Consider the following 72089-nt stretch of genomic DNA (forward strand, 5'->3'; position numbering starts at 1 on the left):
GCTTCTCATCCCGACTCGGTGCTCTGTTCAATTTTAAGTTGATTGGAACGTTGGCTCATCGATCAATTGTACTTGTGGGGACGCCCAAAACCCAATGGCTAGCCATTCAACTCAAGCCAACAAGGGCTTGGTTAAGGAGTTTGGTGAACTTTGGGCTCGTGTACTTGACTTGCTTGGATATACTCGAGTAATATCACATCTTGTTTGACCTGCGGGCTCGGCAGGGGGTGTAATGGTGGATGAAAATTGGTGAAAAGTGGGGTTCTGCAGACTTGTAACTTGCTTGGTTGACGGAGTGTCAACATTTGGAAATTGTGGTTCAAGAGTATCATGAAGCAGGGTGGATTTAGTTCCTGAGAGCTCCTATATCCTTTTTACTTCTGTTTTACTTCCTATTTGTGCACTTAAATGAAATTTCATGTTAAGTCACTTTTAAGTGTGATATTTGATTTAATTTGTGCTACTTACTTGCTTGCTTAATTTTCTTGGCCTCACTGAGCGTTAGCTCACCCTAAATTGTTTTCCTTAACAGGATTTGAAAGTGGAAGCTGGTAGTTCTAGACTAACGGTTTTTTTTGGTTGAAACTAGTGAATCTTTTGTATGACATTGGAAGTGTAAATTTTGTTATTTTTGGGAGTTTTGGACTGTAATTGTAAATAGTAGCCTTAGAAGAATTTGACTTATATATTTGAAGTATTTCTTAATTCTAAATCTATGGTTGACTTGTGATTCTCTATTAAACTAGAATGAGTGTGTGAGTCGTGACGAGAGTTGAACAGGCTAATACCCTAGGGTTAGTCCTAGGGAGAGGTGGGGGCGTCATAAAAAATGTTTATTATATGTACATTTTTGGAAAAATCATTCAAAACATCTATCATGTTTTGTCAAATGAATTTTTTTATCTTTACTTTTAAAATGGTAACTTGCGTCTTTTAGAAAATCAAATCGGTAAATTTTGGCCCCAACCTAAATTTTCGATCACTTTTTACCTTTAATTCATCACGTGATCTACACAAAACCTTTTTTAGTAGTAAAAAAGTTAGATCCCATTTGTAATTAAATAAGTGATCCAAATCATATTTATTTTGCCTCTAAAAAAGTAAGATTTGACCAAAATCGTATTAAATTTTCTCCTTAAAAGTGGTATCTAATTCAATCTAGATTGATGTTTGCCATTAAAAACAGGGATCTAACCTTTTTGTACCTAAAAAATTACTACGTGTGGGTCACGTCGTTATTTTAGACTAAAAAATGATCAAAAAATTAGGTTGGGGCCAAATTTTATTAACTTAAATTTGTAAATGACGTAAAGCTAACATTTTAAAAGTGAAGGATGAAAAAAATTCATTTAACAAAATATGAGGAATGTTTTGAATGATTTTTCTTATATTTTTTTTATTTTTTGAGATACACATAGAATTCATTAGGATGCACATTGTTATGAGAGTAATTTAGACATTTAATTATATATTTATTAGGCATTATAATTTATGAATAGTAACATATACTATATTTACAAATTTTCCAAAACTGACACCTTACTTGTAAATTTTAAATCTTCCTATTCTGTCTTTTTTCAAATATTCACTTTAGTTTTTCTTTTTGTGCTTATGCTTTTTTTTTTTGTTATTTTTGGGTCTTTATGTTAATTGAAAAAATTTTATTATATTATTTATTTACATTTTTTGTTTTAGTTTTTTTTCATTTTTTTTATTTTTTTCCTTTTTGTTGCAATTTGTTCCCCAATTTTTTCTTCTAGGGAAAATTACTGTTTTAGTCTCTTATTTTTGATATGTCAATAGTTTAGTCTATTATATATCACAACTAGTCAATTTAGTCTCTCATCTTGACGATATGTAGTTAATGTAGAACTTTCAAAGAAAATTGGAGAGACTTCACAAAACAAGTAGCATGCATTTTACACATAGTTAAAACATAAGTGAAAATCACCAAATGGTATATCACATTTTGAGAAATTTCTTTTTGGGTCCTAGGTAAAGTACATAATAAGTCACTAAACTATTCTAAAATTTCATCCAACCTAGCATATTGCTTTTGGTGTCATCTAACCCATTGAACTTTTTATAGGGTTCCAATGTGACAGTCCCACCTTCCCTTAGGGTATACCCCAAAAGTTAGCGGACTGCCTGTCCAACTCTCGCTAGAACTACTAAATTAAAATTCACATTAAGTACCAAAACGCGCAATTTAACTTCCATTCATCGACCCAGAACTATATACAATGGAGTCACTAACGTTTCAAACTTAAAGTACAAACTAGAGTATTCAAACTTATACAAATACATGTGAGGTTTACTAATACAGAGGAACTTAAAACAAAACAAAACTATAACTAACTCTACTCCACGCTCCCAAATCTTCGCCCCCTGTAAGGAAAACAAATGTCACTGGGCGAGTTTTCACCCAATAAGGTACCAAAAGGTCATGCAGTCACAAATCACATAGTTAGAACTTATTCTATCAAATATGTGCATCAAATGGAGGAATAAGTAAACACTACAACTTATACAGAGTAGTTCAATTAAATGGATACAGGTGACTCTCAAGAGCCAATTTTCCGTTGCATTAACTTGATCCAAACCCGTTGACCCTCCGTCACCGTTTAAAGAAGCAAAAACAATGACAGTAGATCTCCACTTTACACCAGTTTCCATCTACCAAACATACCCCTTACCAGGCCTAAACACCAAACAGAAATAGTGGTGGTAATACTCGAGTATACCAAATATCAGAAGGTTTCAATATTCAGTGAATCAGTAAAAGTTTCCTCATAGTTCGTCAATCTATTTCGACCAAACCTTTGCTGACTCGATTCGATTAACTACCAATGAGATTTGATCTCAAATTTCGCAGTAAGGTCGTTGGATAGTAGACTCCAAACGACATTAATTCGTACACAAGTAACAGATTTCAATTGCATAGTAAACCAGTCAAACAGTCAAGAGGAAACGAGTGTGCTAAAGTACACACTCGTCCCGTCCAGGATAAACTAAAGCCACAGTCATTCAAATCATAAATTTCAATCACAAGTAAATCAGTTAAGCAATAAGTCATGCGAGTGGTACACTCACCAGTTCAAGCAAAATAACGTCAAAAGTTCACCTCTGAGTTATGCTCTTGACCACCAATAGACCCTAAGAACAACCAAGATAAAGTATTATGGTTCAACCATCCAAAGTTTAGGTGAACCAAAGAAAATCTAAGTAACTACTAGTGCAAAGATGCAAATATGGTTTTGGAGTGAAAAGAGAACATTTGGACCCAAAGGACATGAGTAACCAAGGAGTTCCTCATTCCAATTCATGGCCGGAATTTTCAGTAACAAAATAGCTAAAAGACAACCAACCTCGAGCTTAAAGTGGAACAAATGCAACTAGAAAGCATGCTAGAAGAAACCATCACTTTTCCTCTTATTTTACACATGGTTTTGTCAAAATTTCAGTTTATACGTTACCATCAAAGTGCATCCAAGAAATCACATGTAACCTAAGTCCAAACTAACCCAAACTCACCCTTCATTCATCACTTATTTCACAAGAAAGGAAGTAATAAAATTTCAGCAGTACTTCCCCTTGTTTTCTTTACTTTTCCATCCAAACTCAACACCTATATTCATCTCAATCCAACCCCAATCACAACCACAAGTTATAGGCTATAAAGTACACTTGTTTAAAGTCACAAAATCATCCAAAATAGCCAATTTATAGCTCAAAAATCAACCACAACAAAACTGAAATTTAAAACCCTAAGCTGAAATTTTCAACTACAAGTTGAAATTTTCTATAATCAAGCTAAAACAACATGTAAAATCTAGAAGATTCACATGGCAAAGCTACTAGACCATGGCCAAACTCAAAACATCATATTAAAGCTGAAATTTCACCATCAAAGTTGAAATTTTTGAATCACCAGTCAAATAGTGAATTTTTTCATAAAAACTACTAAAATCAAACCTTAAATCCGCTCATAAACAAGTAATAAAAGAAAAGAGAGCTTCTTGATATAGTTACCTTAATACCCTAAGAAGAAATGGAAACCAAGTGCTTCTTTTTCCCAAATCACTCCACCAAATCCCATAATCTTCCTTAGATGTCACCTTTTATGCAGTAGTTTGCAAGCTTAAGTTGAAAACCAAAGGATTCAAGCATGATTTGGTCATTGAAGATGAAGGTTTTTCTCTCTTTTTTTCACTCAAAAAGTCGGCAAAAAGGAAAGGGAAAGGTGATAGGATTTTGGCCAATTTTTTTTGTTACTTAAAAGGTTAAGAAAGGTTTTAGTCAAAGTCAAAAAACCATGGCTTTTGTGACAAGTGGCTTGCCATTGTTAGTCCTTATCCTATTGTCTCCCAAATGCTAAAATATCTTGCCAACCTTTAATTATCCCTTAACACCTTATAAAATAATATCTCTTTACACAAAATTCCTCCTAATCTTCAAAAATTATCGCACATACCACATTAGTGGGTCCTACTTGCATAATGCACTACGAACTTAACATGCACCAACTTATATAAGAAAAATGATTTAAAAACTTGACTCACTTATAAAAATATCAAGAAATTTTAAGGTAATAAAGTAAAGTAAAGAAAATGTATTCAAAGAATTAAAATAAAATTAAAAAATAAAAGAATTTTTTTCGGATCCTCACACTCTCTCCCCTTGAAAAGAATTTCGTTCTCGAAATTCTCAAATTGATTAACAAACAACTCAGGGTATTTCTTTTGCATTTCTTCCTTCATTTCCCAGATTGCATCTTCTACACCATGGTTTCTCCATAGGATTTTTACCAAAGGAATTTGCTAATTTTTTAGTTCCTTAATCTTTCGGTCTAACAACTGCACGGGCTTCTCCTCATAAGTCAAAAACTCATCTATTTCAATTTTCTCTTGTTGTAAGATGTAAGAGAGTTTCATATGGTGCCATTTGAATGGATGAATGGTAGCTGTTATTATAGGCAAACTCCACCAACGTCATGAGCTGGCCCCAACTACCTCCAAAATCCAAAATACATGTCCTTAACATATCCTTGAGGGTTTGAATGGTTTTTCTGATTGTCCATCTGTCTGAGGATGGTATGTAGCATTGAGGTTTAGTTTGATCCCTAAGACTTTTTTGCAACTTTTGCCAAAATCGAGACACGAATCGAGGATCCCTGTCTGAGACTATACTCATTGGTATTTCATGAAATCTCACAATCTTATCCATACACAGTTGAGCCAACTTTTCCATGGAATACTTCATGTTCACTGACAAGAAATCGGTCGATTTGGTTAACCGGTCGATGATTACCCAAACGGCATCATGACCTTTTTGCGTCCCTGACAAACTTGAAACAAAGTCCATCGTAATATTTTTTCACTTCCATTCAGGGATCTCAAGGGGTTGTAACAAGCCAGAGGGTTTTTGATGTTTGGTTTTAACTTGTTGACAGATAAGATAAGTTTGAACATATTGAGCAATTTCCTTCTTTATGTTACCCCACCAATATAATCCTCTTAAATCTTGATACATCTTACTACTATCCGGATGGATCGTATACTTAGACCGATGAGATTTCTCCAAAATTTCTTTTTTCAATGTTTCATCCTTCGGCACAACCACTCGGTTCCGACATCTCAAAATTCCCTCGGGACTCAAATTGAAATCAAGCAATTCCCCTTTTCACATCTTTTCCACCCACTTCTATACCATAGAATCTTTCTTCTTAGTTTCTTTGATTCGATCTAGTAGAGTGGATTTCACCGTAATATTTCCAAAGATCACCTTTTGGCGTTCAAGGCAAGGATTCCACTCACTAACTTTTTCTAATGTATTCCAATCCTTAATCATTAATCCAACCACTTGAGCCTTTCGACTTAGAGCATCTGCCACGACATTAGTCTTTCCAGGATGGTAGTTAATCGTACAATCAAAATCTTCCAAAAATTTCATCCATCGATGCTGTCTCATATTCAACTCCTTATGAGAAAATAAGTACTTAAATCTCTTATGATCCGTATAAACCTCAAATAATGTCTCTACTTTTTCAGGGCAAAGACAACAGTTGTTAATTCCAAATCATTGGTCGGATAATTTTGCTCATGAGGTTTCAACTTTCTAGAGGCAAAGGCAAACACATTTCGATTTTATATTAATACGAACTCCAATCCTTCTCTCGAGACATCAGTATATACAGTGAAACTGTCCTTTCCATTATGTAGAGCTAGAACTGGTGCCGTGGTCAACCTTTTTTATCAATTCTTGAAAACTAGTTTCACATCTAGTATCTCAAATAAAGTCGCCATGTTTCTTTGTCAAATCAGTTAACGGACCGTCAAGTTTTGAGAAATGCTTAATGAATTGACGATAATACCTTGCTAACCCTAAGAAACTACGAATCTCAATGGAATTTTCTGGCCGCTTCCATTTAATAACGGCATCTACTTTTGCCGGGTTTACGGTGATATCATCTTTTGAAATCACATGCCTTAAAAAAGAGATTTTCTCCAACCAAAACTCACATTTACTGAATTTAGCGTATAACTGGTGTTCTCTCAAAGTCTGCAAAATGATTCTCAAATGCTGCTCATGTTCCTCTTGGATTTTGGAGTAGACAAGAATATCATCAATAAACACAACTACAAACCGATCAAAGTAGGATTTGAAAATCTGATGCATCAAATCCATAAATGCCGCAGGGGCATTGGTTAATTCAAAGGGCATAACTGCAAACTCGAAATGTCCATATCTAGAATTGAATATGGTCTTTGGTACATCATCTTTTCTAATTCGCAATTGGTAATATCCTTGTCGGAGGTCTAACTTAGAGAACACCACTGTTCCTTGCAGCTGGTCAAATAACTCATAAATGTGTGGCAGAGGGTACTTATTCTTAATTGTCACATCATTCAACCGCCGGTAGTCTATACACAACCTTAAACTTCCGTCTTTCTTTTTAACAAAGAGTACTGGAGCTCCCTATTGTGATCCGCTTTCTCGAATAGACCGTCGCTTCAATAAATCTTGCAACTGCAACTTCAATTTTTTAAATTCAGCAAGTGCTATCCGATATGGTGTTTTAGAGATAGGTGATATCCCAGGTAACAAGTCAATCTTAAATTCTATCTCTCTTTCCAGAGACAAGGTCACTAGTTCATCAGAAAACATATCCGGGTACTCCTTTTCTACTAGTACATCTTCTACTTTCAAATTATCGATCGGAGTATTTATTAGAAAAGTTAGGAAACCTTGCACTCCTTTATTTAACAATTTCCTAACTCTAATCTCCAAAATGAGTGCAGATGAAGCTAATCTATCCCTCACATCTAACCTTAAGGTTGCCTCCTCAGTTATGCGAAATCTACCACTTTCCTCTTGCAATCCAGTTGAGTATCATATTGAGCTAACCAATCCATGCCTAATATAATATCGTACCCCTTAATAGCTAAATTTATTAGATCCCCCAATAATTTTCTCTCTCCAATCCAAATTTCACAATTCTTATAAATCATACTAGTAATCAAACGTTGGTCACCCGTAGGCGTCCTAACTTCCAAATCATATGGTAATCTAGCAAGTTTCACATCAATTCCACACATAAAATTAGAGTTAACAACGTAATAGGTAGCACCAGAATCTATTAAAATCTTAGCTAAACGGTAGAATACAGGGATCGTATTTTCTACAATCTCAGACGAATTAGGGACCTGATGTTGCTCTAGTGCATACGCCCGGTCTATTCCCTTCCCTCTTTGACTGCCCAGAGTTTGTTTTATTTGACTGTTAGGTCCCACTCTCTTCTCGAGGTGGAACGGAACAGTTGGCAATATGGTGATCGACACTTTCACAGTGCAGACACTTTCTCTCCTTCCGCCAACAACTTTCTTCCGTATGGTTTGGCTTCCCACAATATCCACAGGAAACACGGGGAGTTGATGCTGAATCTCCTTGTGAGACACCTCTTTGTTGTCCTCTCCCACATTGACCTCCTCTTGACGGAGCTCTTCTTGGCGTCCCCAGTAGTCTTATTCTGCCGGTTTCTCTTCCAAACTTAGGAAGTATATTCTTATCGGCTAGCCCAAGGTTACTACTAGGCGTACCCCGTTTCCTTGCTTGAAAAGTTTTAACTTATAACCTCGCACTTTCAACCCGCTGGGCTTTCTCTATAGCGTCACTAAATGTATTGATTTGGGCTATTGCTAAATCCTTTTGAATCTTAACATTCAGTCCTTGAACAAATCGCCTTATTCGCCTTTGCTCTGTCACGATTAGTTCGGGGGCAAATTTAGATAGCCTAATAAATTGGGTTTCACACTCAGTAACGGTTTGAGTTCCCTGGCGAAACCTAATAAACTCATCCTCCCATTTCTCCTGAATCAATGGCTGAAAATATTTTGCGTTAAACTCCCTCATGAAATTTACCCATATCTTCGGGGTTTGCTCTTTTTTGCATTTCATTCGTATCACATTCCACCACGAACGAGCTGCTCCCTCCAACTGGAAGATAGCAAAAAGGTCACCGTTTTTCCTCAATATAATGCAAAGTTGCAAAAATGTCAATCATTTTCTCCAGCCACCTCTCGGCCACATCAGGGTTAGGTCATCCAAGAAATTTTGAGGGAGAGAATTTTTTAAATCGTTCGAGGGCTCTATCCTCCCATTCCACAAGATTCTCAGGATTTCTAGGTTGGTTAACAGGGTTTTGGCCCTGACGATCCACTATTTGGGCTAAAAGATCGGTCATACGCTGGATAGTTGTGGCTACTTGGGTGTTAGGATCGACCATCGGCTCGCAATTTTGTTCAGCCACCGGTTCGCAATGACCCCATTCATTCAAGGGTTGCCTAGGTCCGCGCCTACGGTCTCGTCCACTACGTCTACCTTCCATCAGTTTTAACAAATCTAGGGTCGGAATACAAATGCAAAATTAAAATTTTATAGATAAATGAGAAAAACGTAAAAATATAAACAAGTGAAAAGTCAAATAGATTTAACACAACCCTTCTTATACATATCACACAATAAAAGTCAGATACAAGTAAAAGCAATCCCAATAACACGATTAGTAGGATTATATCAAAAGTACAGTGAACAAAATTATACGAAAAGTACAAAACATCCAATTTGGAGCTTTCATAACTACTCCTCTCATAGGATCAAAACATGGCTCATACGAGCTCTAACCTATTTCCCAACAGAGCTAACAGACTCTCGCTCATGAGTAGAACTAGGTGCATCTCCCTCTCTAGGAGCTCTATCGCCCTGATCCTCCACAGGTGCATTAACACCAATCACCCCCTGAATTAGCGCTCCACACTCATCAATGATACCCTATCTCGATCCCTGACCTCTCTGACAACCCTAGTGAGGCGGTCATTAACTACCTGTAACTGCTCTCTAAGAGCATTCGTCCTCTCCTACTCCATCGATATATCCTCTCGGAGTTCCAAAATTCTATCAGCTTGCATTGTCATGATGCCTCTCATCCTTGCTATCTCAGTTTGGTTCCTAACATTGGCACCCCTAAGTCTCCTCCTCTCATCTAGTACTGCCACAATCACATGATCAGCATAAGAGTAGTTTTGGCAACGACTACATCCCCTAGTCCGACTAGCGGTACTCCAACGTCGGATCGGTCCTCCTGACCTCTTCTCATAATCGATAATCCGAAGGCGTCTCGGTGGCGGCTCACTTCCACCCTCTCCATTGCTTCCTTCTATGACCTACAAGGATAAGCACAGTTTACAATTTAGGTAAGTTTGATCATATTTAATGACACCCTAACGTATCACACTAAAGTTTCATAGAATTCTATTTTATTCAGATCACTTCTAACCTAGGCTCTGATACCAACTGTGACAACCACATCTTCCCTTAGGGCGTACTCCAAAGGTTAGCGGACTGCCTGTCCGACTCTTGCCAGAACTACTAAATCAAAATTCACATTAAGTACTAAAACGCGCAATTTAACTTCTATTCCTCAACTCAGAATATATACAATGGAGTCACTAACGTTTCAAACTTAAAGTACAAACTAGAGTATTCAAACCTATACAAATACATGTGAGATTTACTAATACAGTGGAGCTTAAAACAAAACAAAACTATAACTAACTCAACTCTTTTCTCAAAAATCACGCTCTCAAATTTTTGCCCCCTGTAAGGAAAACAAAGGTCACAGGGTGAGTTTTCGCCCAATAAGGTACCAAAAGGTCACGCAGTCACAAGTCACGTAGTTAGAACTTATTCTATCAAATATGTGCATCGAATAGAGGAATAAGTAAACACCACAACTTATACAGAGCAGTTCAAGTAAAAGGACACAAGTGGCTCTCAAGAGCCTATTTCCCGTTGCATTAACTTGATCCAAACCCGTTGACACTCCGTCAATGTTTAAAGAAGCAAAAATAATGGCCGTAGATCTCCACTTTACATCAGTTTTCGTGCACCAAACATACCCCTTACTGGACCCGAACACCAAATAGAAATAGTGGTGGTAATACTCGAGTATACCAAATATCAGAAGGTTTCAGTGTTCAGTGAATTAGTAACAGTTTCCTCATGGTTCGTCAATCTACCTCGACCAAGCTCTTGCTGATTCGATTCGATTAACTACCAATGAGGTTTGAACTCAAATTTCATAGTAAGGTCATTGGATATTAGACTGCAAACGACATCAATTCATGCACAAGTAACAGATTTCAATTGCACAGTAAACTAGTCAAACAGTCAAGGAGAAACGAGTATGATAAAGTACGCCCTCGTCCCGTCCAAGATAAACTAAAGTCACAGTCATTCAAATCATAAATTTCAATCACAAGTAAATCGGTTAAACAACAAATCATGCGAGTGGTACACTCACCAGTTCAAGCAAAATAACATCAAAAGTTCGCCCCCGGGTTATGTCTTTGATCACCAACAAACCCTAAGAACAACCAGGATAAAGTATTATGGTTCAACCATCCAAAACTTAGGTGAACCAAAGAAAATCCGAGTAACTACTAGTGCAAAGATGCAAATATGGTTTTGGAGTGAAAAGAGAACAGTTGGACCCAAGGGACATGAGTAACCAAGGAGTTCCTCATTCCAATTCATGGCCGGAATTTGTAGTAACAAAATAGCTAAAAGACAACCAATCTCGAGCTTAAAGTGGAACAAATGCAACTAGAAAGCATGCTAGAAGAAACCATCACTTTTCCTCTTATTTTATACATGGTTTTGTCAAAATTTCAGCTTATACGTTACCATCAAAGTGCACCCAAAAAATCACTTGTAACCTAAGTCCAAACTCACCCAAACACGCCCTTCATTCATCACTTATTTCACAAGAAAGGAAGTACTTCCCCTTGTTTCAGCAGTACTTCCCCTTGTTTTCTTTACTTTTCTATCCAAACTCAACACCTATATTCATCTCAATCCAACCCCAATCACAACCACAAGTTATAGGCTATAAAGTACACTTGTTTAAGGCCACAAAATCATCCAAAATAGCCAATTTATAGCTCAAAAATGAACCACAATAAAGTTGAAATTTGAAACCCTAAGCTGAAATTTTCAACTACAGGTTGAAACTTTCTATAATCAAGCCAAACAACATGTAAAAGTTAGAAGATTCACATGTCAAAGCCACTAGACCATGGCCAAGCTCAAAGCATCATATTAAAGCTGAAATTTCACCATCAAAACTGAAATTTTTGAATCACCACTCAAACCGTGAAATTTTTCATAAAAACTACCAAAATCAAACCTTAAATCCACTCATAAGCAAGTAATAAAAGAAAAGAGAGTTTCTTGATATAGTTACCTTAATACCCTAAGAAGAAATGGAAGCCAAGTGCTTCTTTCTTCCAAATCACTCCACCAAAGCCCTTAATCTTCCTTAGATGTCACCTTTTATGTAGTAGTTTGCAAGCTTAAGTTGAAAACCAAAGGATTCAAGCAAGATTTAGTGGTTGAAGATGAAGGTTTTTCTCTCTTTTCTTCACTCAAAAAGTCGGCCAAAAGGAAAGGGAAGGGTGATAGGATTTTGGCCAATTTTTTGTTAATTAAAGGGTTAAAAAAGGTCTTAGTCAAAGTCAAAGAACCCCGGCTTTTGTGACAAGTGGCTTGCCATGGTTAATCCTCATCCTATTGTCTCCCAAATACTAAAATATCTTGGCAACCTCTAATTATACCTTATCACCTTTTAAAATAATATCCCTTTGCACAATACTCCTCATAATCTTCAAAATTTATCGCACATACCACATTAGTGGGTCCTATTTTCATATTGCACTACGAACTTAACATGCATTAACTTATACAAGAAAAATATTTTAAAAACTTGATTCACTTATAAAAAAATTTAGAAAATCTAAGGCAATAAAGTAAAGTAAAGAAAATGTATTCAAAGATATAAAATAAAATAAAATAAAATAAAGAAATTTTTTTCCTCACATCCAATCAAGTCATTTTGCTAATTTTCTGTAAATTAGATGGAATCTAGACCCACTTGATAGGCACACTATTCTAATAGGGACAAATCTGACCTTTTGCCTAGGGCTTTTCCAACCTTGAAATGTGACTCAGCTTTCGAATTTTGACACCATAAGCTCCCCACAAGAAATTTTAAAACCAAAATCTTGTTGAAAGAATCAAGCCACCAAGACCATCACTCTTATGATGATGACTCTTTGGCAGTACAACCAAAGACGTCATCTATTGTTTGTGGTTGGAAACAATCAAGATTTAATGATTCAAATTTCTATTTTTACAAGCAAAATTTCTTGTCTGGTTCCAATGCCTTTCCATTGGCCACCTCTATTGTTTGAAGAACCACTGAATTGAAACTAAGCTATCGATGCTCTTCAGAATAAAGAGGAATTCGAGTTGTTCCTTTTTGCATGCAAAGGAGTTAAATTCATTGTGTATAATTGGTTTTGATTGAATAATTTGTTTGATTTTGAAGAAGAAATTTTGTGGTTCAATAGCTAAAGGATTATTTTGCATTAGTTTCTTGCCATAGAATAGAAGTAGGATATTTTTCTATTTTTTTAATGTCCAACTAGGGCTGCTCACGACTCGATTTGCTCACGAGCAACTTGAGTCGAATTCAAGCGGTTCGTTTGCTTACTCAAGTTGAACTGGAGTATGCTTATCTTTGGCTCAATAGCTTGTCGAGCCACTCGACTAGGTCTGAAATTATATTTGCACCCCTCTACGCTTTAAAACTTATACTTTTTCTTAGACTTGTCACTCATTTCCCTAATTGAATAATTCCCAAAATCCCAAATCTTCAATCCCTCGGCCCATTTCAATTGAATGACAAAGTCACCAACCCTAGGCCATTACCCCCACCACCATTCATCTCTCCAGTCTCCAGGCTTCTAGTAAAGACCAAGAAACCTCCATCCCCATTCATCTATCTACCAACTCTACTCCTAGATTTATGCAATGATGCTTATCCAAGAACCTAAAAGTACTTCTATCATGTAGAAACACCTCTTGATGAAAAACATCACAAGCCCAAACAACCTTTTATTCCAATATAATTGGAGAGCAGAGAGAGAGACAAAGAGATTAAATTAAGGTGCCTCAATTCACCTCTTTTCTCTTGAGCGTCTTTGGATTTGGTGTATTTGGGTTTAATACAAATTTTAATATGATTTTATTTTAAAGGAATATATTTAAAAATATACCATCTTTTTTTTTCGATAGTAGTTTTACTCAATTATTATTATAAGGAGAAAAAAAAATATACCATCAAAATTGCTTGAATTGCATTATTTATAATAGCCTCATTTAATTTTTCAATATGTAGTAAACTGATTGAGGCATATATACATAAATGCATCATGTGCATTTCATAGAAACATCACTAACATAGACATTGGCTATTATCTATTCTTATAAAAGAAGAGTCTTATGTATATAATTTGAGGGACCCAAAAAACTACCATTTATGTATTCCATACAATGAAAGGAAACAACTTCACTTTTATAAACATAGTTTTCTTTTTTTTTTTTTAAGAATTATCATGCTCCTATGTCAATATCTTATAAGGTTTTCTTTGAATATGACACATAGTCAAAATTTTGATATTAGAAGTAAAATAAAATAAATATAAATATATTTGGCATCATTTTTTGAATATGAGGAACAAGAATATGTTATCTAGAAACCATAAATATAAACAAAAAAAAAGTAAGATTAAACTTTGAGAAAATTGGCCATATTGGTCTTTCTAAGTAACTCCTTCCTAGCAAAGAAGAAAAAGGGATAAAAAAACAAGGAATATAATGAACTAATAAAAGAAAACAAAGAAGAAATAGGTAAGGAGAGTAGAAAAAGAAATAAAGGAGCAATAGTTAATTTATGGTTGAGGAAGAAAAGTAATGATCCATTAAAAAGTATTCATAAAAAAGTTTGGAACTAATCTCTAACATATATTTTAGCCTGTATAAATGTGTGTCTAACTAACCTATTCAATGGTTTGATTAGAATGAATTCGATTATAAAGTAGTAATTTTGCATTACAAAACAAATAGCATCTAAGTTTTTCATTTTTATAGTGAGTCATTCCTAATTCAACTAGACAAAATATTTTAGTTTTTGAGCATGTCAAAAGAAAAATTAAAGAAAGGAAATTTGTAATTATTTAATAATCATTAAAAATTAAGTTGAATACCAAATGGTGACAAGAGAGCAATAACAATATATTGTACAATTCCCAATTTTAAGCAAAGTGAAATTTTCAAATTTAGTTTTCATTTTCTATTTGGTATTTTTTCAATTTTTTTGCAACTTCAAATATTTAGTCCTTTTTAGCATAAGGGTACGAATATATGGTGAGATCCTAACTTCAAATTTTGAATACTTAGAATGCAAAATAATTGCTGAAAAGTGCATAATCAAAACCATTTTATAAAAGTTTTACACAATTGATATGAACAAGAATAATCAAATGTACTTTAGAAAATTTTATGTAAGATATAGTAATGTATGTAATCAATGTAACTAAAGGAAGTAATGCAACATGTTTTGACACATGACTCATCATTAATACCATGTTTGGTCATGTTTTTGTTGGATATAAGTTCACTAGCAAAGCTTGGTAATATTTTAGCCTATTGATGAATTTGTTTCTTTGTTAGAGTGTAGCATATTCAACCTTTACTTTTACTATAGTGGTTTTGTGACGACCCTACTTCTCCTTAAGGCGAACCCTAGGGTTTTGGCGAGCCGTCTACCTAACTTTCGTTAGGACTCACTACGAGTCAAGTTTATAACTTAGGACTACCCAAACAACAAATTACTAATATATATAGAAGAAGTCGCTTCCTTCAAAAGTCGTTCAATTCTACACCATAATATTTCTAGAATTACATCAAGCATCCTAAAAATACAACTATCAAAAGATCAGTTAAATCATTTACATCCATAGCTAGTCCAAAATATAGTCAAAGCCAGCGTCTTCAAACAAACCTCTCCACTTCAAAATCCTGTTAAGGAAGTCAAACTTAAAGGGGTGAGCTAATGCTCAGTGAGGCCAAGAAAAGCAGGCAAGCAAACAAGTACAGCTAGCCTTTATAATATGCAAATCAAGAAGGGCAGCCATAATGTTTTACGTAAATTCACAAGAGAAAACAAAAGCACAATTACTAAAGGATATAGGAGTTCTCAGGAGCTAAATCCATGATCATGCTACATCGATACTTTTGAACCACGGTTTCCAAATGTTGACACTCCGTTAACCAAACAAATAACAAGTCCGTAGAACTCCACTTTTCACCAATCTCCGTCCACCGTTACACCCCTTGCCGGGCCTGCACGTCAAACAAGATGTGACATTACTCGAGCATATCCAAGCAAGTCAAATACATGAGCCCAAGGTTCACCAAACTCCTCAACCAAGCCCTTGCTGGCTCGAGTTGAATGGCTAGCCATTGGGTTTTGGGGCCCCCAAGATCAAGTATAAGTCGATGAGATTGCTCTCAAATTGACGCCAAGTCAAGCACAAGCACAAGTATAATTGGCAAGTACAAGCAAGTAAATTATCAAATCAAGCAGGAGAGGACGAGTGAGATAAAGTACACACTCGCCTCGACAAGTTTAATTCACACAATCAACAAGTATCATCAAGAAGCAATCCAAGTAGAGTGCAATAGGACATGCACTTGACACTCACCAAAGCCAAAAGCAAACGAGCAAGCAAGTCCTTTACTGTTTCGGACCGAGATTCCTTTTGAAATTCTCTTGGACACCTGAACCAATATCAACTAACCATCACTAAAAGCAAACCATCTTTAGCCAAATCCCCTCTCCCTTAAACCATCACTCACGTACACCCTAAGTTACTTAGCACACAAGGAGGAAAAATTCATTTGCTTAATCAACTAAGACAATACACCAAGAGAGGTTTACATCTTCTGAAAATCAAGATTCAAAACAAGGGGTTAAAGTCACAAGAGACCTTGTATCTATCCATTAAATCAACTTGAAACGGACTAACAATTTCAAAAGAAAGTTGTAAGTTCTTAAAAGAACATTTTTTATTTAAACCAGAAATTCAGCTTTACGCGATGTTACTTGAAAAATCATATCTTGAGTTCCGTAAGTCTAAAAATTGCAAACTTTATACCACTGGAGACTAGACTCAAAGAACTACATTTTTTCAGACGACACATTTGTAAGAATCTATCCACAAATCAGTCAAATTCCAGTCTCAATTTGCTGCTTCATCAGGTAGAAAAACAGAACAGGTGTGAAATTTCAGTCAACTTTGGAAAATCATAGATATTCATAGGAATTGAGAAAATTTCTGAAATTTTCACGGTAGAAAGTCTCTAAATCTAGTTTCAAACGCAACAAGCAGAATTCAATTTGAATTTTTCTACACTAAGATACGATATATTTCCCAAGACTTCTCAGAGTCTCCTGCGGGAAAATTTTTTAGTAACCCTTGACCCATCTTTCTCACTTAAGCTCATGTTTTTTTTTTGTTCAAATCCAACTTGCAATCAAAGTGTAATGTCTACACAGTTTGTGGAGCAAGATTTCCCCCAAAATTTCTTGAAAAATAAGGGCTAACAACACTCAAAAATTTCGGCCAGCTTGAAGATTTCAAAACAGAATTTTTCCACCACCATTTGCAACAAAATCCAACCAAGATTTAAGCTTTCCAAGAAATATACACACAAGCCATGATATCAAGCTTTAAAGCACTAAAATTTATCACAACACTAGGGGGGAGGCCCGCGCAATGCGCGGGAGTGGGGTGCCTGTGGGTCGCGCAATGCGCACTCCATAATGCGCGTGGTGAGATCTATCTAACCTTCGTAAATAATAGTGAAGAGAGAAAAGATGGAAGTTGTAACTGAGAAGCCGTACGAAAATAATAGAGAACCACATCATAGTATTATAAAAAACCATAGCTTAGATCAGGATGTTTGAGTTCATGACCATACGGACAGGGATATAGGCCCAATGATAGTTTCAGATTTAGATTAAATGCTCAGTGGCTCCTTTTCTAAGAAGGTATAATAGACCACCTTGCACTTAACCTAATTTGAAACAGTCTTATTTTAGATACTTCTATTTACATAGAACAGATAAAGGAAAAGTTCAGCCAAGTTTGTCCGTTAAAGTAGTAGTACTTAGGAATAATGAAGATCCATTCGCAAAGGATATAACTTCAAGGATGGGCTTTGGCAGTTTAGGTGCGGTGTTTCTTAGTGGGGTTGACTCTGAGTTTCATTGGGGCTGCTGCAACTGCTGCCTTTTTCTTCTTATCTTCTGTGTTAGAAGGACTGAGTTGATCCACTCCTTTGCTTTGTGTTTCTCCTTCCATTATGCTATCAACTTTTTCTATTGCCATATTTTCAGCCATGTCGGTAACATTCTTTTTGGAATGTTCTTCTTGTGCTGCTGCCCAAGTGGATGCTGTAGCTTTGTAGTTGGTGATATATTTGCTGATGACATAGTTTTCTTCTGCAGTAGCATTGTTGATATGGGCAACTATGGCATTGTACTTTTCTGAGCTCCTGGAACTGTGGATTGTATTTGATTTCTTGACCAAGCAAACTAAGTTTTTCTGCTTGATGAAATCTGCTATAGTGGCGTACTGGACATTTCCCTGTAGGAAGAATAGAGACTTTAAGTATTTATTTGAAGTGAGCAGAATGTTGCAAAGTAGTTTTGAGTTCGAATGTACCTGCTGCTCTTGCTTTTGGATGTCACTTATGCAGAATGGGAGGAGTTGTTCAGCATCATCACCACTCAGGTCAAGAGTTATAGCACCACTCATATCACTAATTTGCACTGTTAGTCTGCAGCTGTTTTTGGGTTCATGTTATTAGAAGCTTTTTTGGCAGCAGGGGTTGTTAATATTAGATTAAGGTATATGTTTACCGTGGAGTGAGACGGATGCGCTGGTAGCATGAAGTGCAGGTGATCTCGCAATCTGGCCTTGCTCTGATGTATTTGTAGCAGTGGGGGCATGAATGGTACCATAGCTTTTGACTTCTATCTAGAAGTTTTGGTATGCCTCTAATCCAATAGGGCCTTGCCTGCAATGAATGAGCATTGTATTATTACAAAGGCTCGGACAAGTATACCAAGTTTGCTAATAGTAATAGAAGTCAAAGTAGATAATCAATTTTGTAGCACTGTTAACCTATTGTGTTAAGCCATTTGTTAACATCTAGTACGCCAGGCAAGAATTGTATTAGGCCCAGAAGACCCTCTTATAAAAGATAATGCAAAGCATATGATTCTTGAATTTCACATGGGCGAGAGTTTCATAATAAAACTATAGAATCCATCAAGCAATTAAAAAGAATTAAAAAGCTTTACGCTACAGTGAGGTTCACAAGAGAGAAAGTACAATTTGACAAGTAAGATAATGAGTAGGGGAAAAAATGGTAATTACGCAGTAGCATTAAAACACGAAATTCCACCTACAAAGTCACAGAGATGCAAAAATACGAAGAAATGGGACAAACAAGTAAATAAAAAATTACTGGGTAAAATGGGAAAACAGGAGCTACTAATTTCATTAACGAGGACAAAATTACTGGATGAAAGCCCGTATATCCGGAAAAACCAAATGAAAGGGAGCATTAATTAGTTCTACAAAAACGTACAGATACAATGAAAACTAAACTGAAGACATTTTTGCCCAAAACATTCAAATCTCATTACCAATCAATCAGGAGAGTAGGGAATGGTAGTTCAAGCTTGTAGTCAGTATAATCCAATTCGATAACCCACAAGCCAACTTTGTAATGGAAGAGACTACAGACTTTTTGGCTGTTGGCATGCATGCAGAAATAAAGGATTGTGAGTGAGTTGTATATGTACCTCAACCACAGCTGTGAGATCGCTGATAGTTATAACTCTGTCATCATCTGGTACAGGTAGGAGTTTGAGACGATCACCATAAGTCCGCTCAGCAATGAAACGCGTGATTTCCTCTTGATTGTGACTGCACCTAATATTTTATTTGTTGTAATGTAAAGGATAGTAAGCCTTTTTGGTAATGAATGTTGAATAATTTATAATGTAACTATTTTAAAGTAAAGTTACCAGTTACGCAGGTCATTGGCTTGCTGAATTGGAGGATTGATTAGTATGCTGCTGGAGAATTTGGTGGATAGATGCATGGCTACAAAGTTGACAATAGCAACATAAGTTTTTCCTTTTCTGGTTTCAGTCAACTTAGGATTTTTGTAAATGGTTTTTAAAAGAGTACGTACCATGGTAAGATGTCACTCGGACTCGAAGCGCTGCAACCACAGGTTGGGTGTGGATCATATCAGCTATGTCTTGTCCCTCTTCTGATTCATGCTCTCCCCAAAGGGTCAGTACCATTGGGTGCGACATATGATCTGTAAGAATGATATCCCTAGTTGGTGTTCCACCTCTGATTGCTTTCGGGTGCACGTGAATTGCTATTCCAATAAGATCTAATAACCAGAGTTTGATATTAAAAAGTGTAACTATGACTATGTAAATTATATGTTAAGGTAAATCAGGAATGGTACCTATTTCATCAGTTGTGTCAATGTGCTGATAAACTGAATCGTAGTCAGCAAAGTTAAACACATTAGGTATCAGAGGGGGGTCCACTTCATCGATTTCTTGGACAAGCGTGGAGTTGTCAATGGTCCATGAGCACTCATTTGGGTACGTACTGTACCTTGGCAACACATTTTGAATCCTAGCATTCGATACATAATATCTTCGATATGGTTCAAAGTACTTCCTGAAGAACATTATATCTCCAGCATAAATTAGAGCTTGAGCAGTTTGACCCTGTAATTTTGAATACAGTAAGTGCTATGGTAATTAATTAGTTGTGTATAGTGCCAAAGTATGCAATGATAAGCTATATTACCTGACTATCAACAAACACCAACTTTTGGTAGCGTTTTCCATTTCTTGAAACCTGAACCTTTTGCTTTTCAATCACTTGAACAATGGCAGTCCAGTTGTCCATGAGAGGTTGGAGTTCTGTGAAGTTTACCAGGTTGCTTTCCATTTTTTGACGTTTGAAGAGTGCTGCAGACAACTACCACAAAATCGAAGGATTCCAAAGACAAGAGTTACACTCCGAAGTAGTAAGTTCATAGAATTTAAATATAATGTATTACTAAGACATTTACTGGTACTTTATTTGCTATTTACATATAACAGAGTACTGGAATTATTGACAAGATAGCTGCAATACATCCTTGTAAACTATATTAGGAGTCACATAATCTAAACTTGAATCATATACAGGAGGTGTGATCAAAATTTTAACAGATTTGCTATTTTTAGCTCTAGATAATGCAACATACAGCTGCCCATGTGAAAAAACAGGTTCTCGCAAATAAATGCCAACATAATCTAAAGTTTGCCCTTGAGCTTTATTAATGGTCATTGCAAAACAAAGTCTTATAGGAAATTGCATTCGTTCAAAAGATATAGGAGAATTAGGGTCATTTTCAACACGAAAGCAAATTCTATGTAGAAATACTTGCTTCCCAGCAAATTCACCAGAACTTATGACTGCATCTATAATATTGTGTTTAAGTGATTTGCATAGAAGTCTTGTTCCATTACATAGACCTTCTGGTGGGTCAATGTTTCTCAACAACATTATTGGTGCATTTTCTTTCAATGTCAATCGATGTGGAGGAAAACCATTTGGAGTGTGGCTATTCATGAAGTCCTCTAAAATTGCTTGCTGCGAATTATCTAAACATTTATCTCTGCTTAAATAGTCAAATGGGGTTCCGGGAAATTCCTGTATCAATTTTTCATTGATCTGATCTACAAAATCATTTTTTGTAGTTAAAATTGCTCTATTAATTAATGAGTATGTATTTTCAGAAAATATGTTGAAGTTTGGATAGACAGTTGTAATCAATTGATTTATGGATTCTGCTTCATTTGTATAGCGAAGAAGCAATGCTTGAGAGATGTGAATACTTTCATTTTTAACTGTGTTTTCTGTTCCATTACCTATACGAAGAAGGTACTTGCTAAAATCAGGATCTAATCTTGCTCTCATGTTTTCCTTCAATTTTAATTTCTGCAGATGAGGCCAAATATAAGATTTTACAAGGCTAGCTTCGATAAAGTCTGATTTTGACCCTTTTACAACTACCGGCAGAACTTGCCTAAAATCACCACCAAATACCATCACTTTTGACCCAAATAATTCAGAGTTATCCATTAGGTCTCTAAGTAAACGATCTACTCCCTCAATTCCTGCTCTATGTGTCATAGGCGCTTCATCCCAAATGATCAATTTGGCTTGCTGTAATAACTTTGCCAATGAGCTTTGTTTGCTTACTTTGCACATGTTGTTAGGATTCATGTCTACAGGAATTTTAAATCGTGAGTGGGCTGTTCTACCTCCAGGTAAGATAGAAGCAGCTACTCCACAAGAGGCCGTTGCCAAAGCTATACATCCCTTTGATCTAACTGCAGCTAGTAGTGCACGGTACAAGAATGTTTTCCCTGTTCCCCCAGGCCCATCAATAAAGAAACTTCCTTTGCTGTGTATAAAAACAGCATCTATGATAGTATCAAATGCTACTTTTTGATCCTCATTTAATTTAGAGATAGCAGCAATATCTTCTTCATTGACTTTAAAGTTTAGCTCAGAATTTGTGTCTCTTGTACCTCTATCCATTTCATCAAACTTTAAGATTCGTGGTACTAATCCATACATATTAATGTTTTTTCCCATTGATTCTAAGAACTTGCTAATCTCATAGAGAACTTTATGTTGGACCTGATCGTTTGACAAATTCAAAGTTCTATTGAAATCTTCTGACATAGATTCTTTGAATTTTAACCATAAACTTCTTGGATCAGCAGGAGTGAAGTAAACTAATAGGGTAGCAAATAGTCTTCTAAAGCTATATGGCATGTGGTATAAAGCTGCTTCTTCTAGGCACTGCTCTTGAGGGTTATTGGATTCAAATAATCCTCTCATTATTGCTGCTTCTCTAAAGGTATTAACATAAACACCATCGACAGTTTTCAGGTCATCAAATGATGTTGGCCCTTTTACATTCAATAACAATAATCTTAAGAAGTACCTCTCACCCTCACTTGGATTTGCTGTAACAATTCGGCCTATTGAACCTCTTTGTTGCCTAATATCCCATATGTGTTTACCAGGTTTCCACACAAAATGTTCAGGAAATTCTTTGTATGTGCATTTCAATGTTTTGTGTGAGGACTCGCAAAAACTATTATTTTATGCCTAATTTATGGCTTAATAAATTATTTAATTGGATTTTATTTCCAAGGAATATTTTCTAGTCTTATGAGACCTAAACGCATGATAATATAACTTCGTTATATTTTTAAATGATTCGTTTCGAAAATTAATTTCCTAGAGCGCGTTTAGTAAAAATAGTGAATAGTACTTGGAGATTTTATCCGCGTAGTAACCCGATAAGTTTGGAATATTAGAGACTTGTACTATGGTACTAAAATAGGTAATCTTAAGTATAAATATTCAAGTGATAGTTAGTAGTGCAATCGTTATAAGAATTTTTCGAAAGTTTCGCGTTATAGCGGTAAAATTGACGTTACGCGTTTTCACACGCGCGACTTCAATTGAAGGACTTTAGACCCTTGTTTCGAGACAATTAAGAGTGAATAATGTTTATATTAACATGAGTGCATTAGAGGTTTAGTGCTCTAGTGAACCAACCGCGCGAGAAAATCGAGCCTAAAAACGTGCCAAACGAGCCTTACAAGAGTTGACTTTGGAGCAATTTTTCACCACACATTTAATCTTCTTGGAGAAGCTAACTTAGACCAAAAATCACACTCTCTTCTCTCTCCTCACAGCCGGCCAAGCTCTCCCTTCTCTCTAACTCATTTGCAACAAAAATTCTGCACACTAACCTCACACAAAACCACTCCAAATCACCTCCAAATCACACCAAACTTGGAGACCACTTAGCAAACCTCTTGGAGGTTGGATTTAGCTAACAAAAGGCTACATCTTCACGGTTTCTTGGAGCTTCAAGAGGGCCGAAATTTTCTGGTCTTGCACACCCAAGGAAGAGGTAATGATCAACCCATGAATTCTTGTCTTTTGGAAGTTATATGACAAGATTAAGTTCATGCATGCACTTAGTTACTAGTTTATGGTGTAAAAATGTGATTGTGGGCTCTTGGAATTCCCACACTTGGGTTGTTGTTGCTGATGTGATGATTAATGGTGATTATATTGTTGGTTTAGTGATTTTAATGATGCATTAGTGATGGGTAATTAGTGAAAACTTCATTGGGTGTAAGAAGCTAAACTTTCCGATTTTGCCCCTGCCATGTTCGGCCATTTCCAGGCCAATTTTTAATGGTTTAATTGCTTGAATTGGATGTTTGTAGGATGTATTAGATGTGTGAAAAATTTCATTGAAAAATAATGAGGTTTGGATGGGCAAATGAATTTTTGTTCGAAACCAGCAAATCTGGAAAACTGATTCGCGTATGCCCTGACCAGCAGTAGTATTTTGGCTATAACTCTGTCCTCGTATGTCGAAATCATGTGCCGTCGGTGGCATTTGAAACTAGACATTCCTAGCTTTAATTTGGTATATAATGCACGTTCTGATTCTTCGCGAGCAGGCCGAACCAAATGTTTTAAGTTCGCTGTCCTGTCACTCTGTTCACCTGGAATGAAGTGTTCAGGCTGCAACTTGATGCCCGAATTTGAACCAGATGGGTGCCGAATTTGGAAATGATTTCTTCTATGATATTTTAACTCTATGAATGTATTTTCCAACGGCGTAAGCCATGCTCGATTTCGAGCTATATAGACTGATTTGTGACCGAAACAAGTGGACTGCTCTGCTTTGGAAAACCATGATGTTTGGACTGGTTTGGAACCAAATCTTGTAGTGAACTTGTTAGTTGATGTTTTGATATTAAACACTACCAAAGATATTATGGGTGTATCTTAGACCCTTATTTTACAAATGAACCATGGTTGGACAACTTTCTTGGTTAAACGATTGGAAATTCGGAAAATGAAAGTCAAAGGCAGAATGCCTTAGGAATTTTCTTGAACTTCGGTTGGCTCATTAACTACCTTGCCGAAGGTATTTTTCCCCGAAATTCGATAGAGAGATACTTTCCATATAGTATTGAAATACTGCCAATTTTGGTGCTGATTCAAGTTCGTTTCGATACCCAATTGAATTACTAAAGTTAGAGGTTCAAATCTGGAAAATTCTCATCCAGTCTTGAATTTCCCCAACTTCGGGCTACCGTATCTCGGTACTCGAAACTCCGATTCTTGATCCGCTTGTTTTGTCATACACTTCACTTGCAACACTAATTGAGCTGAAAATTTCAGAGGCCGGTTTGCAACGTGCGAATCGTGCCGAATTTTCAAAGTTGGCCAAAAACCAACTTCATTCTGCCTTGTAAACTGAAGCTGCGTCTTCAAGCCCATTTTTGATCACTTTCCACTTCGATTCGTGGAAAAGTGTCTTCTAGGAACTTATAGTACTCTCTAAGAGGTTTCCAACGGTATAAAGTTTTCCAATTCTCGACTTATACCGAGCGAGTTATGATTTTTCAAAGGTTCATGATAAAACTGAAAATTTTCCAATTTCAAAGAAATAGAGTTTTTCGAAAACTCTTTATTCTTTTGATGTTCTTAAACGTTTTGTTTACGATTTTCATGATCAAAACTCAAATAATATTGTACATGATAAAAGGCAAGTTGAACCTCGATTTACGTGTAATTGAGGTTCCTTTTTGCAAAATAATTCTTAGATTGTACTAGTGTACAATCTTTCTTGATAAGTGGGTTAATTGTGTGATTATCCACTATTAAATTGCCAGGCGCGCAAGGAGACCTTCAAGAGGATCTCACCGCGGACACTTGAACTTCCGAAAAATAATTCTTATTGAATTGCTCGGTGAGTGTCAAGTGTATGAATTTGATACTTGCTTATTGTGATACTTGTTGGGAGTTTTAAAAATAAGGGCGGGTGCGTACTTTATCGCACTCGTTCTAATTTCAAATGAATGAATGAATGAATGAAATATATTGAATGAATGAATGAAATGCAATGTCATGTCATGAATGCTTGTGTCGTTGGAGTGAATCTCCTCGACTACCAAATGAATGGGGGACGCCCAAACTCATAGGCCAACCTTAGACTCGAGCCGGTAATGGGCTTGGTCGGGGACTGGGGCGAGCCATGAGATACACATAAGCTCGACCTAATAAGAGGTCTTGCTTGGCATACTCGTAGAGTATCGCCCAATAATAGACTTGTGGGCCCTTGGGGTGTACGGTGGACGGAGGAAAGCAAGTGGTGATCTACGGAAATGGAAATACCGACCCGGTTGACAGGAGGGTCAATGCGGGAAAGTATACGAATGACATCGACAGATCGAGTGGAACTTAGCTGCTGAGAGCTACTATATCCTTGAATTGTTTCTGATTACTTTTCCTGTTTGAGAGATTGATTATTGAAAAGACATGGCTTTATTTATTAAAGTTGGGATTGTTATTTGATTACGTGCTTGCATGTGTGTTCTTGGCCTCACGAGCGTTTAGCTCACCCTATAGTTTGTTTTCCTTAACAGGACCGACTCTTGGAGAAATATGGAGAAACCATCCGTTGTAATTTTGTTAAGACTCCTGTTATATATTTTGACTAGGCCCTGGTTTGGGTTGTACTTTTGGAAATTGTAAACTTGAAATGTTTGGGCCCTGATGTGTACTTGGAATTGAAGTCGTTTCATGATTACCCGATGTACTGGTTATACATTAAGTGACTTATTAAGCTTGAACGCTTCCGCATTATTGTATTCATGTTGCTCTCATCGAAGTGCTTAATTCGGTTTTAAATTGAATGGAATTGCTTGAGTCCTGGCGAGAGCTGGGCAGGCGTCCGCGGATACCCTTTGGTCCGCCTTAGGGAGATGTGGGGCGTCACAGTTGGTATCAGAGCACTAGGTTTGAGGTCTATATGGGAGACATATTAGATACTCTACCTTTAAGACTCGATATGGGGTAACTTAATCCTACCCTAAGTGATACTTGAGGCGAGATAGCAACTAAGTTAGTCCTACCTCAAGTGACGAATGGGATGAACCAGCTATTAAGATAGACATGCATTGCAGGATATTGGAACTGAGTAGTGATTTAAGTTCTAACCTGAAAACATTATTATTGTTATTATTTTGCAGGGATGGCTGATGGAAATGGAGCCCCGGCAGCTAACGGGAATGGCCATGCGAATGGTCATTACGAGCCTCTTAGGACTATCTTCTACCGAGCTCTAGCGGGAGGAGATCGAGTTCGCTACTCACCTTACGATAGATACCCTCGTTGTTCGTGTAGGTTGACTTTTGCCTACCTGAACTACTTAGTGCTTGCTTTGGATGACGAGCGTCGTCAGTTGGTGGATACCAACCGCGCTCTACAGGCTGTGGTAGACGAGCTTAGGCAGATGGTCGGCGCTCAGGGTGAGCGGATTGCCGAGCTCGAGGAGGTGCTGGAGGGTGAGGTAGCCACATCTGCAGTGGTTAACCAGGAGCTTCAGGATACTAGGGCTCGACTTACTAGGCTAGGACGGGATGTCCGTACTCGGGCTTTCGAGATTCTGGCTGATGCGACTAGTTTGGTTGAGGACGCTACTGCAGTGATTCCTGAGGATGAGGAGGAGGATCCGGAGGAGGATCCCGAGGAGGAGGTTCCTCCTGATAGCCCTGCTATGGACTAGGATCTTGGTCGTTGACCCCTTTTGACTTTTGACTGGTACAGTTAGGACTAGTTAGGGTGACGCGAGTGCCGAGGCCATTGTATTTTGCATGCTTGTGTGGCCTACTTTTGGGCACTTGTTCTTACTTTAGTCTTCTGTGACTAGAAGTATACTTCTGAGCACCTGTGTGCTATATTTTGTGAATTGTCCCTAACTTGCTAATTGTACGAACTTGACATGCTTATGAATGTAAATTATTGTTAATTTCAATGCTTTCTTGGTTAGTTCTAAATTCGATATAATTCTTGTTTTCTGCTTAAATTAATTTATTTCTTGCACTAGGCACGCTTAGACTAATGGAAGGACTAAGAAGTGGTCGGGGTCGTGGGCGAGCGTCTAGACAGGCCCAACCTCAGGGGGATGACCAGGGTTCGGCAACTGGACCGACCCAGGGACAGGAAAACGTTGAGGGTAACCAAGTGGCTACTGCCATCAATAGGATGACTGATATCCTAGAACGTCTAGCGGAGAGACAGGGTCCTGGACCATTTAACCAACCTGGGGGCCAGGATAGGGGAGAGGATAGAGCCCTGGAAAGATTCCTAAAGTTTAACCCGCCTAAGTTTATGGGTGAACCTGACCCCGAAGTAGCGGAGAACTGGTTAGAAAGGATGACCAACATATTCGCCGCTCTAAACTATACTGAGGATAGACGAGTGAACTTTGCTGCTTTTCAATTTGAGGGAGTAGCCCGTGCTTGGTGGGATTTGATAAAAGGAAAATGGGAAAGAGCTCGAACCCCTTGGACTTGGGAGAATTTCACAAGGGAGTTTAATGAAAAGTTTCTTCCGCCCTTGACCCAAGAGAAAAGGGAGGACGAATTTATTAAGTTGAAACAAGGAACCCTTACTGTAGCAGAGTATGAAGGGAAGTTCACTAAACTTTCCAAATATGCTCCTGAGCTAGTAGCCAATGAACGGAGGAGGATTAGAAGGTTCATACAGGGACTTAATGTGGAACTTCAGGAGGGCCTGGCTGCAGCCCAAATCTCTACTTTTACTGAGGCTTTAGAGAAAGCGCAAAGGGTTGAGAATGCAAGATCTCAAGTGAGGGATTTCCACAATAGAAAAAGGAATTTCCCTAGTCGCACTACTGGGCAGACCAGTAAGTTTGTACACCCTTCAAAAAAGGGAAGAGGTGAAGGAGGAACGAGAACTGCTGGAGCTTCTAGGGGAGTTCTATCTAGGGGAGGTCGTAGCGGGACGACTCAAGCTAGGGGAGCACCATCTGTTGGATCGACTGTGACCCCTCAAGTTACTTGTGGGTATTGTGGTAAACCCAACCACTCTGAGGATGACTGCTGGAGAAAGCTGGGAAAATGCTTACTGTGTGGGAGCACTGAGCATCAGATTGCAAATTGTCCGAAATTGTCAAAGACAGGGGGAAACCTGCAGAGACCTGAAAAATCGACCTCTAATCAGACCAGTGCCGGAGGGAGTCGACCGAAGGTACCGGCTAGGGTCTACGCATTGGACTATCCACAAGCTCCAGAGGCGACCGAAGTGGTCGAAGGTACAATTCCAATCTTTCACCGCCTAGCTAGGGTTTTAATTGATCCGGGTGCAACGCACTCTTTTGTAAACCCTGACTTCATGAGTGGAATAGACTTGAAGCCAATTAAGTTACCATATGACTTGGAGGTTAAAACACCCACTGGGGACAAAAGTTTAATTGCTAATCTGGTGTATCAGAATAGTGAAATCTGCGTGAACGAAAGAAAATTGCTGGCCGATTTGATAGGCTTAGCGATTAAAGGATATGATGTGATCCTAGGAATGGATTGGTTAGCCCGTTATAATGCCCAACTAAATTGTAGGACGAAAATTGTAGAATTGTGTATTCCAGGTGAGGCAACCCTGAAATTGGATGTGAGGGGTAAGTTAGCCTCATCTGCACTTATTTCGGGAATTCGGGCTAGAAAATTGTTGAATAAGGGAGCTGTAGGATATTTGGCTTTTCTTATTAATACCCTTAGCGATAAGGTGAATCTGGAGGACACACCGGTAGTGAAAGAATTTTCCGATGTTTTTCCTGAAGAATTGGAGTCTTTACCCCCGGAACGGGAAATAGCTTTTAAAATTGATTTAGCTCCGGGAACAGCACCTATATCAAGGACACCATACAGGATGGCTCCGGCTGAGTTGAAGGAGTTGAAGTTACAATTACAGGATTTGTTGGAACGGGGTTTTATTCGAGAGAGTGATTCCCCGTGGGGAGCCCCAGTTTTGTTTGTAAAGAAGAAAGATGGGAGTTTGAGGTTATGTATAGATTATCGAGGCTTAAATGATGCTACGGTTAAGAATAAATACCCACTACCCCACATTGATGAACTGTTTGACCAACTGCAAGGGGCGGTAGTATTTTCAAAGTTGGATCTAAGGCAAGGTTACTATCAATTGAGGATTTTGGAAAAGGACATACCTAAGACTGCTTTTAACTCGAGGTATGGGCACTTCGAGTTTGCAGTAATGCCTTTTGGGTTAACCAATGCACCTGCCGCTTTCATGGATTTAATGCATAGGTTTTTTAAGCCTTACTTGGATCAATTTGTGGTGATCTTCATTGATGACATTTTGGTGTATTCTAAGAATGTGAAAGATCATGAGAAACATTTGAGAATTGTTTTACAAATCTTGAGGGAACATCAGTTATATGCTAAGTTTAGCAAGTGTGAATTCTGGCTAAAAGAAGTGACTTTCCTAGGGCATATAATTTCTAAGGATGGGATTAAAGTAGATCCAGCTAAAGTGGAAGCTGTTTCGAAATGGAAACGACCGGAAAACCCAACGGAAGTTCGGAGTTTTATAGGATTGGCAGGGTATTACCGGAGATTCATCCAGGATTTTTCGAAAATCGCTGGACCTATGACTGAGTTGACCAAGAAAAATGGAAAGTTTATTTGGAGTTCTAAGTGTGAAGGAAGTTTTCAGGAGTTGAAAAGACGGTTGACTAGAGCGCCTGTTCTAGCTCTACCAAATGGACATGATAGTTTTGTGGTTTACACAGATGCATCTAAGGAAGGTTTGGGATGTGTTTTGATGCAAAATGATAAAGTGATAGCTTATGCCTCTAGAAAATTGAAGCCGCATGAAGGAAACTATCCGACCCATGATTTGGAGTTAGCGGCTGTGGTCTTTGCTTTGAAGAAATGGAGACACTATTTATACGGAGTGACATTTGAGGTTTTCACAGATCACAAAAGCCTTAAGTACTTATTTTCTCAGAAGGAACTGAATTTGAGGCAACGTAGATGGATGGAATTTCTGGAAGATTATGACTGCATTATTAAGTACCATCCTGGAAAGGCCAATGTAGTGGCCGACGCTTTAAGCCGTCAGGTACAAATGGCTGGATTGATGGTTAAGGAATTTCGATTGTTGGAGGAAGTTAGTTATTGGAATCCTCGATTAGAACCAAGTAAAGTGATTTTGGGGAATATTGTGATAACCTCCACTTTATTAGGACATATTAAAGAATCTCAGGAAAAGGACCCTGAAATGCAAAAGTTGGTGGAGAAAGTCAAGATGGGAGACCAGACCGATTTCACTTTGGGATCAGATGGAATATTAAGATTTCGAAATCGGGTGGTTATGCCAAAGGACGAAGGGCTTAGAAAAGAAATTTTGGAAGAAGCACACCGATCAAAGTTTACGGTACATCCAGGAGGGAATAAAATGTACCAAGACTTGAAGAGTCTATATTGGTGGAAAAATATGAAGAAGGAAATTGCCCAATTTGTTCAGACATGCTTGGTTTGTCAACAGGTTAAAGCCGAACATCAGAAACCATCTGGGCTTTTGCAACCTCTAGAAATACCTGAGTGGAAATGGGAAAATATTACCATGGATTTTGTATCAGGCTTACCAAGGACACAGAGAGGCCATGATGCCATTTGGGTGATAGTAGATAGATTGACTAAATCAGCTCATTTTCTGCCGATTAATATGAAATATCCATTGGAGAAGTTGGCCAGATTGTACTTGGATGAGATCATCAGACTACATGGTATACCTGTGAGTATTGTGTCGGATAGAGATCCAAGATTTGTTTCGAGGTTTTGGCAAAAGATGCAAGAAGTGTTGGGGACTAAGTTGAACTTTAGTACCACCTATCATCCCCAGACTGATGGACAATCTGAAAGAACAATTCAAACTCTCGAGGACATGTTGAGGACTTGTGTACTGGATTTTGGAGAGAATTGGAGTAAGTTTTTGACGTTAGTGGAATTTGCCTACAATAATAGTTTTCACTCTTCTATTCAAATGGCTCCGTATGAGGCACTTTATGGTCGGAAGTGTAGATCCCCAATTTGTTGGGATGAAGTAGGCGAACGGAAAATTTTAGACGCGACTACTGTATCTTGGATTGAGGAGGCCAATGAAAAGGTGAAATTGGTACGGCAAAGAATTCAAACCGCTCAGAGTAGACAAAAGAGTTATGCCGACAATCGGAGGAAGGATTTGGAGTTCACTGTTGGAGATATGGTATTTCTCAAGATTACGCCTTTAAAAGCAAGTTTGATGTCCGGAAAAGGGAAGAAATTACAACCAAGGTTTGTAGGGCCTTATAAGATTATTCAGCGAGTTGGGAATGTAGCCTATAAGCTGGAATTACCACCGAGCTTATCTCGTATTCATAACGTGTTTCATGTGTCCATGCTTAAGAAATATCATCCAGACCCCTCTCATGTTTTACAACCGGAGAATATTGAGATTGATGAAACCCTGACCTATGAGGAACGACCGGTAAAACTTCTGGATCGAAAGGTGAAGGAATTGAGGAACAAGCAGATACCACTAGTGAAAGTTTTATGGAAGAACCATGGAGTAGAGGAAGCAACATGGGAAGTTGAAGAGACAATCAGAGAGAAGTATCCAGACTTGTTCATCAACCAAGGTAAATTTCGAGGACGAAATTTTCTTAAGGGGGAGAGGATGTGAGGACTCGCAAAAACTATTATTTTATGCCTAATTTATGGCTTAATAAATTATTTAATTGGATTTTATTTCCAAGGAATATTTTCTAGTCTTATGAGACCTAAACGCATGATAATATAACTTCGTTATATTTTTAAATGATTCGTTTCGAAAATTAATTTCCTAGAGCGCGTTTAGTAAAAATAGTGAATAGTACTTGGAGATTTTATCCGCGTAGTAACCCGATAAGTTTGGAATATTAGAGACTTGTACTATGGTACTAAAATAGGTAATCTTAAGTATAAATATTCAAGTGATAGTTAGTAGTGCAATCGTTATAAGAATTTTTCGAAAGTTTCGCGTTATAGCGGTAAAATTGACGTTACGCGTTTTCACACGCGCGACTTCAATTGAAGGACTTTAGACCGTTGTTTCGAGACAATTAAGAGTGAATAATGTTTATATTAACATGAGTGCATTAGAGGTTTAGTGCTCTAGTGAACCAACCGCGCGAGAAAATCGAGCCTAAAAACGTGCCAAACGAGCCTTACAAGAGTTGACTTTGGAGCAATTTTTCACCACACATTTAATCTTCTTGGAGAAGCTAACTTAGACCAAAAATCACACTCTCTTCTCTCTCCTCACAGCCGGCCAAGCTCTCCCTTCTCTCTAACTCATTTGCAACAAAAATTCTGCACACTAACCTCACACAAAACCACCCCAAATCACGTCCAAATCACACCAAACTTGGAGACCACTTAGCAAACCTCTTGGAGGTTGGATTTAGCTAACAAAAGGCTACATCTTCACGGTTTCTTGGAGCTTCAAGAGGGCCGAAATTTTCTGGTCTTGCACACCCAAGGAAGAGGTAATGATCAACCCATGAATTCTTGTCTTTTGGAAGTTATATGACAAGATTAAGTTCATGCATGCACTTAGTTACTAGTTTATGGTGTAAAAATGTGATTGTGGGCTCTTGGAATTCCCACACTTGGGTTGTTGTTGCTGATGTGATGATTAATGGTGATTATATTGTTGGTTTAGTGATTTTAATGATGCATTAGTGATGGGTAATTAGTGAAAACTTCATTGGGTGTAAGAAGCTAAACTTTCCGATTTTGCCCCTGCCATGTTCGGCCATTTCCAGGCCAATTTTTAATGGTTTAATTGCTTGAATTGGATGTTTGTAGGATGTATTAGATGTGTGAAAAATTTCATTGAAAAATAATGAGGTTTGGATGGGCAAATGAATTTTTGTTCGAAACCAGCAAATCTGGAAAACTGATTCGCGTATGCCCTGACCAGCAGTAGTATTTTGGCTATAACTCTGTCCTCGTATGTCGAAATCATGTGCCGTCGGTGGCATTTGAAACTAGACATTCCTAGCTTTAATTTGGTATATAATGCACGTTCTGATTCTTCGCGAGCAGGCCGAACCAAATGTTTTAAGTTCGCTGTCCTGTCACTCTGTTCACCTGGAATGAAGTGTTCAGGCTGCAACTTGATGCCCGAATTTGAACCAGATGGGTGCCGAATTTGGAAATGATTTCTTCTATGATATTTTAACTCTATGAATGTATTTTCCAACGGCGTAAGCCATGCTCGATTTCGAGCTATATAGACTGATTTGTGACCGAAACAAGTGGACTGCTCTGCTTTGGAAAACCATGATGTTTGGACTGGTTTGGAACCAAATCTTGTAGTGAACTTGTTAGTTGATGTTTTGATATTAAACACTACCAAAGATATTATGGGTGTATCTTAGACCCTTATTTTACAAATGAACCATGGTTGGACAACTTTCTTGGTTAAACGATTGGAAATTCGGAAAATGAAAGTCAAAGGCAGAATGCCTTAGGAATTTTCTTGAACTTCGGTTGGCTCATTAACTACCTTGCCGAAGGTATTTTTCCCCGAAATTCGATAGAGAGATACTTTCCATATAGTATTGAAATACTGCCAATTTTGGTGCTGATTCAAGTTCGTTTCGATACCCAATTGAATTACTAAAGTTAGAGGTTCAAATCTGGAAAATTCTCATCCAGTCTTGAATTTCCCCAACTTCGGGCTACCGTATCTCGGTACTCGAAACTCCGATTCTTGATCCGCTTGTTTTGTCATACACTTCACTTGCAACACTAATTGAGCTGAAAATTTCAGAGGCCGGTTTGCAACGTGCGAATCGTGCCGAATTTTCAAAGTTGGCCAAAAACCAACTTCATTCTGCCTTGTAAACTGAAGCTGCGTCTTCAAGCCCATTTTTGATCACTTTCCACTTCGATTCGTGGAAAAGTGTCTTCTAGGAACTTATAGTACTCTCTAAGAGGTTTCCAACGGTATAAAGTTTTCCAATTCTCGACTTATACCGAGCGAGTTATGATTTTTCAAAGGTTCATGATAAAACTGAAAATTTTCCAATTTCAAAGAAATAGAGTTTTTCGAAAACTCTTTATTCTTTTGATGTTCTTAAACGTTTTGTTTACGATTTTCATGATCAAAACTCAAATAATATTGTACATGATAAAAGGCAAGTTGAACCTCGATTTACGTGTAATTGAGGTTCCTTTTTGCAAAATAATTCTTAGATTGTACTAGTGTACAATCTTTCTTGATAAGTGGGTTAATTGTGTGATTATCCACTATTAAATTGCCAGGCGCGCAAGGAGACCTTCAAGAGGATCTCACCGCGGACACTTGAACTTCCGGAAAATAATTCTTATTGAATTGCTCGGTGAGTGTCAAGTGTATGAATTTGATACTTGCTTATTGTGATACTTGTTGGGAGTTTTAAAAATAAGGGCGGGTGCGTACTTTATCGCACTCGTTCTAATTTCAAATGAATGAATGAATGAATGAAATGTATTGAATGAATGAATGAAATGCAATGTCATGTCATGAATGCTTGTGTCGTTGGAGTGAATCTCCTCGACTACCAAATGAATGGGGGACGCCCAAACTCATAGGCCAACCTTAGACTCGAACCGGTAATGGGCTTGGTCGGGGACTGGGGCGAGCCATGAGATACACATAAGCTCGACCTAATAAGAGGTCTTGCTTGGCATACTCGTAGAGTATCGCCCAATAATAGACTTGTGGGCCCTTGGGGTGTACGGTGGACGGAGGAAAGCAAGTGGTGATCTACGGAAATGGAAATACCGACCCGGTTGACAGGAGGGTCAATGCGGGAAAGTATACGAATGACATCGACAGATCGAGTGGAACTTAGCTCCTGAGAGCTACTATATCCTTGAATTGTTTCTGATTACTTTTCCTGTTTGAGAGATTGATTATTGAAAAGACATGGCTTTATTTATTAAAGTTGGGATTGTTATTTGATTACGTGCTTGCATGTGTGTTCTTGGCCTCACGAGCGTTTAGCTCACCCTATAGTTTGTTTTCCTTAACAGGACCGACTCTTGGAGAAATATGGAGAAACCATCCGTTGTAATTTTGTTAAGACTCCTGTTATATATTTTGACTAGGCCCTGGTTTGGGTTGTACTTTTGGAAATTGTAAACTTGAAATGTTTGGGCCCTGATGTGTACTTGGAATTGAAGTCGTTTCATGATTACCCGATGTACTGGTTATACATTAAGTGACTTATTAAGCTTGAACGCTTCCGCATTATTGTATTCATGTTGCTCTCATCGAAGTGCTTAATTCGGTTTTAAATTGAATGGAATTGCTTGAGTCCTGGCGAGAGCTGGGCAGGCGTCCGCGGATACCCTTTGGTCCGCCTTAGGGAGATGTGGGGCGTCACATTTTGGCTCTCTCATCAGTAGCATTCATATGGAAAAATTCAGTTAGCATACTTTTCTTAGCAAATTTACTTTTCAAAAGATCTCTAAGATCAGCATCATCTTTGAAGGTCAGAGATTGGTAATTTTCAAGATGTAGCTGAAGGTTAATGACAGCAGGATGTGTTTCAAATAAGGGAAATCTGTAAATTCGCCAAATGGCTTCAATAGGAGAAACCCATCTTGCTGATTGGTACTCCTTAATTTCATCTATCTCTTTAGATCTGTCATCTGAATTCACAGCAAAGTGTATTTTATCATGTCCCTTATATATGTACTTATAAGTATACTTGACTACCTTTATTGTTGAGCAAATTTCAACATTCATATGGCAATTGAATTTTGCTAACAAGTAAGGATTATATGGAACTACCCATCTATTATCCAATTCATGGCCTCGAACTTTTACCTTTTCTCCATTGCTCCTCCGCCTATATGTTGGATAAGAATTTTCAGATTGTGTAGTTTTTTCTGCCCACTGTTTAGGATAATGATTTTTGCATTTTTTTAACTGTTGTACCTTGCATACACACATTATCTGCATTTTTGTCGCCACAAGGACCATGCATCATGTGCTTGCGAACCATTTTAAACAAGTGTGGATGCTCTTTTTTGTCTGGAATCTCAGCAGAAACTATGTGATCATAGGATTCCGTTGAATATAATTTAGACGCTGGGTGTAAAATTATTAAGAAATGTGCATGCGGCAACCCACGTTTTTGGAATTCAACAACATAGGTGTAAGCAGCTACTTTACCCAATACCTCTTTTTTAAACAACTCTTCTTTTAAAATTTCTAATTTGGCATGAAAAACTCTAGCAGAAAGATCAACACGGTTTTGAGACTCATCAGTGGGCAGTAAGTTTTCTTTTATTTCTGGCCATGATGGGTTACAAGTCATTGTTAAAAAAATGTCAGGTTTTCCGAATTTTTGAACTAAGGCCATAGCATCAACATACCTTCTTTTCATATCACGAGGACCTCCTATAAAAGATGCTGGCAAAATTACTCGTTGCCCTACTTTTGAACCTCTACATTGGCCCTCAACTACAGAATCCATGACACCCTGTAATTGCTCAGTCCTAATTTGTTGTTGCCTATGCCGGAAAAAATCAAGCCTTTGACTCTCAATTTTTACGTACATGTCCACTACATACTGTTGAAATGCACGGGCAGTATTAAGAATACTTGGTTTATTTTTCTCCCTCATCTGGAACCTATATGCATAGTATTCACGCATGGACACATTCTCCTTTGAATTCTCAAAGTTTTTGAAAGCTGTTTCAAAAAATTTTAAGCTTCAATTTACATTTGGTAAACTAAAATTGTATTCATAAAATTTGTATTATATTTAAAAACAACTAACCTTTCTCTTCTGATTCTATTATATCTTCGGCAGATCTGAAGCTTGTTAAAGTTGCAGTCTGTTGATGATTTCTAACTGACCTTTTCCTTTTTTTTGGATTACCAGTGCCAGATCTCTGAATTCCAGGTTGCCACCCTGTTTCGCCAAAGGGAAATAGAAGTGGATACTGCAATGGATCATAACAGCCATAGTAATATTGAATTCTACGGCTTTGACCCTCTTTTGTGTATACTTGAATGTGTCTAGCATAGCTGTCCTGTGAGTTTTCACCTTCAACCCACAGTGCAGCTACTTGGGATACTGTTGGCTTGTTAAAGACTCGCTGATCAGTTTGACAGTAAGATTTCAGGACTATTTGATAATTGTTCAAGTCTGGAACATGTCTCAGGCTTCGGAAAAAGCAGGCATAAGGGTTACTTTTCATGAGTTCCATGAGTTTCACCACTATGCTCTCAGTTAGTTTTGTTGAAAAAGCCAATCGATTTGCGATTTCATGTTCAGTATCATGAAAGTATAACTGCAAAAACATTCCCGATCCTCCATGGGGAATCAATTGATTTATAAAATGATACGTTTGGCCCTGAATTTTGAAAGTATATATTCCGTTTCTTCTTTGGCAAAGCGATTTATCATAGTTAACTCCAAAAGAGGTGAAAGCGAACATACTATTGTATGTTCTTACATAGGTTCTGAAACAAATTGCTTCTTCAGTTTCACCAGTAAATAGCTCTATTAATATGTCTGGCATTTTATTCTCTTCTAAGACTACTTCTCCATCAGAGCAACAAAAGTTTGCAGACTCAGAATAAAATTTTTTGGCTCCGCAGTACTTGCAATTCTGTTGCTCTGGTAATCTATCAGCTTCCAAGCTTATCGAAGATAATGCCTCAATTCCCGTCACCACCCTTTTATGTTGTTTGCGTACATTGTTTTGTTTCCTAATCGAAGCATTTTGGTCTTCCCCACAGCTTTTAACTACATGAATGGATCAAAAATGTCATTAATATGATTTTTAATATGTTGAAGTTTTACAACTTGTTTTATTATGTAGAAGGAATAAACCTGAATTCTGTTTACACCTTCGTCTTGACATATGTTTAGCTTCTCTTGAACGTTTAGGTTCAACTGAATATCCTATTTATGCAATGGTGATCAGTTTTTGTCAATGGGATCGCCACTGTTATATGATCAACAATGGTGATCAGTTTGTTAGCTAACCTGTTAGATCCTCCATTGCTTCAGAAAGCAAGCTATAGCAAGAGTTGCAGATGGGTGGTTGGTCTACAATATTGGCAAATAAGGTGATCACTTTTAGCTAGTAGCTAGGGAGAAATCTCGGTTGGTAATGTTTGTTTCAAGAGGAAAGAATAATTAAACTTAGCAGTAGGAAACAATAACTAAACCTGAAGATTGGGTCGCTTTAGAATGCTGACACTTTTTTATCCGTCGAGCTGTAGAAGTAGAACCTATACATTTTCCACAGGATGTTAACTAACATATTTTGTAGGTCTCTTTTAATATATCTTTGGATATTTGTGAATTAAAAATGTTTTTAATTCTATGTGGTTCACCTTTGTGATATGTTGAAAATTCTGAAACATGCTCCTTCTGCCTTCGATTACCTTCAACTTTGTCTCCAGGAACTAAATAGATTGTGAAAATGTTATGCCTATATGACATCACAATAGCCTAAAGGAAAAGGGATTACAAAAATAACCTGCCTCACTGTGGTGCTTATGACCACAGTTAGGTTCCTGAATGCGAAAAGCCTGCTGTAACAGTTGCTTATTACTGGTGTGCTCATCATCTGAGCATAGAGATACAGGCAAAGGTAGTTTAGTTTACAGCCATACTTGTTGGGAGTTATTATAGAGGTAGGTGGGCATCTAAATATTCACTATAATGTAGTATATACAGCGCGATACCTTTTCCTCTCAATACTAACGAGGAGGTAAAAGTAGTCTTTGTCTTTTCTTTTTTACTTTTATAGGTATCACGGCGTTTTTTCCGTTGGATTTCTTTCTGCTCCTCAGTTAAAGAGGCATATCTTTGTCTAGCCTTTTCGTTACGTCGAGCTTTTCGGTCGAACATTTTAGAAGGATCAATGTTTCGATTCATAGTGGGTTGCTATGGAAATGTTGGGTCAACTAACAAAAGTGGTTGGAACTTGAGGTTTACACAAACTTGAACAATTCGAATGAATCCTAAGACACAAGAATGAATCCTAAGACACAAGCTTATTTGTAGTATACTTCAGCACAGATTCAGCCTACAAATATTAACCACTTTTTGCTACCGAATGAACTGCAGCTCTTTTAAAATAAGGAACAACTACAATACTAATTGCTTATGCTTTCATGTATATACACATGTCATGAAATCTATGAGCGATGAAAGAGCAAAAGATTTTTTAACTGTACTACATAATACTCAAATCCAATGTAAACAAAAGAAGATTGCCAAACAAGCATAAATTGTAAACTAACGGAGATTTCCAAGCAGGCATGAATTCAATGATAAACACAGTCCACAAAATCATTTTTAAAAAAAACAAAACAGCTATTCCAGCAAGTTTGGAGAAAGGTCGAAAATGAACTAACCTTTTTTAAAAAGAAACCGATAAAACTTGATCTTGATGAGAAGAGTTTGAGCCTGCATGACAAAAAAAAATAATTAACTTGGTATGAAAGGCCGGAATTAATAAACGGACGAAGGATGCAGATGAGAACAAACACATCAGGTCTAAGAAAGCATGGTAATTCTTTTTTTGAAAGCAAAAGCCAAAATCAAATGGGTAAAATTACTTGTATACGAATCTCACCTCAATTCCAAGGAAATTCCATATCGGCGACCAAACATATCACAGAGAAACAGCTATATGTAGCAACAGATTTAACACCAACCAATCATAGAAGGAAAGGAGAGAAACGGAAGAAGATGGAAGGCTATGCGTCTAGCAAATGCGGAAGGAGGAGGAAAGCCATAGGTGGAAAACGTGGGGGAGCTAATACTTCATCTGGTGGCTGTTTAATAATTAGAGCCATTAAGAGGAATAAAGTGGAAGAAGAAGCAAATAAGCGGAAATCAAACCTAATCAGCCAAGGAATTAAAGAAGCCCAACATAATAAGAGGAACAGAAACTGACATGGGTGGCAAACATGGAGAAATTAAGAGACCGTTTAACAGAGGGAGGTGAAACTGGTGGAAGTTGAATTAAAAACCTCTCATAATAGTCACCAATAATCAAAGGGGCTTCGGTGAAATTTGCAAAGGGGCAAATGAGAAAACGGTTTTGGGTGGCAGAGGAAGAGAAACAGGGGTCTGACCATTTAATGTTAGATTTGATTACTGAGGTCCCTTATTCAGTGCCTATTCAGTGCTGTGTAATTAAGCTTAGCACCGGCCACTTCAGGATTGGCATACGAAGGATTATACTGGTGCATTTTATTTAGGAATTAGTATTCTACATATGGGCTCATTTGGTAATATGAGCCCCTAAGCAATTAAGAAAGGGACCCATCAAAATAATAAGAGGAGAGCAGACTACAATGGGTGATAACGTTGCAAGCATCATGGATAAAATAGTCATATTAACACCAATCATTGCATTAACAACTTGTACAATATCAGCTCAACATCTCTACCTTGTCCAGTTGTCCACTCAATTGACAACGATATCCAAAAAGGGCGGTTGAAACTTAAAGCTTTCTTGCACAACGAAGATTTTCTTATATATGTATAGGATTCATCATAAAAGCACAAGAATGAATCTCAAATCCTCTACCTAGCTTGCCATGGAGACACAAGAAATTTTTCCTCAAGTCCTCTACCTAAAACAAGGTTTCAAAGAAACCCATCAAAGATTCAACCTTTCAAGATACAAGTCTATTAGAATCTAGTCCACAATTGCTTGAAAACAAAAGAGTGAAGTAGATTAATCACTTACCTCTTCAAAGCTTCAAACCCTAGCAAGATTAACTCAAGGTGATGGCAAGATCAACCCTTAGGAGCCTCTTTCTCTCAAGATCTTCCAAAGATGCAAATAGATTTGTGGAAGGAAAGCTTGGATCTTCAAAATTTTCAAGAAGGATGAAATTTCTCTCCCTCTCTTCCTCTCTCAAGTTTTGGCCAGTCAAGAGGGAAAAATGAGGGTCTTTTGGTTGTTTTTGGAGGTAATATACAAGCCACAAGAAGGATTTGCAAGGTCAACTTTGAATAGTGACCAATAGTGTCTCCCACTTAAGCTTTCTTACTATCCACCCTTAGCTCCTCTAACCTTCTTTTAACTCCCAAAATCTTTCTTAACTTTACTAATGTTTCAACTTATAGTCTCCTAGGGTTTCGGCCAAATTCACCAATAAGTCGCAAAATCAACAATTTTCAAGAATTTAGTCGTCCGAAAGTTAAAATAAGCAAGTAAGAGAAACTCTTTTATCAATTAACAAGTAAAACACTTAATGAATGCAAATTTTGCAAAAACATAATTTAAATAGAAATGCAAATACTTGGGATGTGAGAAAATAATTTTTTTTTCTGGGTCATCACGGACTTCCTTATTTTTTATTCAATTGCTCAATTGGATTGACTGCTAAGTAACTTACCCTTATTAATCTATTAGGAGATATGGAAGGCTAGCAATTGGATTGATTGCTAAGTAACTTACCCTTATTAATCTATTAGGAGACGAAAGGCTAGCAATTATGTGTGCCTTATAGGGATAACATTGTTATCTGTAAGATTTGGCATTTACCAACTTTTTAACTAAAGTTGTTCATGAAATTCTCAATTTCGTCAATAGTGGATTAGTATCTTCACTTCTAAGAAGAAAGTCTAGAAAGGTAGTCATTTAACCAATTAAGGGAATTTCTAAACTTAAGATTCCTGGTTCTTTAAAAGGAAATCCTGATTTCTGAAGAGGAAGGAGGAGGTCTAATTTGAAAATATACAGATAAAACTCTCTTCTAATTTTCTATTTTCTGTGATATCAAACCTAATATAAAAGGCTGAATTTTGGCAATTCAAGATGTCACTTAGTTATATTTATACCATGGATATCATAAAGATCTTGTGAAATCTGATTCAAATATTCTAATGTTGATTCAAAATGGGCAGCCACATGTCGAAAATAGATGTTACTCTTTGTGATATTACATCTTAAGTTGTTGGTAAATCTTTTCACATGTCACATGACTTTAGAGTAATCAATTCTGTAGCAGATTCTTTAGCATCTAATGCTAACTCAACCCAATAATCTTTTGTATTTGACTCTTAACTTTACTAAATCTATAAAGGGTTTTCTTAGATTGGATAAAATATAAGTTTATATATTCAATTTCCATATATTTCTTAGGAGATCAGGTCTAATGTCCCACTCCTTGTATTTCTTTATTTTTCCTAGATTTAATTACTCTATAAGATTCTATATCCACTTACACCAATACAAGATGGTCTTCTATTACCTAAAAAGAATTCAAATACTAAATCACTTCAAATTTTTTGAAAGCTATTATGAATCAGATAGGAGTAAATCAAATATACACTGAAAGTTTAAACACTATAATCATTAGATCCGTGACATATGTGCAAAAGTTGGATCTTAAATTTAAATTTTGCATAGTTATTATCCATCCAATACTGATAGTGTGTATACTGCCGGTGCAAGAAAGATTAATCCATTAGATAAGAGTAATCTACAAGAAAGAAAGTGCTATAGAGTTATTATATATTAGTTGAATATTCTTTAACATTTTATATTCTAAGTTTATAAGACTAGTTCTCTAATCCTACAAAAGTTCATAAGAGTAAATCTTTTTTCTAAACTTATGAATAGTTTAGACTTAGTACTTTCAATGATTATCTATTTGAGTTTATTATGGTAATTTTTCTATAATGCCCAATTAGTGAGAAAATGTGTTAAATAAATGCCTGTTTGACCAAGTGTTATTCACTTTTCTTATTTTCTTCACTAATCATTTAGTAAACTTTTCATTTTAATATTGTTGTAATCAAATGGACGTGCTATCATGTCTATAAAACTAAACTTTCATGTGTTGATAATCCTAGTGTTGTCCTAGTAAATGTTATCTTTTTTTATAAGATAATGTTATCTTTCTTACAACCATATGCATTTCAAATAATGATTTTCCAATCATACATGATATTGTGTGGGTAATTCTAGTAAATAAAATTTAATGTTGCTATTAATCGTATCTTAAAACATATTTTGTATCTTAATTTAGAATCAAATTCATTACTTTTCACTCATTTCATAATTGCAATATTATATCAAATTTTTTTGGGGTTTATTGTCCCTATGTACCTTCTTTATCCTTTTTTTAGACTTGTTCCCGAGAAAACTTTAGTATCCACATTAAAAGTGAAAAAGTTTAACATGATAAGAAATCGGGGATTCGTTTTAGATTTCTAAGAGATGAACTTAAATATGGTACCATGCTACAATCAGTATGAAATTTTAATAAAATGGATGAATTTATTTTCATTTGTTTCTCTCTCATCCTAATAGCATAGCTATTGTTTTGTGGCCATGTTGTTCTTATTTGATTTATTTTATCCATTTTGGAAAGCAAAAGGCAAATTATCATTATAGCCAAATCCTACAAAAATATCCGTGTCTATCTGACCAATTCATTTGCATGACCCTAGTCTCGATTTAGAATAACTGAAATGTCTTGAATCCGCTAAACATGGAACTCCCCAAACATCACGGAGTGGAGATATAGCCACAAAGACTCTACATTAAATAAATCTAAGAATAGAAATTTTTCCTTTTCATTTTTTTATTCTATTTTTCCTAAAAAAAATGAAGCAAGATTATAAGTTTAGTTAAGAGAAAATAGAACAGAAATGACAAAAATTTTGGTTGGAATTGAGTGACAAGAAAAATAACATGAACAAGAAGGATGGAAGAATGATGGGTATTGCATGTTCAGTTGATAGTTGACAAGAATTCGTCATATAGAGAAGATGCATCCTATGAATAAATTGATAGCTGTGGCAATAGACAAGGATAGAGGAAGCCAAAATGCTCTGAAATGGACTGTTGATAATCTTCTTGTGAGAGGCCAAACCATTCTTCTAGTTCATGTCAAAGCAAAGCTGCATGGGTCCTCCTTCTCTTCCTCATCTGTTGCTCTTCCAAGTAATTACTCTTTCTTCAGAATAATTGTAATATACTAATATCTCTTAGTTTTGTTTTTCTTGTTTGATATCAACTAGAACATTTTTTAGTTATATACACACCAATAAAATTATGATTTTTAATATAATCGATGCCAAGAAGGTGAATTTGAGTATTAGCGTAGCATTATGATAAAATCTTCTACATACATGTCACAAACTATTTGCGAATCAAAATCAAGTTAATTTTAGGTACAAATTCATATAAAGATGTGGCTTTGTTTTGGTGAAAATCTTACGAAAATGATTCACAAAATTTTACAGGTTTCGAATTCTTTTACTTCGTATAAGAAATACTTGCTAATGAAGGTCACTTTTGGAGCCTTTCAACTTGAGAAGTGTCTAACCAAAGTTATAATATTCTTAAACAAGGATGGAGTTTTCAAATTATGCTACTACCATTACACAAGTGAGAAAATATGAATTTTTTTCAAAGAGTGTGATTCGTACTAAACACTTTAGAAGCTTTCTCACGCTGAATTGATTGCATTCACTTGAAACCAAATTGGGAGAGAAAAAGAAATATTGTAAGCAGATCCTATGCCACTTTAAAGCCAAATCTTGCACTAAGTAATGGTGACAATTCATCAAAAATTTGAAGCAATTTACAATATACACAAAAGTTTTTTTGAAAACACTTTGTCTAAAATTGAAGTATATATACTTGGACAAATTCAGCAAATGCTCCTATTGCATATGAATAATCATGTTTCAAAATATACTTTCCATCACCAATATCCTAGCTAATGATTGCACAGCCTAATCTCTAGAATTAATCATTTTTCTTTCAAAATCATTACTTTTAATTAGTTACCAATTATTTTGCATACTGATGTTAGAGAAACAAATATTTTTTTTATTTTCATACATTTCATAAGAAGCACATTTTTTATATTTTAAAAATTTAGTCACTCACCCTAGGTAACAAAATATGTTTTTTAATCAATTGGACCATCAACCTACCATTTATAATTTTAAAAATACAAAGCGATCAAGTAGTTATGATGTTTGTAGAAATTGCGACAGGATTTCATATTTCATTCTTTCAGATTTTATTGTTAAATTTGCATTACTGTCAAGTATGGTTCTTTGTAGAGACAGCTAAAACACTTTTTTCCAAAATCATTTTATTGTTTTTTTGGTTAAAGGAGAGAATTTCTATTTTGCCAAATAATTAAAAAGAAAGAATAAAAAGATGAAAGGTAAGTTCATTGAAAATAGAAAGGAGTTGAGAGATAGAATCACACAACTTTTTTCACCAAAAACTCAATTAAGCAAAACTTAAGAACTAGATAAAGATAAATATAAACACGTAACCTTTCTCTAATTTCAACTAAAGATTATTATCTGTATTAGGAGTTATTAAAATATTTTGAAGGAAACGAATTGTTTTTTCAATTTGTCGAAAGGTAGTGATGTCTATTGAGTATAATAAAAAAATTGCTCTTCATAATGTTACTATTTAATGTACTTTTAGAACATTTTAACCATCACAAATAACCAATGAAAATATATTTGTATCCCATAGTATTATAAATATTGTTTATGCAGTGCTTTAATATACTTTTTTTGTTTTTTCTGTAACTCAATCAAGAATTGTTGTTATCTTGTTCCTAATGTGATGCAGGACCAAACCAAGTTACTAATAGTAGCGATGAATATGGCATGTATGGTAGAGATTATGATGTAGAAACAAAAGATATTTTTCTTCCTTTTCGTGTTTTCTGTACACGCAAAGATGTAAGTCTTTCATCTCTTTTTATAATAATTTTATTTATGCTTGATTTTTTTGAGCCACTATTTACTTTAAAAAAAGAAATTTTCTACTTTTTTTGAAAATTTGAATACAATTTGAGTTTGTGAACAATTATTTTCTTTTGCAAAAGAAAGAAAAAGTACTAGTAACTATGGAAAACTCATACAGAAAACTTGATTTTGCACCTAAATTTCAAGCGGACTATAATTTTTGCTATAACTCATCTTTGTATTATTTATCATGTAATTTTATGTAAATTTAGGTTACACACTTAATGTTTATAGATTCATATCTAAGTATTGGACTAGAGAAGTCATAGTTACAAAAACAATAAAAATTAAATAATTCTTCAAACTTGAATAGAAAATTAAATAAGAAATAGGTCAACTTCCCTTAGCTTGAAGCACCAATAATTATTAAGTAACTCTTTATGCTTGGATCTTGTAGCAAACTTAGGTTTTGAAACTAAAAGAGTTTAAGTACAATGCAGCTACAAAATAAACTTCAAATATTTTACATCAATGATCATACGGCTATAATGTTTATTTATGAATAATTGCAATAAAGTTGTATGACTATTGTGTGTGTTTTTAATATAACTCTCAGATACATTGTCAAGATGTCATATTAGAAGATACAGATGTAGTTAGAGCACTACTCGAATATGTAAGCAGAATAGGGGTGGATGTTTTAGTACTTGGTGCAGCAGCAAAAGGATACCTTTTCAGGTACGAATATCATTGCCATAGTTGCTACAATTAACAATGAAACTAGTAATATTTACCATGAATAAGTAGGGGCATTATTTGTTTAAAATTGTAGACTAAAGGAATAGCAAGACATAAAAAAAATAAATACATAAGTTTGAAATATCTCAAATATACTAATCCTAATTAAAGAAGTCCTAAACTTTGTAAAGATTTGACCCATCTTTAATTGTTGAAAATAAGTTTCTATAATAGTATTTGCCACGTTAAACTTAACATGACTTTGTTGGTAGGAGCATCCTTAAAGTATGGAGCATTATATTGTAATCTAAACAATAATTGCCATTTTCAAACCAATACTAAATTAGACATTTACCCTAAACTAGATTATTACTATGCCTTTGCGAACTCTCTCCATTTATTTATACTTTGGTAATAATCTATTTGTTATCCTAATTTTTAGAGTATCATTTAAGCAAACTCTTTAATTTCAGTTTATTTAGAATATAGTTTATAAGTGGATATTTCACTTTCCAATTTGATTTTATATTAAGATGGCATCTACAATATTAAACAACTTAGGTAATTATAAAATATAGTATACAATAACTCAAAATATGATTATGTGGTACTAACAAGAGGTTCATTATAAGTAGTTTGATATATGGTGATACTTTTGACAAAAAAAAGAAGAAGATATATGGTGATACTTTGTTATTAGTTGGTTGATTATGTATCTCTGTTTACTGCTAACTGGAGAATAAATATTTTCATATCTAGTGTGGTTATATATGATGGTTGTAGATACTTTTTTTCTAGGCAGTGCAATGATATTTTATTTTCAAAACTACTAAAAGTCCATCAATGTTTAGTGTTAACTATACAAAATTATTGCTTAACATGGGTCTAACTATTTAAACATAATGTGTTTTATTTTTTCTCTAGTATACATTCCTTCAGAAATATATAACAACATTAATATCATTGTCTACAAGAATGTTAATAGAGATTAATCTATTTTAGAAAATTTAAAAGTGTAGTATAGCATTGCAATTTTGAAGTATAAATCATTAAAAAGAATTTTTGGAAATGAACTTGTTTACTTTGCATCCTAATTTGATTTCAATGGCAATACTTTTATCACCTGTTTATTCCATTTTAGTAATGAAGAAAAATATGATTTTTGGTGAATTCTTGTGACTTTAAAATTTTTTTATTCAAGCTAGTCATGAAGGTAGCGAATCAAGTCCACCAAATTGACAATACAAATTCTTTTACTCTTTTTAAACAGTTTACTTGAAAATTGGGTAGATAATGGATAATTTTTACAAGAATATTTAACATATAAACTTCTCCTATAGCATATGAAGTTAAATTATGAACTTTCAGACTATCATATTAAATACATATACAATATTCTTGATGAAATCTTTTTAACTTTACATGAATCTAAACATTGATAATCTAGAAATGGTATAAAGAGATTCAAAATTTTATACTTTGACCAATTACTCTAATAACCAAATAGTACATGTTATTTAGAACATATGGCAAAATGACCTTTGTTGTTTCATTACATAAAGTGTATTTCTTGTTCCAACCTCCCTCAAAACAAAGTCTAAATCTGGAGAGAAATTAAATTAGTATATTAGATATACGGAAATATTAAAGTAAATACTTTTGATTACATAAATGTACTCATCCAACACCGAGCATGGCTAGAGGTGCAGCCCACCACAAGGTCCAAAATCCTTAAACCATATAGATCTCCACCTTCATGTTCTTCAACGAGCACAATAATGTAATGATATTAGAACAAGGATAATGACCAAGAATGTACTTTTTGTGTTTCATTCTATACTGGCCAATTAACCTAGCATATTCTTGGGAATATTAAATTAAGAATAAATCCAGATTTATTCTCGTATGACCTCTTCATAATTGGTCTTAGTTTAGATTGCCAAATTCGAAAAATTTGTTGCTTTGGAAACTTTTTTTTCTTGATGATGAAGCGGTTTAATGTGATAAATTTTTATAATCCTAAAAATGAAATGTCGTTTCCAATTAGATTATAGAATATGAAACACTAATTTCGTATTTTAATATCATTATGACATAGAAGATTTAAAGCAAGAGATATTCCTGCAAGTGTGTTAAAAGGAGTTCCAGATTTTTGTAGCGTATATATCATCTCTAAAGGAAAGATTGTTGCTACTCGATCTGCTTCTTGTTCTGCTCCGGTCAACCACCCACTTCGCCAGCAAATGTTGGATCAAGCAAGTAGTAGGTCAAGCACATCAGATGTACCATTACCAATCATTCACAGCTCAAGATGTCGGTTACTTTGAGACCTTTCTATTGCCTATTTGGTTTATTTTATTTGTATACTATTATTAAAATTTCCTTCTAATAATATTTTGGGATAGTTGAAACAGGTTCTCAACTCTCAAGCACAAGACAAGCATCAGAACCATCTTCACGTAATATAAAAACTGATTCTACCACAATGAAGTAAGCTAATCACATTAAGTCATTAAGTCATATTCATATATAGTATAGTGACATGTAATAGACTACTTGTGAACCTACATAAACTGTTAGAATAATTACATTTGAGCCAAAGTGGCAACTTACTTGGTTTGATTGCAAACAGGTCACCCTTCACTCATAGGAAAGGGCCCAATGGAAAACCATATGAGCTCTCATCCCCTGACACAGACATATCATTTGTTAGTTCTGGTAGGCCTAGTATTGATAATACATTTCCATCATTCGCTGATAGCATTAATAGTGGTCCAACCCCTCCTCGTATTTCGGGCTTCTCTGAAATGGAGAATCGGAGTTTCGAATCCTTGCACTTTGGTCGTAGATCAGTGGATATCATTACTTCACCAGAATTTTCATCTGTCTTTGGTGACAATGACGCATCTATGGCACAAGCAACGGTAATAGAATCTAAACTCGATATATATATATCTATATATATATATATATATACATACACACGTACATGTATGTGTGTGCACGTGCACATGTATATGTATATATAGTAATGATTCCTATATACATGTTATCATATTTTTGGGTTAGTTTCTAAAAACATCATTGAGATAATTGAATTGACAAGTATTTGTCATACTTTGCAATTGAAAGACTAATACATGGAGAAATTTACTAAGCTTTTCCATCAAATCAAACTCAATATATTAATGGCAATAATTGTGTACTAATTTAAGCATTATATAAGTTTTGATAAGTTGTGTTAAACATAACTAATTTTGAGAAGACATTTAAGCTCAAAGCTGGTATTTCTATACTTGTATTTGTTACTCATTTTAAATTAGAACTAACTTTTTCTACATTTTTTATGTCTAAAACAATGCCATACAGCCTCTCTCATTGTCTCTTTTTTTTTTTTATTTGTTTTTCCTATGTTGGTGCACCTTATTGCTTGTTCAAATGGATTCGATCAAATCCTATCAATGACAGTGGTAGAAATGTTGACCTTTTATGTAAATTAATTTTCTTCACTATTATTTGAAGAAACAGTCCACTGTATAAGGGCTTGAATTTTTATTATTTGGAGAATCAAAACATGTAAATAAAGTGCTCTATGAAACAAAAGTTTTGCATAAGTCCTCAACCCAATTTCTTTAGAATTATTTTTTAGTTTTGAAGTTTATTGTGAATTTGTAAGTCAAACTACATAAAAAAGGGAATCATGAAAAAAATGAGTTATTTTCGTTTTGGTTCTCCTTTATAGGCCAAAATGGTAATTTGATAACCATAGACTAAAAAAAAAGCCTCAATTTGGTCCCTTAAAGATTCACCAAACCTTAAATTGGTCTCTCAAACTAGAGAACATTTCAGTTTAGTCCTCTGAAGGATTAGAAAATCTCAATTTGGTTCCCCAAACTGAGGGGATTCCAATTTGGTCTCCAAATTGAGAAACTATTTCAACTTAGTCCTCTAACCCTATTTTGTAGAAATCAATAATGATTAATGAATTATGGAAGGATTCAACTGTAAAAGAAGAAAATTAATAAGGGTTGTTTTCATTGTTCTACAAAATGCTTTCGCAATTAGTTCTTTTGGTGATAAAGGTTCTCGTTTGTTGGTTTCTTATGATATTACTTCGTAGGAATTTGGGATTTTATTATTACTTGTTCGTACACTAAAGTTGGGATTAGCAGAAGAGGTATAGTGAAACCACTGGGATTAGAAAAGGTTTTTCTGGAATGGTGAAAGTAATCTTGCATAGTTTCCTTTTCTTGTGGTTTGATCTTTGCATAATTATTGAATAGCTATTAACTTTGTTTTTTTTTTTTTAATAATTTGGAGAATCATAGCAAGACTAATAAGGGTTGTTTTCATTGTTCTACAAAATGCTTTCGCAATTAGTTCTTTTGGTGATAAAGGTTCTCGTTTGTTGGTTTCTTATGATATCACTTCGCAGGAATTTGGGATTTTATTATTACGTGTTCGTACACTAAAGTTGGGATTAGCAGAAGAGGTATAGTGAAACCACTGGGATTAGAAAAGGTTTTTCTGGAATGGTGAAAGTAATCTTGCATAGTTTCCTTTTCTTGTGGTTTGATCTTTGCATAATTATTGAATAGCTATTAACTTTGTTTTTTTTTTTTTTAATAATTTGGAGAATCATAGCAAGACTTTATTAATTTGATGGACCAAATTGAGATTTTTTTTTCTGCTTTAGATGACCAATGTAGACCTTTTCATTTTCATTACAGAATTGATATCTTATGTTACTTTTTTCACCAAATTGAGATTTTATTTAAGTTTGACAAAAGAATTAAGATTTTGGTCTATTTTGGAGGATTGAAACAAAATTAATATAAAAAATTTATATATGTAGTAAAAAGTTTGAAGTTAATGGGAGTGCTTGGATTAGAAATTATCTACAAAAAAATTATTTACCTGTGTCATTAATTCATTTCCCATACTTGTTTCCTTTTAAATTTAAAGTTAGTTTCTTTTAAAATTTGTTGCAACCACCATTGGGAGGGGTCTAAGGAGTTCTCTAGTTATCGAGACTTTCTTCTAGGTATCTACATTTTGAAATACAAATTATCATATTAAATGAACTTTTCTAAATTATTTACTTTCACAATGTTAAAGTTAGTAGCACAAATAAAATAACTATATAACAAAATTTTATGCAAACAAGTACAAAACATATAAAGTACCTAGATGATCTACCTAACTTAAAATGATTTTTGAAGTAATACTTACGTGAAGTGAAAATTGAAAATTTTTGAAAGGCATGAGAAACTTCTGAATTAACTATCCACATTATGCGTGTATTGTAGAAAATCATATGCCTTCTCCAAATTATGTTGCCTAAATGGATTCATATGATTTATTTTATATATTTGAGAAGAATGCTTAATTCTTAATCTTGTTTATACATAAGAGATGAAGCAAAAAACGCCTAAACTTTTGTAGTTCATTGCAAAAGGAAACAATCAAGAGTAATTGATCTAACATGAAATATCGGATTTTTTCCCAACTATCCTTTTAGGACTTTGTGGAAAACTCAAATGAGGAAATTTGGCCTATATTTTTTGCTATATTTTCTTATTAGTGTACTCATCTACTTTACATGTTGTGTATCCATCCACTAAATCTAAAACTCTCTCTCTCTTCCTCCTATTTATGTTTTGAGAGGAATAATTGGAAATCAAATGTGGCACTTATTTTGCCAATATCAATCATGCCATTTAACTTGTACTTTATCTTCTAAAGAAATAAAATATTACATATGTGGCATTCCTGAAGCATAAAGGACTACGACTCAATGATGACATAAGATGCAGACAGTTGGTTTAATGTCTAAAAATTACTTTTCTAAACATTCGATCTATTATCCATGTTTAAATTGACAGGGAATAAGACAAATTAGTAAATCAATGTTCATGTAATTGTCTCTTGGATATTATTATCATTACCTTTTCTTTACCTTAAAAAGAACTAAAATGGCTAGTCATTTAGGTGATCCTATCTTAGCTCATATGACCTTAGGGTGAAAATGAAAAAAAGAATTAACATCTTTGCTTAGCGTTGGAATGAAAACAAAAAAAATCAAAATATTATTAAAAAAGGTAGCAAAAGTAATGAAAGAAACAAAACTATCTTTTAGATGTTGAGGGAAAATTCTTTTATTATTATAATCTCACCTTTTCTTTGTGTACACTTCTTGACAAATATTGACATTGAGTTTTCAAAACTTAGTTATTCTTTTCCATTTCTTTCTATTGCCTATCACCCTCCTTCTTGAAGAGTCTATTAAATTATCAACTAAATCCTAAAGGATTTAAAATAACTATATTCTTTGTTTTCTCCTTCCAATTACATTGAAAAAAAGGAAGCTTAGCTTAATTCTTGAAAGTCATCTAAATTTTGAAGTTATAGTGCTAAAAATTTTTAGGTCTTCTATATCATTCACCAATAGAATAGCTAAAAAAGAAAGGATATAAACATTTATTACGAGATATTGTGGTCAATGGTTTCCTTTTGTTCCATTGCATTTCTAATTTAGAAGAGAACAGAGCAGTACAACATCCATTCTGTAGATATTTCATATATTTAATTACTGTTGAAAGTTTACAAACCTGATCAGAAACTAGAGATTTAGGTTCTCATCTACTGCTCTTCTTGTAATTTTTATTAATATAACATTCTCATATTGGTAACAGGATGATATGGAAGTAGAAATGAGAAGGTTGAAGTTAGAGCTTAAGCAAACCATGGAAATGTATAGTACAGCCTGTAAAGAAGCACTCTCAGCAAAACAGAAGGCATGGAAAACTCACGGAAAAATTTTAAAACCAATAATTTTGTGCACAATCTAAAATGTTCCATATTTTTAGGCAATGGAGCTTCATCGTTGGAAAATGGAAGAACAGCAAAGACTAGAGGAGGCACGACTAGCCGAAGAAACTGCATTGGCACTTGCAGAAAAGGAAAAAACTAAGTCTGGTGTAGTTGCAGAGCATGCTGAGGCAGCCCAGAGGATTGCAGAACTTGAAACTCAAAAGAGAATCAATGCAGAAATGAAAACACTCAAAGAAATGGAGGAGAACAACAAACTATTCAATAGATTAGTACAATCAAATATTAGGTATAGAGTATATACAATAGACGAAATTGAAATTGCCACACAATATTTTGACAAGTCTCTTAAAATTGGAGAAGGAGGTTATGGACCAGTTTACAAGTGTTACTTGGACCATACTCCTGTTGCAGTCAAGGTCCTTCGCCCTGATGCTGCTCATGGAAGATCACAGTTTCAGCAAGAGGTATGTGACTCAAGTAAAAGATTATTTTTGATAAAGTCAATTTGTTGATAAATTTTCCTTTGCTATATCCCTTTGTTCTTTTCACAATCAATTTAAACTAGGATATTTTCCAAGTAAATCAATCCATTATAATCTTCATACTTTGCTTAATATATAACATGAAATTTTATGATGTTAAAATTTCCACTTTATTCATATTTCAAGCAAATAGATCGATTAAGATAGTTAAATAGTGACATGCTACACATAAATCAAAGTTATAATTTTAGCAATTGAAAAATAGTTCTTTATAGTTTGTAAATGGATAAGATTGTAGTATCATGACTGTTTAAATACTAACTATTTATTTATTATTCCCTTGATGTGACTTTTAAATATTAACATTAGAGTCAACTATTTGTACAATGTACACAAAAATTATTCAAATATTTTTGGAATCCATATTTAGAGTTAAACAATTCTGAAGTCTACATTCAAATGTAAATGATTGACCATGTTTGTTTTCACAAATCTCATAGGGAGATGGTGTTCTATTAAAATAACATATTAAACTTCCACTTTAGCTCCATATTTGAAAGGACTTATGCCATATTATTGGGACATTGTAAATCTTCAATATTGTTATTTGTTTGTTTGTTCTAGGTTGAAGTATTAAGTTGCATACGACATCCAAATATGGTGCTTCTTTTAGGAGCTTGTCCTGAATATGGTTGCTTAGTTTATGAGTACATGTCAAATGGAAGTTTAGAGGACCGATTGTTTCGAAGAGGGAACACCCCAGCACTTCCCTGGCAACATAGGTTCAGAATTGCAGCTGAAATTACTATTGGCCTTCTTTTCCTCCACCAGACCAAGCCAGAGCCATTAGTCCACCGTGATCTTAAGCCTGCCAATATCCTACTTGATCGCAACTATGTTAGTAAAATAAGTGATGTGGGTTTAGCGAGACTTGTGCCTCCATCTGTGGCAAATAGTGTCACTCAATATCGAATGACATCCACTGCCGGAACTTTCTGTTACATAGATCCTGAATATCAACAAACAGGCATGCTTGGTGTAAAATCTGATATATATTCCCTAGGGATCATATTTTTACAGATATTAACTGGAAAACCACCAATGGGTTTGACTCACCAAGTTGAGAGGGCGATTGAAAAGGGCACCTTTACTGAGATGGTAGATCCAGCTATTCCTGATTGGCCTATTGAGGAAGCTTTAAACTTGGCTAAGATAGCACTTAAGTGCTCTGAGTTAAGAAGGAAAGATAGACCAGATCTTGGCAAGGTTGTGATGCCAGAATTAGAGAGACTAAGAGCATTTGGTGAAGAAAAAATGTCCTTTTCACTTACATATAGTTCAGGTCAATCGCCCATGCAAAGCCAAGTTTCCCTATCTACGGTAAGTTTATATACACAATATTTTAATTATTTTCATGAATTCATTTATGAACTACTTATTAATGACCCAACCTGTAGAGAAAAATTTGCACGAAACACACTTGGAATTTAATGTAGTAGACAAGAATGGGATTTGATAAATGACTATCCCTATAGGAGCCAGAATTAAAAAAGCCCAATGATCATTTTGATGATAAATATATTAACTTAGTGTAAACAAAATATTAATAGTTAATTGTGTCTTTACTCTTTTTCTTCTTTGTTCCTTCTACTTCGATTTCATTTTAGGATTTCCTTCTAGCAAAAAAATTTTAACCACTTGAAGAAATAACAATAAATTAAAGCTCCGTATACATAAGAGACTTGAACATATTTGTTATCTATTTCAGTGATCGATTGCATTTCTTGACTGATCTTTTGGACAACAAATGGTAGACTAAAAATATATCTAATAACTATAGTTTGTAGCATAAAGCAAAGACTTCGGATGTAATGCCTCACATCCTACATTGATTGGATAATGTAGATTTTATTAGTGAATGATATATAAGTTAGTGAGTTACTAATCATTCCACTCAAGTATTTTTGCCAAATGGCTTAGATCAAACATTTATTTAATTACCCTTTAACCTTGGTATTACACTAGAAAATCCCGAATGAGTCTCTTATTACCTATATTCTTAGATACTCTATGGTTGTTATTTGTGATCACTATATGAGTTAGATAATTTAGGTTAAATCTTGTCTAATAGAATAAAAGGAAATTTGACTAACTCACTTCATGTAGTTTTGCTTCTACTTCATGCATGCTTATGATTTATAACAATTAGTGTCATGTTATATATATATATAAAATTTTCTCTATCCATACTTTTTTGTTCTTTCACTTAAAGAACTTTGAAAATAAATTTAACTCTTCAATGATCTCTGCAGGATGAACTGAGTTATCCACCAACTGAACAATGTAGCTTTGAAAGCTCTAAAAACCAACCATTTCAAAGTGCCTAGTTGATTGGCTAATTCTGCAAATGTAGTTTTCTTTTCTCTTTTGGATATCAAGCATACCTATATTTATTAGATCCTCAAATGTAATTTTCTTTTCTCTTTTGGATATCAAGCATACCTATATTTATTAGATCCTCATATAAAAGATACACGGTAAAGAATATGTTATGAAAGGCAATCATATTAAGCCGATTCTCATCTATTCCTTCAAGCTTCTATTTCAGTTTGATATTTAAATTTAACATATTTGTTAAATCCTTGTTATTGACTCTGTATAGGAATCTGAAACTAATTTGATGAAGCGATTTTTATAATAATTATTTGGACTACATTTCAATCTCCTCTATAGTTTGGTTGTGTCTTCTCCTACAAATTGAGTTCTAGCTAGAGTTTATTGATATAACCAAATATAGGTGGCTTTTTGGTTAGCTGTATACATATTAGGGACTTATAAGTATCTCTATTTAGAAGACTTCAACATGTTTGTTTTCCAAGAATGTATTGATCACCAAAAAATACAAAACGAATATCAAAACTTTTTTCACTAGTATGCAAGCAACTAATTCATCTTAAAGCTTTCAAGCCTTGAATCTAGATAAAAATTTGCAAGAATAAACCTTTCTAGTTGCAACATTAGGCCACTTTAAATCAATTAACCTTAAATTTTTTTGTATAAACTCATATAAAAGTCCATTTTATTTAAGAATAATTTCACTTTGCATCCCTAATTGATTCCCACATCCTCAATTTCAATTTTGAATCCATTATAGCCTATATTTTTTGTGACGACCCCACCTCCCCCAGGGCATACCCAGGGTTTGGTGGACTGCCTGCCCAACTCTCATCAGGACTCACTATATTCGCTCCATTCAAGCCTCCAAAATAACATTTGCATTCTACAATTCAATCAAAATTCAAACTTAATTACTACCCAAAAGCAAAACGTAAGGTACACCACCAAATATCAATATACAATATGTTTGTCAAAAATACATGTGCAAGAGGATCATTACACGCTAGTTCAAGCTTATCTGCTCCGGATCTCAACTCCTGTAAGGAAAACAAACTAATGGGATGAGTTAGAAGCCCAGTGAGGTTCCCAAACAAGCATTCTAGCAGTTAAATCATAGACATATTATATTTAACAACAACCATTCAAGGAAAACATTTGGAGCATTTAAGTAATAATAGCACACTCAGTAAAATGATACGTGCTCACTTGGAGCCATTCATTCAGTCATTCATTCAATCATTCTCCGTCCATCTCTTCCTTATAACTTCCAACATTTGAAAACAAAAAACTCCCACAATGATCATTTCATTTAGTCAGTCATTCATTTCAGTCATTGCATCGCATTCACTGGCCAGTACTCCACCCGACTTCGGGGTCATACTCGAGTATACCAAAACAGTGGCCCAGAGTCACTAGCCTCCTGACCGAGTCCGCTTCTGGCTTGAGTCGACTGGCAACGAAGGGCAAGGGCCTAATTCAACCAATGCAATTCAGTACACATAGCTTACATTCATGCACAAGTAATATTTAATCATTTGATCAATGAAAAATCACATTCACTTAGGTCGAGTGCGATAAAGTACACACTCGTCCATTGAAAATCTATTTAACAATCATTAGAAAGCATTTAACATTCAAACAATCATTCAAAAATATTCAACATAGCCATTTATTGCACAAACATGCAAGGAACACTCACCAATGAATCACAATCGTTTCACTTCAAACCCCTAATTCATCCTCTTGGATATGCTCAATTCCTATGATCATATAATATATCAAGAATCTAACCACTTGAGGCACACATAAATGACAAAATGTAAGTTTCAAAACTTTAATTAGAAAACAAAATAATTTGCAGGGTTAACTCTCATATCGCTTATCAAAAGTGCCACGGTTTCTTGTTCAAATCAAGGCGGAAACCACATGATAGCTTAATGTTTCAAGTATAATAAGGGGCAAAAATATGTCACTTATAGTCAAGAATTTTAAGGAAAAACTAGTCAAAACCTGTAATGTTCAAATTTGGAAATTTTCGACTCTAAAATAGTTTAGGAAAAACTCATTTCCTTTCACTTAAACCTTTTTCTTTAGCTTAAAATCGATATACAAGTAAAGAATAAGATTGGCGTCTCGAGTAAAATCATATGAAAAAGGAAAGAAAAAATACCCTAAAGTTACACCTCAACTCTCACTCTCTCTCACTTGACCAACAAGGAGAAAAAATCCAGCAATATTTTCTCCAATTCTTCAAGTTAACCATTCAATATTCAACCCCAATTTCATGGCAATTTGCAATCAATCAAGCTAACATGTTATCGAGCCACTGTGGTACATATTCCAGGCATCAAAAGCTATGACATATAAAAAGCTCCAAGTAAACAATATCAAAGCTGGAATTTTAAACCCTAAAGTTGTAAATTTCAACCAAAGCTGGAAAATTGCATATCAAACCTAGAAAATTCATATCAAAGCCGGAAATTCATATACTAAACCTTAAAAGTTCATATCAAAGCTAAAACATCTCATATCAAAGTTGAAAATTGCAAGTTACCTAGCAAAACCATGAAATCTTCCATGAAATCCATCATAATCAGGTCATATGTCACTTAAATTACAAGATAAGAAGGAATAGAGAGGTGTCTTAGTGATATACCTCAAAACCCTAAGATAGGATGCAAGGCAAGAGCTTTCTTCTTTCAAAAACTCCACCAAGAGCTTCTCTTGAAGCTTCACTCAAGATCTATTGGAATAGATTAGAGTTTTCCTACGAATTCTCACAAATCAAGCAAAGATCAAGGTTGGAAGTTTGTGGTTTCTCTATCCCTTTTTGCTTTCCAATTTCCTCCACCATGAAAGGAAAAAATGAGGCATTTTGAGTGAAAAATGGAAGATAAAGACTAAACTAGTCTTGGTCAAAAAGAGCTAGATCGTCGACGCTTGGCAGCTTATGGTTTCATTCCTATCTCTTTGTCTCTTGTGTTTCTAATAATCAATTCATCTTGTGTTCCTCTAATTCACTCTTAACAATTCTAATCACTTAATCTCTCTAGCACCACACCCGTTCTTGTCCACCTAATATAATGCGCACATCTCACTAATCGGTCACACTACCTTAATGTACTATGAAACTTAACATGCACTAAATTATAAAAGGAAAAAGATAAAAATCTTGACTCAACCATTTAAATCACAATGAAATTAAGGCAAGTAAAGTAAAATAAAAGAAAATATAATTTAACTTTTTTTAAAAAATAATAGAAAATATAAAAGAATTTTCGGGTCCTCACACTCTCTCCTTCTTAAAAAAATTTCATCCTCGAAATTCTAATCTTCACAGGATTCTGGAACTAGTTGTTGATCGATAGCATATACCCTTCCTGGTACCCTGGGTTGGTTCCTTGCTTCCTGAATTTGTCTCGGAGTAGTCCTATCCACTTGCTGTACGTTTGACCCTCTTTACTATTTTCTCGGCCAGTTGTTAATTTGATGGTCAGCACTCCCACAAACCAAGCACCTTCGTCTCTTCACCTAAAATTCATCCTTAGTGTGATTTGTCTTTCCATAGTATCCACAAGTCAGGCAAGGAGCTACTATTTGGCCTTTTCGAGGGATTCTCTCTTGTTGCCCTTTTCCTACCTGAACTCTTCTTGAAGAAACTCCTTCTAATTGCCCTAGTGTCCATGGTGGGTAACGCAGAAGGTTCACTCTTCTTACTTTGGAAGGCGATATGTTTTTTCTAGATTTCTCAGGTATACTACTAGGCGCACTCTTTTTTCGTACTTGGAAAGATCTTATCTATGCTTTCGCGTTCTCGATTCTTTAGGCTTTCTCAAGAGCTTCCGTAAAGGTATTAACTTGAGCCGCCACTAAAATTTCTTGGATCTCCATATTCACTCCATGTACAAACCGTCTCACTCTTCTCTACTCTATAACCACCAGTTCAGGAGTAAATTTGGACAATTTAGTGAACTATGTTTCATATTCGGACACACTTAGGGTTACCTGACGTAGCCTGATAAAATTATCCTCTCTCTTCTTTTGGACCAGAGGTGGGAGGTATTTCTCTTTAAAATCCCTTACAAAGTTTATCCAAATCCATGCCGTCTGTTCTCTCTCCCACTTTGCCCTAATAACATTCCACCATGCCAAGGCCGATTTTTCAAATTGAAAGATAGGAAAAGTCACCTGCCTTTCCTTCGTATAATTCAAGACTGCAAAAATGTTAACCGTCGTCTCCAACCAACTTTCAGCTATCTCTGGATCAAGCCTCCCAAGAACTTAGTAGGAGCAAACTTTTGAAAACGCTCAAGGGCCTTGTCCTCTCCTATCTCAGGGTTCCTAGATTGATTCATTGGGGTTTGACCTTGTTGCTCTGCCAATCGCGCTAAGATATTGGTCATTTGTTGTATAGCCATCGCTACTTGGTCCCCTGCTTTGACCCTCGATCCACGATCTTGCTCGACCGCTGCTTCTCTTTCATTCCTTGGTTCCTGTGGTTGCCTAGCCTCACGTCCACGACTTCATTTTTCCTCCATTCTCTCTCTCTCTCTTTTTTTTTTGTAATAAAAATAGGCTATATATACATGAAGAAAATTAAATCAGCTACAGCAACAAAACAAAGGCATTTTCAAATCATAAAATGAGAGATAAGGAATATACTTAATATATATATAGCATACCAAGTTCGTATATCAAATCACAGCAATACTATACATACCACCATATTCAAAATATATATATATATATAGCACACCAAGTTCATCTATCAAATCACAACAATACTATACATACCACCATATTCAAAGTCAAGTACAAAAGGCAACAATAAGAACTTTATACATCAGTCTTAACACGTCACTAACAAAAATACATGCAGTGGAAAAACAAAAAAAATGACGTGTCATGCCAACTTCCTAAACTCACGTCCTACAACCTCAAGTCTCTAACTTAGTTCATTACCGAACCAGTAGATTCTACTTCTCCCTCAGGCGCAGGTTGCCCTTTCTCAGGCTCAAGATCAGATTCGTTAGGACTTGCATTCTCTTGACCTTCCTCTTCTACATTCACTTGTACTACTTCATCCACAAGCATCCCACACTCAATCAAAATGTTCTCCATTCGGTCTATCACTTCTCTCACTACCAGAACGAGACGACCATTGACGCCTGTACTTGCTCTTGTAAAGCATTAGTCCGTTCTTGTTCCTTGCGAGTAGACGCTTCAAGCTCTCGAATTCTATCACCTTGCATCCTTAGCGTTGCTCTCAGGTGCTCTATCTCAGTCTGGGCGCTATTATTGGCATTAGCCAACCTTTGCTTCTCATCGTCTATCGTTAGGACCACCCAATCAGGATACTAGTAAGTCCGCTAGCAATCACAGTATCTTGTTCTATGCCCCGGACCTCAACAACGAATAGGTCCTTTTGGAAATTCTTGGTAACTAAGGGCTCGACAAGACCGTTTAGGATTTTTGTTTCACTGTCTCCATCCATTATTACATTACAACCAAGTATCAAGAACATAAGCAACATAGGAAAATGAAGCAAGATTCGCCACCTAACACTTTAAGGTTAAATACTCGCACTTAAGCCTTCCCAACTACACTCACTCAATCCGTCCAGACCAATTCAAATCTAGACTCTGATACCACCTGTGACAACCCCACCTCCCCCTAAAGCGTACCCAAGGGTTTGGTGGACCGCCTGCCCAACTCTTGTCAGGACTCACTAAGTTTGCTCCAATAAATTTTCAAAATATCCATTCAAGCCTCCAAAATAACGTTTGAGTTCTACAATTCAATCAACATTCAAACTTAATTACAACCAAAAAGTGAAACGTAAAAAACACTACCAAATATCAATATACAATCTGTCTATTAAAAATACATGTGTAAAGGATCATTACACGCTAGTTCAAGCTTATCTGCTCTAGATCTCAACTCCTGTAAGAAAAACAAACTAATGGGATGAGTTAGAAGCCCAGTGAGATTCCAAAACAAGCATTCAAGTAGTTAAATCACGGACATATTACATTTAACAACAACCATTCGAGGAGAACATTTGGAGCATTTAAGTAATAATAGCACACTCAGTAAAAGGATACGTGTTTACTTGGAGCCATTCAATCATTCACCGCCCATCTCTTCCTTATAACTTCCAACATTTGAAAACATTTGAAAACAAAAAACTGCCACAGTGATCATTTCATTTAGTCAGTCATTGCATTGCATTCACTGGCCAGCACTCCATCCGACTTTGTGGTCATATTCGAGTATACTAAAACAGTGGCCCAGAGTCACCAGCCTCCCGATTGAGTCCGCTTCTAGCTCGAGTCGACTGGCAACGAAGGGCAAAGGCCCAATTCAGCCAATGTGATACAGTACACATGGCTTACATTCATGCACAAGTAATATTCAATCATTTGATTATTAAAAATTTACATTCACTTAGGTCGAGTGCGATAAAGTACATATTCGCCCATTGAAAACCCATTTAACAATCATTGGAAAGCATTTAACATTCAACATGGTCATTTATTGCACAAACATGTAAGGAACACTCACTAATGAATCACAATCGTTTCACTTCAAACCCCTGATTCGTCCTCTTGGATATGCTCAATTCCTGTGATCATATAATATATCAAGAATCAAACCACTTGAGGCACACATAAATGACAAAATGTAAGTTTCAAAACTTCAATTAGAAAACAAAGTGATTTGCAGGGTTAACCCTCATATCGCTTATCAAAAGTGCCACAGTTTCTTGTTCAAATCAAGGTCAAATCAAGGCGGAAACCACATGTATAATAGCTTAATGTTTCAAGTATAATATGGGGCAAACATACGTCACTTAGAGTCAAGAATTTTTAGAAAAAACTAGTCAAGACTTGTTATGTTCAAAGCTGGAAATTTCCAACTCTAAAACAGTTTGGACAAAACTCATTTCCTTTCACTTAAACCTCTTTCTTTGGCTCAAAATCGATATACAAGTAAAGAATAAGATTGTAACAAATGTCTCGAGTACAATCATATGAAAATGGAAAGCAAAAATACTCTAAAGTTACACCTCAACTCTCACTCTCTCTCACATGACCAACAAGGAGAAAAAATCCAGCAATATGTCCTCCAATTCTTCAAGTCAACCATTCAATATTCAAACCCGGTTTCATGGCAATTTGCAATCAAATAAGCTAACACGTTATAAGGCCTATTGTCGCGCCCCATTTTTTAATGCAAAAATAACGTGTTTATGAATTTGTTGATTAATTTTGAGAAAAATGAAATTTTAATTAGAAAATGAATAAAGAAATGAATTTTGATTTAATTTTGATTGAAAAATGATTTTTGATTTTTAGAAAAATGAATAAAGAAAATGAAATGGGTCTAAAATAGGGCTTAAAGTGCGACGATTTGACCCAAAATAATAGTTCAAAAAAGATTTTTAATGAAAAATAAGAGTCGCCACTTGATATTGAGTTAAGGTGTACAAAGTCACCTAAAATAAATTAAAATTTAAAAAGTAAAGAAAACCCTTTTTAAACGACTCCAAGTCTGCGAAAATCAAGAGAAAAAGGGTCGGGAGTCACATTTGAAGAAAGGAAAGGCAAGGATAAAATCCAAGGCACCCTTTCAACCTATCCAAGGTTAGTTGAGTGATTTAGTCAAAAATTTTCTTAATTTAATTTAAAAATTTATCACATTTGGATGTCACTATATGAATGCAAATCTAGACCTAATGTATATCGGAAGGGTCGGAATGTCTCTTCAAAGTTTGATTGGTGCAAATCGCATTAATTGCGATGCCTACAAGTGACTCTTTAAAGAGGTCACGAAGTTTGCAACAAATAAGACTCGAAAAAAAAAGAAATAATAATTTACAAATATACGTGACCTAAGGGAATGCATCATAATGGGTGCGGGGGACTAGGTTCGTGACTTTAATTTTCCCTTTAATAGAGGGAATACGAGCGTGCTAAGGCTAGAGAGTCATACTCGTCCATATCCCATATTCAAGGGGTAATTTCTCTAATTTAATCAAGCAAATATACTAATCTACTCCTAATTTTCCTTAAATGAGATACAAATCTAAATGTTATGTCACACATGGGGATAAGGAATATATATATATAGGGAAAATATGGGATAAGGGATATACATAGAGGGGAAATATCATGCAAAAATGGAAAAAACCCTAAAAAATAAAAAAAATGCATGAAAATGTAGTGATTATCACACAAACATGATCTAGCGTGTGGATGGTCCCTAAGGGTCTAGCGTTGGGCTAACCTATGTCTATAAGTTTCCACTAACATTGGACTAGTGAGAAATTAAAAAAGAGGGCCACAACTAGCGTTGGACTAGTGTGGAATCGGAAAAAGGGGGCCACAACTAGCGTTGGACTAGTGTGGTGATGTCATGCAATTATTACAATCAAATAAATCATGTAAAACATAATAAAACAAATAAACACATAAATCATATATAACACATAGCATATAAGCATGATATCTAGATGCAAGACCCTAAGAAAACGAGTAACACGTAAACACACAAGCATGCAAAACACACAAAGCAAATAAATCCCTAACTATTACATTTGGGGGCCCTAACTACAATCTAGAGGGGTAAAGAATGAAATGAAATAAATAATAACCTAACTATTACAATTTGGCATTTAAATGCCTCTCAAATAACGCAAAATAAATTTAAAATAAATATACAAAATTAAAAAAAATGAAGTGAATAAATAAATGAATGAAATAAAATAAAATAAAATAAATAAAAAACATTCAAAAAAAAGCATTCAATTACACACATAAAATCACATAGTAGCACATAGGATCAAATAAAATCAACATAAAGGAGTAGAGTGTACCTCCTTTGAATTGGTGATCTAAAGAAATGAAATTTTTCTTATTTACCCTCCAAAACAAAGAAAAGGGTCAAGGCATCACTTTAATTAACAAATAATCACATGAAATGAAAAATAAACACGAAATTGAATCAATTGGAATATTTACATAAGAATAACAACCCATATTCAAGGAATTTAAAACAAGTAAGGGAATAATTGAAATAATTAACAAGTTTTAGGGGTCAAATCCCTATTATTACAAATGTTAGGGTTAAAATTAAAGAAAACTAAAATAAAAGGACCGAATTGCAATTAAAATAAGGACCTAATCAGAGAAAACTAAAGTTTTTAGGGTCTTCATATAATTAAGAAAAAATTGAGGGGTTAAACTGCAAAATTTTTGGAAAATTTCATATGGAGCTTAGATAGACAACTGGAACAGGGACCTAATTGAAAGAATTATAACAGCTTTTAGGGGTAAATTATGAAGTTTCGAAACTCTGGGGCTGAATCACAAACAAAAGAAATTTGCAATCAGAGCAATACCAAAAATCAGTTTCAACTCTAGCCATTCCCATCAGACAACAAAATGCACAAAAAAAACTCCCTCTCCTAACATTAATTCAGATTCATACAAAGGGAAGCATAAGGGAACGAAAAACAGAAAAAGTGCAAGACACCAATATATCAAAATTTCTCAAACGCAAGGAAATGAGCTCGCTGACTTATCCAGTTTCTTCAAACGCAAAAATGCAGACAAATCATCTTTCAATTAGAACTTTCAATCAGGCATTTCATCGAACAGCAAATGGGCATTAAAATTACACCGAATTTTTGCTCAATTGAGGTTATAATCAGCCCCAAAATTGTTCAGAAAGCAAAGGACTTCGGTCCAATTGACACAGAAGGCATGTACAATCTAAAATCATGAACAACCAACAAGAAAATTGTAATAAATAAAGGCACGGCACACATGCTCTGAAAGCTTACAAAGCCTGTGCTTGAAGGAAGACTGAAATGCAAAGGAAATGGATAACTTACAATATTATAATATGATCTTTTGAGATCTCACTAGGCATACTCGAATAGTATTGCCTCTTTATATATGTTTGGTTCCGGATCCGAGTAGGTGTTAGGTGGATGGAGGAAGTAAATGGAGCACTACGGTCGTGTTACTATTTGGGTTGACTGAGGGTCAACCCCGATGGCAAACTGATCGAGACGTGGAGATAGCTCATGAGAGCTCCTTATCCTCCTTGTGTTTTAAATTCCTATTGTGTACTTGAATGAATTGTCATGTTTAAAATTGCTATTAAACATGTTAATTGATTGATTGGTGTTACGTGCGTGGTTATTTATTTTCTTGGCCTCACTAAGCGTTCGCTCATCCCATTAAGTTTGTTTTCCCTAACAGGCTTTGGAGGTGGGTTGGCGGATCTAGACTAGCGATTTGGTGGAAGCTAGTATTTTTGTATGAACTTTTGGTGACTCTTAAAGTGTAAATTTGTTACTTCTGGTTGATGGATTGTAATGATAACTTTTAGCTTAGAAGTTGAGACTTGTATATTCTATGTACTTCTTATTTAGTCGTTGGATGTTTCGTGGCTCTATATTAAGCATAAACGAATGCGTGAGTCCTGACGAGAGTTGGGCAGGCGTCTCGCTGATACTTTAGGGTTCATCCTAGGGAGAGGTGGGGGCGTCACAGTTGGTATCAGAGTTTAAGTTTCAGATCTTTGTAGTGTATCCTAACCTTAAAAGTTTAGGATGTCGGACTGTGGGATTTGATTGTGTATTAAGTTTAATGTGACCTTGGTGCTTGATGTTTTAGCGAGTAATATTGAAGTGTTTGTGTTTAATTAGAGTGATGTTGAATGCTAGTATTTTTTTTATTGGAGTTAAATCCTTATACGTTTGTGATTTCATGTCTTGTGGACTCTACTCTAAAAGTGATTCCATCTCTTTAAGTTGTTCTTGATTTGAGAATTTAAAGCAGCCTTGATTTCAAAAGTTTCTTGATGTTGTAACACCATTTTTTCTCACAAAACATTATAAGACTTTAATCTTCAAGTTATGTTGAAGGTGAGTCAAAATTATGAATTCTAAATGGCCATCTGATGAGTTTAAGCGTTGGAAACCTTGCTTCCTCCACTATTTTGCTTGCCAAAATTTCGGAAGAAAAGTTGAACCATTTGAACAATTTTGGACTCCACTTTGAACTTGAAAATTAGACATCTTTTGCATTCCTTTTGGTTTGACTTATTACCCTAGCCTGAATAGGAACTTTCATCTTAAATTTAGTGAGAAAACTTGTATTCATTGGAAGTTTTAGGCTAAGAATTTAGAAAGTAGCTTAGGCTTTTGGATGGAATTTGGAATTTGTAATCATTCGAATGATGGGGCTTGGTATCGTGGATTCTTCTAGCTGTCCCTAACTGGGCTTATGGTTTTCCTTCTTTTGATCCTGCCTAGGATAGTAGGGGTGGTGTACGCCGTGAGACCTTTTGTATTTTGCCTGCTTGTACTCCTATATTTGGTGGCACTTAGTTGCCTATGTCCTGTATTTGATACTATTAACTCGTTGTATGCACCTGGACATGTGACATGACTTCTAACTTATGTAAATATCTATGTTTTGATTTAAAGTGTTTTTGCAATGTGTACATGTTTTGCAGTTCATGCACTTATATTTTTCTCTTTTATTATACGCTTAGAATCTTGCTAAATGGATTTGTGGGGACGTGGTCGGGGGCGTAGAAGTGGGGTTCGGCAACCCCGCACTCCCGAGAGAGGTGAGAGATCCGCGACTGGACTAAACCAAAATCCTAGAAATGAAGAGGGTGACCAAGTGGCTACGGCCATTAACCGTATGACCGATGTTCTCAAGCGCTTAGCTGAACGCCAAGGACCTGAACCAGTCAACCAACCTAGGAACCAAGAGAGGGGTGAGGATAGAGCCCCAGAGTGATTCTTGAAGTTCGCTTCATCTAAGTTTCATGGAGGGTCTGATCTCGAGGTAGCGAAAAATTGGTTTGAAAGGATGGTTGAGATTTTTGTTGTTTTAGATTATGCCGAGAAAAGGCAAGTGAATTTTGTCGTTTTCCAGTTTTAGGGGGCGGCACACTCGTTGTGAGGACTCGTAAAAACTATTATTTTATGCCTAATTTATGGCTTAATAAACTATTTAATTGGATTTTCGCTTCGAGGAATATATTTTCTAGCCTTATTAGACCTAAATATATGGAAATATAACTTCGTTATATTTTTAAAATGATTCGTTTCAAAAATTAATTTCCTGGAGTACGTCTAGTAAAAATAGTGAATAGTACTTGGAGATTTTATCCGCGTAGTAACACAATAAGCTTGGAATAATGGAGACTTGTACTATGGTCCTAAAATAGGTAATCTTATGAGTAAATACTCAAGTGATAGTTAGTAGCGCAATCGTTATAAGAATTTATTGGAAGTTTCGCGTTATAGCATTAAAATTGACGGTACGCGTTTTCACACGCGCGACTTTATTTGAGGGACTTGAGACCCTTATTTCGGGACAATTAAGAGTGAATAATATTTACATGAATATATATGCATTGGAGGTTTAGTGCATTAGTGAACCAAACGCGCGAGAAAATCGAGCCGTAATCGCACCAAACGGCCCCTAATGAGAGTTGACTTTTGGGTGAATTTCCACCACTTATTTCACCTTCTCTTGGAAGCTAAAGGAAATCAGATTTCTCTCCATCTTCTCTCTCCTCATAGCCGACCAAACACCCTCCTCTCTCTAACTCCATTGCTTCAAAATTTCTGCTCACTAATCTCACTCAAAACCACCCCAAATCATCTCCAAATTCAACCAAACTTGCACCACACTTAGCTTGATACTTGAGGATCATTTTGAGCTGCAAACAAGGGCTGAAAATCACGGTTTTTCTGGGGTAAAAGAGGGCTGAAAATTCTGCTTGAACATCAAACCAAAGTAAGTGATGATCCACTCTTGGAAACTTGAAGTTTGGAAGCTATCTTACCTTGTTAAGTTCATGCATGCATTTGGTTGTGTAATGTTCAAGTGGGCTCTTTGTATTCCCACACTTGGGTTGTTGTTGCTGATTTGAGGATCAATGTTGGATTTAATGGTAGTTTAATGGTTATAATGATGGATTTATGGAGTGTTATTGTTGGAAACTCAAGTAGAGGTCATGACCAGAAATTTCCGAATCTGCCCCTGTTTTGTTCGGCCATGATAAGGCCCATTTTTGGTGATTTATTGGCATGAACCTGATGTTTATATGCTATATTATATGTGTAGAAATTTTCGTTGGAAAACATTAACGTTTGGATGGGCAAACGAATTTATTCGTGAACTAGGCAAGCTGGAAAGTTATTTTCGGGTAACCCTGTCCAGCGGTAGTATTTTGACCATAACTCTGTCCTCGGGTGTCCAAATCAAGTGCTGTCGGTGGCGTTTGAAACTAGACATCCCTGGCTTTAATTTGAGATAAAATGCACGTTCTGATTCTTTGTGAGTAAGCCGAACCAAATGTTTTAAGATAGCTGTCCTGTCTCTCGGATTTGCTGGAATGGCTTGTAGAGGCAGCAACTTGAGGCTCAATTTTGAGCTGGTTGCTTGCCGAATTTCAGAACATTTCCTTCTGTGAACTTTTAGTCCTGTGAATGTATTTTCTAACGCCATAAACCATGCCTCATTCCGAGTTAAATTGATTGAGTTGTGACTAAAACAAGAGGACTGCCCTGTTTTGGAAAAACGTAGTATTTGGACTGATTTGGGGCAAAACTTGGGAATGATTTTATTAATTGAAGTTCTTGATGCTCATCACTTACCAAAGGTATCATGGATGTATCTTAGACTTTATTTCACAAATGAACCATGGTCGAATAGTTTTCTTGGTTAAACGATTTGAATTTGGGAAATGAAAGTCACAAGGCAGATTGCCTTAGAATTTTTCTTGAACTTTGGTTGACTAATTAATTATCTTTCCGAAGGTATTTTCCCCTGAAATTTGATGGAGAAATACCTTACATATGGCAGTAAAATACTGCCAATTTTGGCACCAATTCAAGTTCGTTTTGATACCGAATTAAATTTCTAGTGTTGGAGGTTCAAAACTGGAAATTCTTCTCCAGTCTTAAATTTCCTCAACTTCGAGCTACCGTATCTCGGTGCTCGAAACTCCAATTTTCAATCCGTTTGTTCTGCCTTAAACCTTAATTACACCTCTAATTGAGTTATAAATTCCAAGGGCTAGTTTGCAACGAGTGAATTTTTCCGAATTTCCAAAGTTAGCGAAAAACCAACCCCGGCTTAATTCTGAATGTTCTGGAACAGCAACTTCATGCCCATTTTGAATACCTTCCACTTAGATTCATGGAAAAGTGTCTTTTAAGAACTTTTAGTACTTTCTAAGAGGTTTCCAACGGTACCAAGTTTTATAATTTTGGACCTACTGAGTGCAAGATATGATTTTTCTAAATTTGACGCGCAAAGCTGAAATTTGCTGATTTCTTAGAAAATGAAAATTTGAAAACTTGTTACTCCTTCTTGATGATAATTGATCGCTTTAAACTTGATTTCATGAAGGAAATCAGTTTTTTTTGTGTTAATAAAACCTCACTTTTGAACCTTTATTTTGAGTGGCTAAGGTTCTTGGTTTGAGGTATTGACTAGTCCAAATAAGCGTAACTCCTTTCTTGATTAATACGTGATTGTGAGTGAAAAATACTTGTTAATTGCTTCAGGTGCTCAAGCGAGTCTTGAAAAGAATCCCGGAGGGGACAACTAAAGATTTTCTCGCTCAATTACTTTTGAATTGGTGAGTGTCAAGTGCATGACTTGTCGTGTTTACTTGATTTACCTGCTTATATACGTGAATATCACTTGATGAGACGAGTGTGTACTTTATCGCACTCGCTCTCCTTTACTTGAACTTTACTTGTATTAACTTGGTTTTCAAAGTCGATTGAGTGAATCTCGTCGACTAAAATATACCCATTTTCGTGTGCGTGTCGTGTTGCCATGCATGTCGTATATGTCGTGCGTGTCTTGTTGTCGGGTGGAGTGAACCTCCTCGACTTATGGGGACGCCCAATTCTCTTAAACAATCTTGCAACTCGAGCCGGCATGGGCTTGGTCGAGAAGTTTGATAAACCAAGAGAATAACAAAACACAACTTGATCTTTTGAGATCTTGTTCGGCATACTCGTGGAGTATCGCCCTTTCCGTGCGTGTTCAAAAATCAAAACTTGATCTCTTGAGATCTCGTGTGGCATACTCGACGAGTATCGCCTTTTTCGTGCGTGTTTGGTTTCGGATCCGAGAGGGTGGAATGTTGGTCAGAGGAAGTAATAAGTGAAATTTCTACGGATAAAATACCCACCAGGATAACGGAGTGTCATCACGAGGGGGTATCGGATCGAGCCGTGGCGAAGCAAGAGGAAAATAGATCCTGAGAGCTCCTATATCC

The 72089-nt window shown here is 35.7% G+C and overlaps 2 protein-coding genes across 6 annotated transcripts; one reads left to right on the forward strand and one right to left on the reverse strand.

The window, feature by feature from the left end:
* Positions 1-17373: 17373 nt before the first annotated feature.
* Positions 17374-41633, reverse strand: LOC140013127 (replication protein A 70 kDa DNA-binding subunit B-like). 5 transcript variants are annotated; one of them, XM_072062242.1, is made up of 11 exons: positions 41306-41633; positions 40181-40382; positions 39960-40011; positions 20376-20549; positions 20023-20293; positions 19735-19944; positions 19565-19643; positions 19340-19469; positions 18389-18546; positions 18192-18312; positions 17374-18113 (listed from the first exon to the last, which is right to left on the reverse strand). In XM_072062242.1, the coding sequence occupies exons 2-11, from the start codon at positions 40216-40218 to the stop codon at positions 17694-17696; spliced, it is 1653 nt and encodes a 550-aa protein (XP_071918343.1). In that variant the 5' UTR covers positions 40219-40382; positions 41306-41633; the 3' UTR covers positions 17374-17693. The 5 variants fall into 5 exon arrangements, with proteins under 5 accessions (XP_071918343.1, XP_071918342.1, XP_071918341.1 ...); XM_072062241.1 differs by lacking the exon at positions 41306-41633 and adding an exon at positions 40536-40884; XM_072062240.1 differs by lacking the exon at positions 41306-41633 and adding an exon at positions 40505-40884.
* Positions 41634-44343: 2710 nt separating this feature from the next.
* Positions 44344-56743, forward strand: LOC113704595 (U-box domain-containing protein 35-like). Its single transcript, XM_027226482.1, has 10 exons — positions 44344-44518; positions 46184-46296; positions 46919-47040; positions 49142-49299; positions 49455-49530; positions 49673-49964; positions 53736-53837; positions 53910-54338; positions 54981-55736; positions 56669-56743. Exons 1-10 carry the CDS (start codon positions 44344-44346, stop codon positions 56741-56743), a joined length of 2298 nt encoding a protein of 765 aa, XP_027082283.1.
* Positions 56744-72089: the final 15346 nt, after the last annotated feature.

The sequence above is a fragment of the Coffea arabica genome, chromosome 8e (genome assembly GCF_036785885.1).
Source record: "Coffea arabica cultivar ET-39 chromosome 8e, Coffea Arabica ET-39 HiFi, whole genome shotgun sequence".
Lineage (NCBI taxonomy): Eukaryota > Viridiplantae > Streptophyta > Magnoliopsida > Gentianales > Rubiaceae > Coffea > Coffea arabica.

Coding starts and splice junctions, on each gene's coding strand:
- LOC113704595 (XM_027226482.1), top strand. CDS start 44,344: ATGCATCCTATGAATAAATTGATAGCTGTGGCAATAGACAAGGATAGA. Junction 46,297..46,918: donor TTTTCTGTACACGCAAAGAT/GTAAGTCTTTCA, acceptor TATAACTCTCAG/ATACATTGTCAAGATGTCAT. Junction 49,300..49,454: donor GCAAATGTTGGATCAAGCAA/GTAGTAGGTCAA, acceptor TAGTTGAAACAG/GTTCTCAACTCTCAAGCACA.
- LOC140013127 (XM_072062242.1), bottom strand. CDS start 40,218: ATGTTTGGTCGCCGATATGGAATTTCCTTGGAATTGAG. Junction 18,547..19,339: donor ATCTCACAGCTGTGGTTGAG/GTACATATACAA, acceptor CATTCATTGCAG/GCAAGGCCCTATTGGATTAG. Junction 18,114..18,191: donor TCCAAAAGCAAGAGCAGCAG/GTACATTCGAAC, acceptor TTCTTCCTACAG/GGAAATGTCCAGTACGCCAC.